Genomic DNA, 72,089 nt, shown 5'->3' with positions numbered 1-72,089 from the left:
TCAATGACTTTTAATGGTAATATGTGTATCTTTGTGTATGTGGGGTATTAATTTAGACATCAGTTTTCTAATTATCTGAAAGCAGATAATTTAGACCACCAACAATTATATGTCTCTGGCATCCTTCTTGCAATTTTATTATATTACTATGTTTAGTTCCTCTGTAGGTAATCCCTGTATTTAAAAAAAAACAAAGAAAACCTACACCTAAGTATATTGTATTTAAACTGTAAAAAAAGTTGAAATACATAAATACTGCTTAGAAAAGCAAAGTGGGATGGGAAAAGTACAAGTTATTACATTTTAGTATATTTCTTAAAAATGAATATAACAGGTAGATATTTGTTAGTATGCATTACAAAATTTGGGCAACATAGTTATGAAGTATATTTGGATATTTTTCAATACATATATTACACAAAGGAAGAAATAAAGTACTGCTCAAATCAATGGATTAAATAACCTAGTTGAAATATTGGAAAGTAGATGAAGAGTAATTCACAGAAGAAACTCAAATGGAAAATAGCATATGCAAAGATGGCCAACTTTCTCTATAATATTTGACACAGTAATATTATGTCATTTCAGTTTAAATAAAATTATACATTGATAAAAATGTGAAATCACATCTTTGAGGGGTTACTAAGAAACTATCTAGAAGCATTGTTCTAGAAGCTGATGTGGTTTTGGAAGATCAAGTGTGAATGTCCAAAGGCACTTCTGTTGAATAAAACACCAAGTGGAGAAATTGAAGATCCCTGATTGTGGAAGTATCCAACTGTTTAGAACTCAACTGAAATCCTGAATGATAGTTCTCTACATGTAGCAGGAGGAGCAAGTGACTCAGGGAAATAACGGGTTTATTTAAATAAAGATAGCCTTTATGTGGACATCAAGTTCATCAATGAATGTATCCATTTATTTGTCAAATAATTATTTAGCTCCTACTAAGTGCTACATGCTATTCCAGATAGCTTAGTCAAAAAGGCAAATGTGTCCCTACCTTTATGAGCTTTAATTCTAGCAGGAACTAAAAAGAGTCACATAATAAACAGACATAAAATGCAGTGTTAGGTTGTGATTCTTGCTATGAAGCTACAAATGAAGAAAGCTGAGTAAGGGAATAAAGAAACAAAGTGCTTATCAGTAGTGAACTTCCATGCAGGCCATGACAGGCTCATTTCAAAAGAAGCAGAAATATTTTATTATTTTTCCTTGGGTTATTAGTGTCACATGTAAGAATAGTGCACTAGATTTACTACCACAGATTTTTGTACTTATACTTATTTTGAACAAAATAACAACGTCTAGATAGTTCCTTTCCTCCTGCAAGAACTAAGTGTATGTAAGTCCTCTCTTTTGTAATCTAGTTTATTTTTTTCACATGTGAGGATCCCAGATACTATTAGGATGCCTTCATTGCTAATTGGATCTTGGAAAATATACTTTCTTGCTTTACAAAATATATTTCCTTTTAAGCCTCAGAGTAAATTTTGAAATGATCTACCCATGGATTAGTCCTCTGATTTTAACTAGTATCATTATTCTAGCTGTAAAGGACATCTATTCAAACTGTGTACAGGTAAGATTATCCAGGGGGTATAGTTTAGAGCACCCATATAATTTTCAATAGATTATGTGATTTTACAAGAATCTATCAAGTTAATGTTTCAAGAATATTGATAATTACTTTTAGACGTTTTGCTGAAAAAATACAAATAGACAGGGAGTCCATAGTAATAGGGTGGGTCTAAAGTTATGTAGTCTGAGTGAGGACATGGGATGTTAAGTCCAGAGACAGGCCATATGCAGACAGCCAGAACAATGTCTCAAAATCTACAAATGGCTGGGCCTGGATCAGTAATTCTTATGTGAAGGAGGATGCCAGAAATGAGCAACGTAAACCTTAACAGAGTCTGAAAACACATCTCAAGGTAGAGGTTAGAATGAATCCACCTGCCATCCCAGCCTGATACACATGCTAGAATGGGTTATAGAAATGGGCTAACAGGAAAAAAGTCATTGAAATCATGGAAAAGACCGAAATGAAAAATGTGAGATAATATAAAGGTCCATATATGTTATTAATTTCAGTAAAATGCAAATAGACTTGACTTGTGATTAAAAGACAGAGATTGACAAATTGAATGCAAAAATACAAATTCAGATTATACTGTTTACAAGACATATGTCTAAAGCATAAAAGTCATTTCAGAGATTGTAAAAGACAGAAAGGATATATCATGCAAATACTAATTTTGAAAAATGATATCAATTTATTAACGTAAAAAACAAATTTTAAGGAAAAAAGGCATTGTAGATTTTTCTCCATCTCTTTTTTTTTGAGCCTGTGTGTCACTGCATGTGAGATGAGTCTCTTGAAGACAGCATATCAATACATCTTGGTTCTTTATCCAGCTTGTCACTCTGTGTCTTTTAACTGGGGTATTTAGCTCATTTACATTTAAGGTTAGTATTGATATGTGTGGATTTGCTCCTGTCATCATGATGTTAGCTGGTTAATTTGCAGACTTGTTTATGTGGTTGCTTTATAGTGTCACTGGTCTGTGTACTTCAGTGTGTTTTTGTAGTGGCTGGTAACAGTCTTTCCTTTTCATATTTAGTGCTTCCTTCAGAAGCTCTTGTAAGGTAGATCTGGTGGTAATGAATTTGCTCCGCATTTGCCTGTCTGAAAAGGATCTTATTTCTCCTTCAATATGAGGCTTCATTTGGCCAATTATGAAACTCTGAGTTGGAATTTCTTTTCTTTATGAATATTGAATATTGGCCTCCAATCTCTTCTGCTTATAGGGTTTTAGCTGAGAGGTCTGCTGTTAGTCTGATGGACTTCCCTTTGTAGGTGACCTGATCTTTCTCTCTAGTTGTTGTTGTTGTTGTTTTAACATTTTTTCTTTCATTTTGACCTTGGGGAAGCTGATGATTGTGTGTCTTGGGGATAATATTCTTGTGAAGTATCTTATTGGGGTTCTCTACATTTCCTGAATTTGAATGTTGGCCTCTCTAGCTAGGTTGGGGAAGTTCTCATGGATGATATCCTGAACTATGTTTTCCAAGTTGGTTCCATTCTCTCTGTCTCTTTCAGGGACACCAATCAGTCACAGATTTGGTCTCTTTACATAACCCCATATTTCTCAGAAGTTTTGTTCATCTTTGTGGAAGACAGTGTGAAGATTCTTCAAAGACCTAAAGACAGAAATACCATTCAACCCAGCAATCTTATTACTGGGTATATACCCAAAGGAATATAAATCTTTCTATTATAAAGGCACATACATGTATATGTTCATTGCAGCACTATTCACAATAGCAAAGATATGGAATCAACCTGAGGGCTTTATTAGGCTATATGGCAGAAGAAATATCTAAGCAGCAAAGCAGTCAGGCAGTGGCATGGCTACTTTCAACTGCTTACATTAAAGCTGTGAGAGGCAAAAATAACTTAAAGGTGGAATTTATAATTAAAAGGGAAGCTAAGTGGAAAGATTGGGAAAATTTGCAGCCTGGCCCTGAAAGAGCATTTTCAACAGAGGAAACCAAGGGTGTGTCTGAAGGAATGATTGATAAGGAGGGATTGACTGATAAGGAGAATTGTATGAATAGAATAAAGCCAGAAGCTATTCATCAAGACAATGGGAGACAAACACTGAATGCACTTTTAGAGATCTTCAAGTCTACCCCTGCCGGCACAGGCCCAGAGCTCTAGGAGGGCAGAATGGTTTCAGGAGACAGGCTTGGGGTGTCCTCCATGGGCTTGCTGCCCAGTGCCACCTCAGGACAGTGCTTCCCTCATCCTGGTTGCTCCAGCCATAGCTCAAGTGGCCCCAGATGTGACTCATATTGTAGCTGCAGAGGGCACAAGCAGTAAGCCTTGGCAATGTCCACATGCATGTGGTGCTAATTCTGCAGGTCTTCAGAATGCAAGACTAGTGGGAAGGCATAGAAACCTCCACCTAGATTTCAAAGGATGTATCAGACTGCCTGGGAACCTGGGGAGAAACCTACCACAGGGGCAGGGCCACCACCAAGAGCCTCTGCTAGGGCAATGCTGAGAGGAACTGTGGGGTTGGAACTGCTACAGAGTGTCCTCCCCAGGGAAATGCCTAGTGGCGCTGTGAGAGTGGGACTGCCACCAAGACTCCAGAACTGTAGAGCTACCAGCATGCAGTCCCAGCTTCGAAAACCCAAGGCACCTGACTCCAACCCATGAGAACAGCCATATGTGGCTGCAACCAGCAAAGCCATGAGGGCAGGGTTGCCTGAGGTCTTGGGGGCCCAACTCCTGTCCCAGTGTGCTCAGGATGAGGAACATGGAGTCAAAAGACATTATTTCCAGCTTTAAAATTTAATATCTTTTCCTGTTGAGTTTCAGACTTCCTTGAGGCCTGTTACTCCTTTCTTCTGGCCCATTTCTCCTGTCCCAGCATTGTATCTTGGAGGTAGATAATTGGCTTTAGTATCTCAGGCTTATAGATAAGGACTTTGGACTTTTGGACTTTTGAGTTGGTACTAGAGAAAGTTAAGACTTTGGGGCTCTGGGGATAAAATGAATGTATTTGAATGTGAGAAGAATATGAGTTTTGAGGCTGCAGGGGTGAAATGCTATGGTTTGAATGTTTGTTCCTCTAAATCTTATGTAGACACTTAATCCCTATTGCAACAGTACAAGAGGGTAAGAAAACAGACCATGATATTTCAGGGGTGGGACATATGAGAAGTAATTAGTATTAGATGAGGTCATGAGGATGGGGCAATGGGGCACTAAGGGCTTGATAAGAGGAGAAAGAGATACTTGAGCTAGCCCTCTCAGCCTCCTTCCTATGTGATGCCTTGCACCACAATGGGACTCTGCAGGGGGTCCCCACTAGCAAGGAGGCTCTCACCAGATGCTGGCACCATGCTCTTGGACTTCCCAGTCTCCAGAAATAAATTTTGATTCTTTATGAATTACCCAGTTTCAGGTATTCTATTGCAATCATCAGGAAATTAATTAACACAGCAAAATTGACATCTAGAATATGAAATAATCACAGCACTTTGGGAGGCTGAGGCAGGTGGGTTACCTAAAGTCAGGAGTTTGAGACCAGCCTGGCCAACATGGGGAAACCCTGTCTCTACTAAAAATACAAAAATTAGCCGGGTGTGGTAGCACATACCTGTAATCCCAGCTACTCAGGAGGCTGAGGCAGGAGAATCGCTTCAACCCAGGAGACGGAGATTGCAGAGTGAGCTGAGATTGCACCACTGCACTCCAGCCTGGGCAATGGAGCAAGACTCTGTCTCAAAAAAAAAAAAAGAATATACAATAATTGGAGATGAAATTAGTTTAAGTGTTCTGGTATATACTATGTGAGTATATGAAGTATAAAAGTAAAAATAAATAGAGTGCAGATGACAACAATAATAATGACTTCACTTTTATTTCTGTCTTGGTGAAGAAGGGGTCCTGTAGGCATGATTAATTATTCTCTTAGGTGTACCTTCTCAATGCCAGCAAAGTTAGGTGTGGGTTAAAAAAAATACCACCTAGTCTTTTTTGTTAAGTGATTGTCAATATCATCAGATCCCTGTGCTTCCCTGTCTCTATCCCCAGGGATTCAATGACATTTATACACTTGGTTCCCAGATAAGATTTTAATTAATAAACTCATTTCATGACTCTGTCAGCAATTATAATTGGATATTCTGTCAAGTTCCTAATTCTCACATCTTCAAGTCCTGTAATTTGGTATGAAGGTGCTGAGAATTTGGACTTTGAGCTAATAAGATTTAGACAGGATATTGGACTTGACCTGAGGCTGTAATGGAATGAGATTTTGGGGGGTGCTCCCAAAGTCTGAGAAGAGGTTAATGTATTTTATATTTGAGAGGGACATGAATTACTGGTGGTCAGAGGCTGAAGAGGTCAGAAGGGGGCCTAGAATTCTAAGATGGCCCCCAGGAATATCTATCACCCCCTGTTGTACATACCTTATAAAATTCATTTCCTTTGAGTGGGGGTGGAACCAGCAAATGTAATGAGATAATCACTACTGTGATTGGGTTATGTTTTGACTGCAATTAGCCTTATGAAAAGGAAATTATTGTAGGTGAGCATGAACTAATCAGGTGAGCCCTTGAAAGGGACTGAACTTTTCCTGAAGAGGGAGATTAAACACGAGAAAGATTCTATTACTGACTTTGAAGATGTAGAGGGCCATGTGGCAAGGAACTGAGAGTGGTCACTGGTGGCTGATAGTGATCCCTGTCTGACAGCCAGTTTGAAAATATGGACCTCAGTCATATGTGGAAATAAATTCTGTTAACAGGCAGTGAGCTTGGAAGAGGACTCCATACTCAAATGAGAATTATAATGTCAGCTTGTGACTTCAGTCTTGTGAGACCCTAAGCAGAGAGCCCAGCTGAGCTTTGCCCAGACTTCTGACCTAGAAAACTGAGATAATAAATGGGTGTTGTTTTAAGCTGCTAAGTTTCTACTAATTTGTTATGACAGTGGCTAGAAAATTAATACAATATGCTTTGCTTATTTAAGTTTTACATACTGCACCATAAGCACCTTTTGACATAAACAGAATGCTTAAAATTGATATACGTTTCACATATTAATTCTTTAGTTTTTCTTAATATAGTCTAAGAATACTTGAATATATGGTTTCTTTCTTTGTTTTGTTATTTAAACTCATCTCATCATTTTTTAATAAAATAAATATTTACTTATTTTTTTCTATATTTTTGTTGATAGCTTTCATGAAACTTTGGTTCTTGTCTTCTTAGTTTAAGAGAATTTAAACAAGAGACACACAGCAAAGGAGGTGCAGCACAGAGCAATTTATTGCAAAGGAGAAAGGATACTCTGAAAGTTAGGTGCAGAATCAACAGTACACCCCGAGACAATTCAAGGCAGGTTGCTTGTGCGGGTGAGACAGTATTGAATGTTACTGGGGAAACTCCATTTATGGGAGTCTTACATGATTATTCATAAGGGGGTGGGAAGAGGTGTTACTAGCAAGCATGTTCTGGGTGGTTCCTCCTCAGTTCTGAGTTCCTTCTCATTTAAACTTTTAATCTGCCTCAATATAATCTCTGTATGTGTGTATGTATGGGCTCTTTTTACTATCCCACTAACTCACTAATTGACTCAACACTATTTTTAGTAATTTTTCCTGTTCCACTGGATTAAAAGTTTGCTTTTATTATGTACTACATTCTTAATTTATCCAACATAAATGCAGGATAACTTGTTCTATCCTTGAAAGCAGTCCCAGTATGATGTTCTTTAGAGAGGCCAGAGCAAATTTCCTGGTACTCCATTTCAAACACTTCGAATTATTATTGCAACCTCTTAAAAAATATCAAATTAGGATTGTATTTCTAACACCAAGAAAAATGATTTAAAATTCTTTTAAAATAGCTTCTTGTCCTAAAAATCTCACCATAATTTCCTCATCACTATGCTGCTTTATCTTTCATTCCATATTGGTGTCATGACAATCAAGTATATTTCAAAAAACTTGTTTCCAGACCCCTGACATCCCACTGAGTTCCATTCCTCATTAGATACAGCCCTTTACCCTACAAATTTGGATTGACTCCAGAAGAGTAGAGTGGGACCTTCTGTACCTTGAAGAAGTGAAGAATATAACCTGTAACATTGAAGGCTTCTTAGAAATATGTTTGTTTCCCATCCCAAATTTTTCTCAAAGGGTTTGCGACTTCCTAGAAATGTAATACAGTGGTCCTCCCTTATCGGTGGTTTCACTTTCCACAGTTTCAGTTACTGGTGGTCAATCAATCACAGTGTGAAAATATAGGTGTTTAGTACAACAAGATATTTTGAGAAGGGGGGGAGAAAGAAAGAGACAGGCAAAGAGAGAGAGAGAGAGACCTCATTTACATAACTTTTATTACAATATATTGTTATAATTGTTCTATTTTATTATTAGTTATTGTTGTTAACCTATGACTGCACAATTTGTAAATTAAACTTTATCATATGTTTGGATGTGTAGAAAAACATAGCATATATAGAGTTTGGTACTGTCCATGCCTTCAGGCATCCATTGGGGTGCCTTGCAACGTATCTCCCATGGATAAGAGGGGTTACTGTAAACAAAATTTTCAATTTCATTAATTGTGACATAAATTAGGTTCTGTTTATGTGCAGCCAATATCATTCCACAGTTGTCCTTTTTTTGGGGCACTATGGACATGTTTTAATTGTTTAACTTTATAATCATTTGTAAACATCTATTAGAGCACCTCCCCTTATTTTTATCAATAGTTGTTTTTGTATACTGCTCTTGAAAGTTAGAAACATTTTGTTAATAAAACTGTCTTATTACTATTTAGATTAAAGCATCACCAAATCTATGTATTTTGTCTGGAAAAGTTGACACTAATTGCCCTGTCCAAGAAAGTGGTATCATTGTTTACTAAACTTCTTTCTGTCCTTAAGTAAATTTCTATTCTTTTCTGTGGATTGCACACATGACTGCTTTGATATTTTGTATATTTATTGCTCTTTTAAATATTTTTTTTTTTGGAATGGATTCAATGACCTAATCTGCCAGAGAGAAGTAATGTGGCCCCACATCTTCTCATTGGCTGGAGAGGAAAGTATTTAATGGTTTAACTTAAACATGACTTTTGTGAATCTTTTTTTTTTTTTTTTAAAGCAGAATCCTGTATTTGGTTACATTCTGGTCTAGTGACCACTTCCTTCAGGTAAAGCAAGTTTCCCTGTCTGGAACAGCCAGGCATGTGATAAAAAATTTCCTCTGTGGTCACTTAGTTATTATTCCTCTTGTCTTGAGTGTCTGGGCTGCTATTTTCATGTATTTACATCCAAATGAAATCTTTCTTTCCAACTTTTTATAGTATGTTTTGATTCACAAAATATTTTAGCCTTATCTACAATATAATAATTTCCCACAAATGCAAAGAATATAGGTTTGTACAGTTTTGAAGTAATATTGGCAAAAGAGTATGACGCAGAGTGCCCATATTTAAATATAACTTTCAACATGTTAGTCTTTCTATAGGTGTTTTCAGGATAATAAAAATTAATTTGATTGATATAGACTTGGGGGCAATATATGAGACACAGGCTCTGCTCTAAAGGATAGGATGAGAGGTGGGCAGGGAGGATTTGTATGGTTTGAATTCCAGGCACACACGCTAACTGCTAATTTGGCATCATCCACCAGGTTGAATATTTTCATGAAATTCTGTCTTACATCTCTGCTAATCCTAAAACAAAGAATGAGGATCATTTCAGGTGAGTCTAAGTCAGGAGAAACTATTAAAATTGTTATATTCTTCATTTAATTTTTTTCTACGATTATTTTTTCTTCTTTTTATACTAATTAGAATGGGCCAAACTGCTGCAACAAATAGACTAAAAAGTGTATTGTGGCTGAAATATAGTAGAAGTTTATAACTCACTAATGTAGCAGAAGGATATTGAAGATTTGTGAGTCGCTTTTCTCCAGGTGGTGATTCAGAATTCCAAGCTCCCATAGTCCAATATGGTGCCTTTCATTTTTTTTCCTGAGAAAATTAACACATTTCAATTTTTCCTCAAGAAGGGAGGTACACGAGTGATCAATTGTGATCTAGAAGATTAAGGCAAGAAAGTTAGTGAAATTTGCTACAGTGTCTACTATTATAGTTGTCATTATGACTGTAACTAATATTTGTTTCCCTCCTTCACAAGCCATTCTTGATTCCCCTCATCCTCTGAATTTAGTGTAGTTTGTTTTTCTGTTTTGGTGACAGAGACAACTATTCCAGAAGGGTCTATGTTACTATTTACTCTGTTCTTGAATTATGATTGTTTTAGTGTCTACTGACAGACATGACCATGCATAGAAGCACTAAAAGACTATTGTATTTTCATCTGGGAGAGTAGTCTCTGTCACTAAACCAGAAGAACAACCTAGTTTTTAGACCTGTTCAAGCTTGGTTCCAAAGGCACCACTTCTGCTGCAGATGGATTGTGGTTGGTATCCCCAAACTTACGACTCCATGGATTTATAGCTCTTCGCATCATATGGACAATTTAAGGCACATGGTCAGTGTGCTAAGTGCCTATCAGGAAGAAATGAACACTTGGTCATAGTTTTAGAACTATGAAAGGAAATTAAATCTTGGGACTCCAACTCATTAAGCCTAAGGGAAAAGTTAATCTGGGAACGGGGTTATGAAAACCCGCCTCCCCCTTTTTGGTTCCTAAATAAGATGGCTACAAAATGAAAAGCTACATGCCTCCCTCATATTTTGTCCACAAGGAAAGTCCTTGTGAGCTGCAAGATCTTTACTCTAAGGTGTTTCTGTTAAAATTTTACCATGGCAATGTAAATTGGTAGCTTATCTTTACAGGTGTAGTCACGCCCCTGCCCAGAAGACACAAATGCATATCTTTTTTTTTTCTTCTTTTTTTTTTTGAGACGGAGTCTCGCTTTGTCACGCTGGCTGGAGTGCAGTGGCGCGATCTTGGCTCACTGCAACCTCCACCTCCCGGGTTCAAGCGATTCTCCCGCCTCAGCCTCCCAAGTAGCTGAGATTACAGGCATCTGCCACCATGCCTGGCTAATTTTTTTTTTTTTGTATTTTTAGTAGAGACAGGGTTTCACCATGTTGGCCAGGCCTGTTTCAAACTCGTGACCCCAAGTGATCCGCCTGCCTCAGCATCCCCAAATGCTAGGATTACAGGCATGAGCCACCGTGCCCGGCCACAAATGCATATCTAATTGTTCCCCTTCCCCCATTTTGTCTATGTCATCTTATGTAAAAAAAAATGCAGATTAACTGAGACAGACAAAGGCATGAATGACTATTTTTCCTTACCCTCCTCTTACATGAAAATTGTGTACTTCTCAATATCCCTACCCTTTCCCCTCAAATTTAGAGCCCTCAAAATTATCTTCAGAGAAAAGTATAGACCTGTCTCCTGGGTGCTTATTCTTAACTTTGGCAAATAAACCTCCTAAAATGATTGAGACTTGCCATTTTTCTCTATTGACAGAACACATGAGTTCATGCAAAGTTACTGTTGGAGAAGTTTTCCTGTGGTTGTATTTTGGAACATGTAATATGAATGAAGTGATCAAGAGTTTGAGTTGTGACTTACACTTGAGGCTATAACAGAGTAACTGGTGCGGTTAAGACTTCATCTCTCCTGGGCAGCTTTCTTGAGCTTTAGGAGACTGACTCACAATGGAGCTGAGGCTTCTTCGGTCCCTTGCTACTGATCTGTAAGTAATAAAACTGCTTCACATAATTTGTGTGTGAGTGTGTTCTGTTTCACCAGACTCAGATAAACAGGTAACCAGTGCATGGTGGACATAAACAGTAGCTCAGAATGCAGTGGGAAGAAGTATCTGGACCTCTTTTCCTGGTGGTTGGCATAGTGATGATCTTTTCTATTCTCCATGCAGTGGAAGTCCTCCCTTTCCTCCCTTGGTATTGGTAATTAGTAAACCTGCTTCATAAACTGTGATTAATATACTAAAATCTCTAATGGAAAAGGTAGACAACATGCAAGATTAGATAGTTTCACCAGAGATATGAAAGCTTTAAGGATGAATGAAATGGAAATAAAATAAAAATACATGAACAAAAATAAAGAATGCATTTGACAAGCTCATCAGCAAATGTGGTATAGCCCTGGGAAGAATCAGTGAGTTTGAAATAGATCAATAAAAATTACCCAGAGTGAAACACAAAGAGAGAAAGAGAGTAAAAGTACATTAAAAAAATAAGCCTGGAACGATGTTTCACATCTGTAATCTCAGCACTTTGGGAGGCTGAGGTGGGAGGAATGCTTGAACCTAAAGAGCAGCCTGGGCAACATAAGGAGACCTTGTCTACAAAAAGAGAAAAATTAAGTGGGCAAGCATGGTGCTGGTATTCCCAGCTACTCAAGAGGCTAAGACGGGAGGACTGCCTGAGTTGGGGGCGAGGGTGGGGGATGCAGTGAGCTGTGATCGCACCACTGCATTCCAGCCTGGGCAACAGAGTGACACCCTGTCTCAAAACAAACAAACAAACAAACAAATAAAGGTGATGTAACCATTCAATACAGCACTGCAGCTCTTGGATGCTCTGTTTTGTTTTTCCCCTGCTCTTCTTTTCTCTTCGTATTTCACATTGGGTAATTTTTATTAGGTATCTTATTGAATTAGTTTGTTAAAAGATAAACACATTATTTCGGTTGGCTTTGCTTTTTTAACATTATATTTTGAAATAATTGTAGATTCAAAGGGAGTTACCAAGATAGAACAAAAAGATTCTGTATAGCCTTCATCCAGTTTTCCCCAATTGTAACATCTTACATAACTAAAGTGCAATATCAAAACCAGGAAATTATCCTGACATATATGGTCAAACGATTTTCAACAGGAGTGCCAGGGCCATTAAATGCGGAAAGGACAGCCTTTTCGACAATGGTGCTGGGAAAACTGGAAGTCCACATACAAAAGAATGAAACTGGACTCTTACCCTACATTATAGACAAAATGAACTCAAAATGAATCAAAGACCTAAAGTGAAAACTAAAACCATAAAACTCTTAGAAAAAAAGTAGGGAAAATCTTCATGATATTTGATTAGGCAATGATTTCTTGGATATAACACCGAGGGCATAGGCAAGAAATGAAAAAAATATATATAAATTGGACTCCATCAAAATTTACAACTTCTAATTGAGGCATGGAAAACTAAATACCATATGTTCTGATTTGTAAGTAGGAGCTAAGTGGGTACTAAGCTATGGGTACTCAAAGGCATACAGAATGGTATAAAGGACAATGGAGAGTAAGAAAGTGGGGAGGATGGGAAGGAGGGTGAAGGATAAAAAACTACATATTGAGTACAATGCACACTACTCAGGTAACAGGTTCACTAAAATTCCAGGCTTCACCACTATACAATTCATCCATATAACAAAAAACCACTTGTAACCTAAAAGCTATTGAATTAAAATTATATTAAAAATTTAAAAAATTATTATTGAGCATCTACTATGTGTTCAAAACTATTTTAGATGCTATATATTTGCCACTTCATTTAATCCTTGGCATTACTCTATGGAATAGATAATATCCTCATTTTGCAGTTAAAGAAACTCATACTCAGAGAGATTAACTTGGATTTATGAGCAATGTCAACATTATAAAGTAGAGGCAGGAAGACTAGTTAGGATGCTTTTGCAGTAATTAACTTGAGTGGAATTGTCGGTCTGTGAGAATAGAAAGTGAATCTTTTGGGAAGATTCCACAATGTTATTGTTTTTGCATAAGTGACTTTTTCCTCTACTCCCTCTTTTCACATGTAAAATGTAGATTTACTGAGGCTAATCAGACTCACAAGAATGTAACCACTTGTGTCATTGCCTACCTTCCCTCCTTTTTTTTTTTTTTCCCTCTCTTTCCCTTTCTGCTTACTCTTTCTTTTTAAACATTGAAGTTCTCAAAACCCTCTTTGGAATAAGCATGGATCACAGATGCTCCTGTGATTCGTATTTTTCCCAGGTGCATCCTGAACCTTGGCAAAATAAACCTCTAATTGATTGAGACCTGCCTCAGTCACTTTTTGGCTTACACCAGGATTTCTTTCTTTTTAAAGCCTGAATAGAATTCCATTGTGTATACATACATTATCTTTACCCATTCATCTGCTGAATGACACAGGTTGATTTCGTACCTTGACTATTGTGAATAATGCTGCAATAAACATGGGAGTGTGGATATATTTTCAACCTACTGATTTAAAATCCTTTGTCTGTATCCTGGAAGTGGGATTGCTACATCATATGGCAGTTCTATTTTAACTTTTTGAAGAACCTTCATAATGTTTTCCCTAGTGGCCATACTAATTTACATTCCCACCAACAGTGTGCAAATGTTCCCTTATCTCCACGTCCTTGTTAACACTTGTTATTGTTTGTCTTTTTGATAATAGTCATCCTGAAAAGCATGGATTGATATGTCATTGAGGTTTAAATTGAATATCTTAAGTTTTCCTATTTGAGGATATGAGTAGTCCCCCCAAAATATTACTGCTAATGTTGCTTTTTTGCATGAACCATGACCTTGAGCTGAGCTGGACACTTGAATTCTTGAGTACTTGGACATGAGCTTAAATAGGACTGAAATATTTTTTACATACCTGAATATTAGTTCTTCTCTCTGCTGGTAAGAACTTGTAGAAGAAGACGTTATAAAGATCTCATAGAGAGATATTTAAGGTTTGTCTGGGAATGAAGGAACATGATGACTACAAATCTAGAAGCTGGGGAAGAGTTGTCTCTGGAAATATCCCAGGCATTACTAGGGAACCAGAAGTAGAGACGAACAGATATGTTGCAAAGAGTGACATGTGTAGGTTAGCTCTGGGTGATGAAATCGTCAGTGGTCCAGCTGAGGTGATGCATGGATGAGATTGACTGGAAGAAGAAACCTGTAGAAACAGATCAGGAAACAAAGCTCCATTGTACACACGTCCATAGCAGGCAGCCTGGGTTTTCGTCCCAGTCTTCTTCTGTTTTCAAGGGCCATTTCCATACTGCATGAGAAGCGTGAGCTCTGGACTCCTGTGCCAGAGATCACTCACCTTCCCCATTTCCCCCAAGTGTCCCAAATGCCTTGTATCATCTGATTTTCTATCTTCCTGCTAAAGCTTTTCCCATACTCCTAGCCCTTCACCCTGCGGTATCCTCCAAGTCCTTACCTGACTTCCACTATGGAGTTTCTCCATGGTTACTTGCTTGAAGGAGGCACTGTTTGAGCACAGCCTCTGAATGCTACAGACTCTCTCTTCAGATTTTCTAAATTGTCATTTTAAAGAGATAACTGTTTAAAGAGAAAAGGCCTACCTTATATGTGTCATGAAAAATTCATGTAACTGGTTACCTAAAAGTTGATATAAGAGAAATATGTAAGTAGCTTCACAAGGTTTTGAAAAATTTGAAGATAATTACTTGATAAATTTTTATTAAAGGAAAATGATATTCTGGGGCCGTATTTCTAATTATGTTACCACTGGCATTAAGGAGGCCACAGAACCTTTCTGACTCTACAGTGTTTCTTGATTCTGGAAGTAATTGCAGGACAGAGTCCTGGATAACCCTTCTGGTGACAGGATGACTCCTGTGTTTACATTCAACTGCACTGACCAGGCACAGATTCTAAGAGATGCTGACCAGGGAAGATGATTTCTCCCTTGTTTCCACAAAGAAGGAGTCCACAACCTTTTTCTGCCCTGAAAGAAGAGACAATGTGCCCTGGGGAGAGTCTCCCTAGTGTAACCTTGACCCATAATAACAGCAGTGTCTTTATCCCATCTTCCCACATGGGGTGCGTGCGGTCTCATCCTAAGTGCTCTGTCCCCACAGAGGCCGGGCGGGTGATTTGGGTGAGGCATTCAGAATCAGGATGCTTGTCTGAGTTGCCTTCCTCTGGCCAGGCCAATAGTGGCTGCCCTGAGTAATGGAGCAGGGATAGGAACATTGCAAAGAACTGTACAGAAGGCTGGATCAGGGGGACACAACTGGCAGAAGCCCCAAACCAAAGCCTTTTAGATTAGGTGTTTTTTGTTTTGTTTTGTTTTGTTTTGAGACAGAGTTTTGCTCTTGTCTCCCAGGCTGGAGTGCAATGGAGTGCAATGGCGTGAACTCAGCTCACTGCAACCTCTGCCTCCTGGGTTCAAGCGATTCGCCTGCCTCAGCCTACTGAGTAATTGAGATTACAGGCATGGACCACCACACCCGGCTAATTTTTTTTATTTTTGGTAGAGACGGGTTTCACCATGTTGGCCAGGCTGGTCTCAAATTCCTGACCTCAAGTGATCTGCCTGCCTTGGCCTCCCAAAGTGCTAGAAAATTACAGGGGTGAGCCACCGCACCTGGCCTCAGATGAGGTTTTAGCCAGTCAGAAAATGGCTCTGACACTTTCGTTGCTAGTTGAAAAGTCTGTGTGGCCAGGTGTGGTGGCTCACACCTATAATCCCAGTGCTTTGGGAGGCCGAGGTGGGAGGATTGCTTGAGGCCAGGACATTGAAACCAACCTGGGCAACATAGCAAAACCCTATTTCTATAAAAAATTTTTTAAAAATTAGACAGAATGGCGGTGTGTGCCTGTACTCCCAGCTACTTGGGAGGCTCAGACAGGAGGATCACTTGAGCCTAAGAGGTTGAGGCTGCAGTGTGCCATGATCATGCCAGTGTACTCCAGCCTAGGTGATAGAGCCAGACCCTGTCCCTAAAAAAGAAAGGAAAAGAAAAAAGGAAAATTAAAAAAAAGGAAAACAAAAGAAAAAAGTCTGTTTGAAGAGGCCCATGAGACTGGGGAGTCCCTAGGTTTGACGTAGACTTTGCCTCACAGCCCCAGAATAAACCTGAGGGAAGTTTCTCCCTTTGAACAGGAAGAAGGGGTGGGCCAGAGGCCTCTATTCTGAGGGACGCTGGGGTGGGGACTGAGAGGACATTGAGGGCATCTTCAGGTTCCTCTCTGCCTATTCTTTCTTGCCCCCAATTCCGTTCTAGGTCTGAGTTTGATGTTCCTCCTTTATGCTTCCATCGCACCAGTGGAGACCCTCCTTAGACTGGGGGTTACCCTGATCCTGAGTACACCACTGCTGCTAGAAGCCCAGTAACAACGTTCCCAGTCTCAGGTGATCTAAACCTATGCACAGAATAATACAGAATATTAGAGTGGCTCAATGCTTTCATGTGCCACTATTGCAAACCTCTTGCTACTGTCTCTTCCCTGTTTCTTTTTACCTGGTAAACATATTCTGCTTTTAGATCCTCTCTATCTTCTACTTTACTAATATACAGGGAAGAGTGGGAGGAAGGGAGACAAGAAGAGAGGTGGAGATATTTATTGTCTTGGTTAGGATTACCAGTAATGTTTGTCAGGCATTGTTTTAATTGCTTTATAGCCATTAGTACTATCCCTAGCCATGGGCAACGTAAGCCTGATAAGTAAGAAATTTATTTATAAAAACACATTGGTACCTCTGCCATTTTGGATTTGATGTTTAGGGCTGGCCCAATATGACCTGTAACTAAACATTTGCTCCATCATTAATACGATTCAGCCCCCAGGAGATTCAGCCCCCAGGAAATTCTTCTTCATAGCTTTTGCTCTCTATCCTCAAAACTAAATGTGACGGTGTCTGAATACTGTAAAATTTGTGTATTGTGCCTTTGCTCATATCAGATGCACCTGTTTCATGGTTCAGGGAGGATTTAAGCAGCTGAAGAACTTACAAGAGAAAAGTCAACAAATACTTTCACTCAAAGATCATGAATGCAATACCTTCTTGCATAATAAAGAATCACTTGCCAGTAGGGCTGGGTGTCAACCTTTTTTTTTTCTTGTTGCTCCTATTAGCCTGATAGTTACACATAACAGTGGAGGAGGCTTTTGTAATACTAAACTAGTCATATTAATGTTAAATTTGTATATGTGAAGATCTAGATGTAAAATGCATAAAACATGATCCACATTTTGCAAAGAGAAGCCTGGGGGTGAAAAGGAGTTCAGTAATTTGTTGACTCTCATAAAGCACATTAGTGGTAGAACTGCAACTCACCATCATTTCCTTCTAAGAACTTTGCTCTTCTCACCAAAACTTAAGGCTCCTCAGAGTGTCTAATAGAAGTGAACATTTCTGTGACAATTTTCTGTTCCCTGAAATATGATCCTCACTTAATTTGCCCTACTAAAAATCCCAAGTATAAGAACAATAGGTTGTAAGATGTCTACTCTTGAATCACATTTGTCTTTTGCTCCTTAAAACCCCTAAGCCATTCAATCTTCAGCTATTCAGAAATCTTCACCTCAAATGTTCATCTAGTGCAATTTGAAGAAGAAACAGTGCCAGGCATTGGAGTGAGAATCTTCACAGAAAAATGTCTGCCCAGAGGCAGATGAGGTCCTTCAGCTCCAGTGCTGATTGGTTCCTTTCCTAGGGACTCCCCAATCCTACCACACATGGAAACATCCAGAGGTTTTTATTCTTTCCGGCGGGTACATAAGATCCATTAGGTTTGAGCTGTGTTGACTACCACTGCTTTTTCCTTGGTCTCAATTATGTCTTGGAAGATGGCTCTGCAGATCCCTGGAGGCTTTTGGGCAGCAGCTGTGACCGTGATGCTGGTGATGCTGAGCACCCCAGTGGCTGAGGCCAGAGACTTTCCCAGTAAGTGCAGGGCAGCTGCTCTTGAGAGCCACCACTGTGGGAACAGGCTCTCCTTGGGTTGGAGTATGGGGGATGGTGATCTCCATGATCTCAGAACACAGTCTTTTATCACCATTTATTCTTTTTGGGAAATAGAGCTATGTTGCATTTTTATTTCCACCTTATAATGGGTGAGGTGAGGATAATCCAACCCCAATCCCACAGGTTTAAACCTGAAGGAGGAGAGAGGAAAGAGGAGACAAAGTGTGCATTCACTACCCATGACAGGACAAAGTGACCGTGGAGTGATTTTTGAAGATATGCATTTCCCCAAAGACACAGTAGGATTTTTCTGCACTAGGAAAATGAAAGGCAGCAATGGTGTCTGTAGTCTCTGTATTAGAGGTAAAGGAGTCTATACTACTGACTCGAGTGGAGAGTTTGTGGAGGCAAACTCTTAGTACTGAGGGAAGGTGGCTGGATGACCACAGACAGGGAGTCTTACTTTGGGTTTCACTGATTTATGGGCAAAAGGTGACTTGAGTGGGATTCAGGGACCTGAGTTGATGGTGGACTGAATTTAGTATGATGGAAAGGAGGAGGTAAAGAAGGGAAATAATACACATTGAGAAACCACTCCATTCAGACACAGGACAGTACTTTCTATAAATCCTCTCTCACTCCTCCTAACATCCTATGTGTAGGTATCATGATTTTCCTTTTACGTAATTATACTTGTGATATGGATATTCTGTTAAGTAACCTGCCCAAGCTGATGATTGACTCAGTTTAATTGGACCCTATAGAATTCAAAAGCTTGGGCTCTTTCCATGAATAAATGTTTCCTTCTAGGACTCCGGAGGTGTAGGTCCTTTCTAACACAGAAGTGAGTGAACCTCACAGGGCACTTGGGCGGGTATAGCAGAAAGAGAGTAAATCCAGGCATGGGTTTACTTGGTCTCTTGCCCAGGGACCAAGAGAATACTTACATCAGGATGAGAACAAGCTTAATTCCTGAACCTTTCTCGTTATTCCCTTGAACTCTCAAATTTATGTGGATAACTCTGTCTCTGAGATTCCCAAGAGCTCCATGGAAAATGGGATTTCATGCGAGAACGCCCTGATCTAAGAGCAGAGGTCAATGTCGAATCGGTCCGACTGCCCTCTTCACTTGGTTCACAGGCTCAGGCAGGGACTGGGCTTTCCCTCTTACCTCCCTAAAGGAAGGCGGATTCCCGAGGCCCTCAGAGAGGGCGGGCAGGGCTGGGGCAGAGATGCCTCGAGGATCCCAGGTCCGGAGCACGAGGCACGGGCCCAGCCAAGAACTCAATTTCGCGTGGACGGGTTTCGCAGCTGCTGGCCGGGTCAGGGCAGCGGCTGAAGGGTGCGGTCCGGCTGGGGGCTGGGGCTAGGGCCGTGCTGGGGCCTGACTGACCCGCAGTGATTCCCCGCAGAGGATTTCTTGGTCCAGTTTAAGGGCATGTGCTACTTCACCAACGGGACAGAGCGCGTGCGGGGTGTGGCCAGATACATCTATAACCGCGAGGAGTACGGGCGCTTCGACAGCGACGTTGGGGAGTTCCAGGCGGTGACCGAGCTGGGGCGGAGCATCGAGGACTGGAACAACTATAAGGACTTCTTGGAGCAGGAGCGGGCCGCGGTGGACAAGGTGTGCAGACACAACTACGAGGCGGAGCTACGCACGACCTTGCAGCGGCAAGGTGAGCCTCGTCGTCCTTCCGCGGTGCTCACCCTTGGCCGGGGCCCGAGTCTCTGCGCACAGAGGGGCGAGGACGGCGTGGCCTCAGGGACCGAGCCCTGGTCCATCCCAGGGTACAGGAAGGTGGCGGGGATTTGGAGGCTGGGGTAGTATCGGAGGGGCGGGGATCTAGGGCAGAGCAGGGGGATGCACAAAAGCATCCCTTAGTTCCCTGCAGGGTTGGGTTAGGCTGCCCAGTGTGTCCCCAGCCTCCCCGTCCATCGGCCTTGTCCTCTGCTCTGCATGTTCTTGCCTCGTGCTTTATGCGTTTGCCTACTCGTGCCTCACCTTCGCTAAGCAGTTCTTTCTGCCCCGAATGCCCGCCCTCTTCCCCTGCCCGCCCGCCCCACTAGCACTGCCCCACCCAGCAAGGCCCACTTGCACAGCTCGCACCGCAGGAAGCTTCAGGTTTGGCCTGGTGGAATTAGGGCTGCTCCACAACTGCGCGCAGGGCATCCAGCAATTACAGTTGTGAAATAAGATATTTTAACTTTTGGCTTCAAATTATTATTCATCGTAATTCTGTTTTCTTAAACGGCTCTCATTCATGGCGGAACTCTTTGAGGTGAGAGTGTTTTAATCATTGCATGCCTAGTACCTGACTCGTGGACTGGCATGTGGTATGAGCTCAATGATCTTCTGTTAAATTAATGAATAAATGTGCTCAGCTGCCCATCCACTTAGGCTCAAGGGAAAGCAGAGGATAAATAGAGCCTTAAAGATGGACTTTATCAATTATTTTCTATTATTTTGCTTAATGCTTTAAACTCTTATTGACTTGGATCTTAGTAAGGTTTGTGAATGCAGTCTGGGGAAAAAGGTGTTTGCTGAAAATAAAAACAACGCTTGAATGGTGTTATAAGGCAGTTTTAATTTCTTAGAAAAGCTGAACAAATGGCACAATGAAAAGAGCAGAAGCTTTGGAATACATAGATTGAAGCCACTAAATTATTGAATAAAAATAGTTTCAGGTTGCTTTTGGAGTAGATTTTCTCACTCCCCCCATCACTATCCACTTCAGGGATAAACATTCTGAAAGTCAATTTTACCCACTTAGTGAGCACTTATTTCTAGACAATTGCCTTAGCAAACACCATCTAAGTTATGTCATTTAATAGCACAGTTACCTGTGCATTAGAGATTAGCATCGCCACTTTATATATCGTAATATTGGTACATGATAAACACTTTAAGTAATCAACCCACAATTATGCACCAGGACCTGAAGCCTCCCCCAAATACACAGCATTCTTTTATGTTCTTCAATACTCATCTACACAGCCTAAGGGAAGTAAAGCCTTGTTAAAGCCAATTTTGACAAGAAGCAGCAATGGGTCTATTCCTGCCTGTTTTCACTGTTAATGGGACAAAATGATACTTTCAAGGCATTGAAAATTCACTGATTAATCAATCCCTAGTCTGACCCCAGTGTTATCTATGCAGGTTCACAAAACTTCCTTGCCTTCTTCTGACCCACATCCTAATGCTGTCAAGTATTTATATTTTTGCCATTTCAAGTCTATTTCTATAAAAGTTATTCTATCATTTTTTCTCATGAATTTGTGCCCTTTATTTTTACTTTCAGTCTTTTTAAGATGAACAAATCTTGTAAGTCCCCACATAGCTGACTGTTATTTCAGTCAGACTCCAGGAAGGAGGGCCTAAAGAAAAGTTCAAGTCCAAGCAGAAACCAAGATTCCTTCCAGACAATGGCTCATAAGTGCCATTTAATTGGGGTGCTACCTGCTGACCTCAGCAAATCCCAGCTATATGTATATGTTTGCATTACAGGCACATTCACCCAGACCAACCTCTGCATGGATCTCAGAATATTTCCTATGGAGAACGTACATGATAATGTCTGATTTCAGAACAAGAAAGTAATTCTCAATAGCAAGGGGATGGAGTAGGGTAGGCAGCTAGTAATTACACTATCTTGAGTGTTAAAAGGAAATTAAGAAAAAGCAGGAAAATGAGAGAACATATTACCAAGTAAATAAAGCATACATTAAATATTTACTATAATTTTACACTAAAGAAATAAAGGAAATGCAGTAAAATGGCCAGAGAAGTAAAGGTTAAGATGTATAAAATATGCAGGGAAAGGTGTGTCATTTTTGACCATGAGCAGCGCTCTGAGAAGATAAAGGAATTGAGTTATGGGCAAACATGATGTTTGATCAGTGTTAGTTTTTTTCAAGGCCTGCCTACTTTTCCTTCAAATATTACAAACTTTTGAAATAACATTCAATTTTTTTGGTCTCTGTTACTAGATTGCAAGTTCTATAAAGGCAGGAACCAGGGTCTGTTGTTTATTTTTGGATTCTCAGTGATTGTCAAATTTATATTTGTTGAAGGAACCTTAATCCAAGACTTGGACTCCAGGTATCTTTCCATTCTGGTTCCAAGGAGGGACCTTCCTCACAGCAGGCGTGCTGTGTGGTCTCACATCTCACTCCTATATCTTTCCCTGTCTGTTACTGCCCTCAGTGGAGCCCACAGTGACCATCTCCCCATCCAGGACAGAGGCCCTCAACCACCACAACCTGCTGGTCTGCTCGGTGACAGATTTCTATCCAGCCCAGATCAAAGTCCGGTGGTTTCGGAATGACCAGGAGGAGACAGCCGGTGTTGTGTCCACTTCCCTCATTAGGAACGGTGACTGGACCTTCCAGATTCTGGTGATGCTGGAAATAACTCCCCAGCATGGAGACATCTACACCTGCCACGTGGAGCACCCCAGCCTCCAGAGCCCCATCACCGTGGAGTGGCGTAAGGGGAAACTGGTTTCCTTTTACTGTGGGCCCCACAAGACAAAGGGCAGAGCTCCTGCTGATCCTTCCCATCCCATCTCTTGTCCCTGACATCACTACTGAGCTGGGAATCACAGGAGACTAGAGCACCTGTTGCCCCATGGCGAGCACATCAGATGAATCCTGATCTCTTTGTCTTTCCAGATACCAGGGAGATCACTTTCCACATTTGTGTTAGTCCATTCTTGTACTGCTACAAAGAAATCTCTGAGACTGAGTAATTTATAAAGAAAAGAGGTTTAATTGGCTCTTCTCACTCCACTATAAAGAAATACCTGAGAATGGGTAATTTATAAAGAGAAGAGGTTTAATTGGCTTATGATTCTGAGGCTGTAGGGGAAGCATAGTGGCTTCTGCTTATGAGGAGACATAAGGAAGCTCCTAATCATGGCAGAAGGAAAAGAGGGAGTGAGGTGTCTCACATGGCAGGGGCAGGAGCATGAGAGAGAGGGGGTTGGTGCTACGCAGTTTTACATAACCAGGTCTCATGAGAACTCACTATTGTAATGACAGTACTAAGGGAGATGGTGACAAGAATCTGGTCTAATGATCCAGTCACCTCCCACCAGGCTCTATGTCCAACATTGTTAATTACAATTGAACATGAAATTTGGGTGGGGCCACAGAATCAAACCATATCAACACTACTAAAGCCCCAGAACCAGCTCTGACAGCTATGAGAGACTGACTTAGGGCTGGTGACTGGGGCCTTAGGGTTTAAGGTTATGGATGAAGTCCTGAGGGGCAGGGGTGTGCTTCCTCCTCTCCCTCACCCACCTATTGTGTCCAAAGACCTACTGGCTGGTCTTTCTCTTCCCTAGGGTGGTCAGACTGGAGAACTAGTGTCCCCTGACATCTCCACCTCCTGTACCAAGGACATTATGGGGTGTGGGGACAAACACTCACACTCAGGCTCTGCTCCTTAGGGGCTCAGTCTGAATCTGCCCAGAGCAAGATGCTGAGTGGTGTTGGAGGCTTCGTGCTGGGGCTGATCTTCCTCGGGCTGGGCCTTATCATCCGTCACAGGGGTCAGAAAGGTGAGGAACCCAAGGGGGAAATGGGGAAGATGGGCTGTGACCCAGACCCTCTATTCAGAGAGGTTCTGTCTCTAGATGTAGCTCTTTCCTCCTTACCCTGAGAGGAAGTGCGAGGAGACAGGACAAGATTGGAGGAGGCATTGGAATCTGATTTTACTGGGTGAATGGTAGCGCTGCCAGAGCTGACTGATAGAGCTTATTCCAGGGCATCCTTACCGTTCATCATCGTCTCACTGGCTCCTTTCTAAAAGCTTCCTCCATTAAGAGGGTCAGAGCCTTGGCCTCCTTGTCTTCTAGTGACAATTTCCTTTGTTTTGGGGGATTTTAACTTAGGGTGCTTAAGGACTTAAAGAACATGGGAGGGAAGAGGATATAACCCCAATTAAACTACATGTGTCATTTTCCTTTGGGGTAAGATAGTGGTTGTTTGTTTAACAAGACCTTTCTCTGTATAACTTCCTTTTGTAGGACCTCGAGGGCCTCCACCAGCAGGTAATATTTCAGCCATGATCCAGTCAGGGGAGAGGGCACAGGCATAAGAGGGAAGAGCCATGGTGAAACCACATCTCTACTAAAAATACAAAAATTAGCTGGACGTGGTGGTGTGCATCTGTAATCCCGGCTACTTGGGAGGTTGAACCCAGGAGGCAGAGGTTGCAGTGAGCCAAGATGGCGCCACTGCACTCCAGTCTGGGCGATAGAGCTAGAGTCTGTCTCAAAAAAAAAAAAAGAAGAGCATGAGCGGAGTGTTCCAGGGCACAGTGGTCTCTGTTCATGGCCTGTTTGCTGCTATGAGGGTTAAGACTTAGGGGAGAAGTTTGCCAGTTTCTACGAATCTCCAGAGATTGTTTCCTAGAACCAGGCCTTAACTTTGGTGGCATCTTTTTGTGAAATGTGGGGACAGAGCCACATCTTGAATGTGAGATAGTAGGGTGATGCCCACTTCGTGCCACATTTTGTTAGCTACTGCCTGTAGGCATTTTCAGTGACTAAAAGAGGCTGCTAGTGGTGGAGATGAAGTGTCACCCAATTTACTAAAAAAATCAAACTCTTCATATTACCCAGAAGGGTAACTGCTGTTCCCCCACCTCCACATATCTGCATCAAGCTGAAGTTCTGTGTCCTCATGAGCTGATTTTACCTTTACACAGATATTGGGGAACATGATGACAATATGCCCTGGACCTCAGCATCCTCTGTTTGATGCTGCAGAGGAAACTGAGGACTGCGGGAGAGGGTGTGTCCCTCAGGGTACCCTGTGTTGATCATGCCTCGTCTCTCTTCTCCAGGACTCCTGCACTGACTCCTGAGGACTTTTGTCTGGGATTGGTCATCACTCTTCTGTAATGCCCACCTGCCCCTGCCCAGAATTCCTAGCTGCCTGTGTCATCCTGTCCCACTGAGGTCAGAGTCCTACAGTGGCTCACGCAGCCACAGGTCACCTTCTGTGATCCCCACCCCAAGGCACTGGCGGTGACTCTGCTTCCTGCACTGACCCAGAGCCTCTGCCTGTGCACTGCAAGCTGTGTCTACTCAGGCCCCAAGGGGCATCTCTGTTTCCATTCTCCCCCCACAGACCTGTCAAGAGAAGCATGACAAATAAAATCATTTACCTGACTTTAGTGCTTTTTCCCATAATTAAACCTGATTCTGAGTTATCTGTATTTGGAACTTCCTTAACTAAGCAGAGGTAGGAAACCACTGCCAAGTGAAGGAACATACCTTGAGGTGACCCAGCCAAACCATGGCTAGAAAGAGGGTTGTACTTTGAAAAGACACTGAAAGCATCTTGGGGTGCAAAGTAAGGGTAGGCAGAGGAGGCAGAAAATCAATTCAGTCATCACATCATTCATGGTTCTTTAATACTGATGTTCAGTGCAATGGCCTTAGGACATCCCAGCCTCTCTTCCGGTTTGGCGAGTGTTGTCTAAGTAAGCATGGTGGAATTGTTTGGGGACAACTATAGTGACTGATGTTTCAAATATATTCTGGCTGGCAAGTCACATCAATCAAGACTAATTTTTATTTTTAAGAAAGCATAACCAGCAATGAAAGTACTATTTTTGGTTCCAAATGATAGACACTCAACCCAAAGATATTTGATTCATGTTACAAGGAATGTTGGTTTCAGAAGTGACTAGTTCCAGATATTCAATGAGATCTTCATCTCTCTCTTCTCTTTCTGTTATAGTTCCATCTGTGCATCCTCCTCTCCTCTCCGTGTGTCTCTTTGTCCCTGTGTAGTTCTTTCTGTGTGTCTCTCTCCAGTTTTGTCTTTGTTCCCTTCTTGTGTCTCTTTCACTGCATTGTTGCCTTTCTCTATGTTTGTAATCCTTTGGCACTATTTATCTGCATTTCTTTCTCTTTTTCTTTTTGCATCTCTTTATTTTCTGCATCTTTCTTATCACCTCACAGCTTATCTCATCTCTCTCTTCGTGTGAGTGTGTGTGCGTGCGTGTATGTGTGTCTGTCTTTGTTGTATATGTTTCTGAAGTGTCTACCAGAGTTTTAATAATTTGGGGAAAGATTCTGATTGTCCAAGCCTGGGTAACATGCACACCTCCCAAACACACCATCCTGTGCACGGGATGCTGCCAGCCAGCATGCTCATCCCTCTTATTAGGAATGAGGACTGGGTTTTCCAGATCCTTCTGATGCTGGAAATGACTTCCAGTGTGCAGATGTCTACACCAGCCATGTGGAGCACCTCAGCCTCCAGAGCCTCCTCACAGTAGAGTGGTGTAGGGGAAGTTTGCTTCTTGTGGAGCACACAGGTCAAACGGCAGAGCTTCCTCTGGTTCTAGGGTCCCTCAGTTGGGGTACCTGTTCACAGCCATCTCATTCCTTGTCTGAGCTCCCTTTGTCATTGACATCGTAACCTGTTCATTCCTGATGACACCCTCTTCCCGGTTATGAGGGACGTCACTACACACTGTGACCCCTTTGATGTGGGCTCAGCCCTGAAGATGGTCTACATGTCAGTCTCTGGGTTTGTCATTAAGGCAGACAAGCTTTTCCAACCCTCAGCCCGCGGGCTGCATGCAGCCTATGACCGTATTTAATGCAGTCCAACACAGATTCTAGAACATTCAGTTCAACATTGTCACACTGAACACATCCTGGTTATGAGAGGATCAAAGTCTTTTTCCCTTTCTTCCACTGACAGTTTCATAGAAACAATTATTTTTTGCACCCAGATTTCATTGGGTAGTATAATCTTTAATTGATAATTAAAGTAACAAGTACATTTTTTATAAATAAGTTTGCTAACAAGAAGAATTGAGTCTTAGTCAGCATATAACTTGGAGGAAAGTGTGTGGGTGTTCTAGAGAACAACCTGCCAGTTGTGAGCATTTGTCCTTACCTTAGGAAATATCAGTATATCTTTCAGAGACAATGGTGCTCATCAATATGCCATAAGGTTCTTTACATCTCCCAGTCTTTTCTGCTGTTAGGTTGGGATCATTTGACTAATACTAGCCAATGGAACTTGCAAGTAGATGCACGATGAGACGTTGGAAACTCCATATAACCTGAGTCACTGGAGAAACTGTGGAATTAAGTCTCTTTATTGAGTGACATCACTGAGATTTGTTTTTTACTGTGGGCTAAGATCTTACTGCACATTAACTTTACCCTTCTCAATAATCATGGAATGTTTAACTTCAGAGGAGAGTTCATAAGTTAATAGGGTGAATCAATTGAGTTAATAGAAATTGAGATGATTGAGATGATATTTTTAAACAAAAAAGTTTTTGAAAATAAAGAACAGAAAACTTTATTTGAACAAAAAAAGTTAAGAATGTTACATTTCAAAAAATTTAAATTATTTTTAATTTACAAATAATTATGAGTACTTATAAGGTACAATTGACATTTCGATATATGTATACACTATGAAATGATTAAATCAAGCTAATTAACATATCCATCACTTCACATACTTATTTTTTTATGTGGTGTGAATATTTAAAATCTGTCTTAGCAATTTTCAAATATACAATACAGCTGGCCCTGTATTTGTGGGTTTTGCATCCTCTGATTCAGTCAACCATGGATTGAAAATATTTGGAAAAAATGATAAAATACAACAATACAACATACAAATAATTCAACTTAAAAGACAATACAGTATAACAACTATTTACATAGCATTTACATTGCGTTAAGTATTGTAAGTAATCTAAAGATGATTTAAAGTATATGGGAAAACATACTTAGGTGATGTACAAAAACTAAGCCATTTTTAATAAGAGACTTGAGCATTCTTATATGTTGGTATCCAGGAAGGGTCCTAGAACCAATCCCTCATGGATGCCAAGGGACAACTGTATGATATTATTAACTAGTCACCATGCTGCGCAATTGATCTTCAGTACTTATTCCTCCTCTCTAACTGAAACTTGTACCTTTTGACCAACATCTCATTCCTTTTTCTCCCTCTCCCCACACCTCACCCCCTCCATGACTTTGACTTTTTAAGATTCTGCATATAAGTTAGGTCATGTCATATTTGTCTTTCTGTGCCTGGCTTATTTCACTTAGCATAATGTCCAATGGGTTCATCCATGCTATAAATGACAAGATTTCCTTCTTTTATAAGGCTGAATAGTATTCCATTGTGTATATGCACCACATTTTTTTTATCCATTCATCTGCTGATGGATAGTTAGGTTGATTCCATCTCTTGGCCATTGTGAATAGTGCTGCAATAAACACGGGAGTGCAGATATCTCTTTGATACAGATTTCATTTTCTTTGCATATGTACCCAGAAGTGGAACTGCTGGATCATGTGGTAGTTTTATTTTTAATTTTTAAATAGATGCTGAATTTTATCTGTTTGTTTTCTTCCACATGAATGTATATGTACTCCCAGGAACTAGAACAGTGTTTCTGTCGTCAGTGCTGTTCCACTGTACCTAAACTCCTCCCTTTGAGACTGAACGATTTATTCTGTCATTGCTGGGAATGTTGCTGGCTGACTGCCCTCAGCTGTCAGTCATGCCCCGGAATTGCCTTAGGTGATAAAAGCTGCCTCATCGGATTTTGACCAACTTCCCAGGAGGAACTCACCTATAATGATTGGTCAGTATAGGAGTATAAAAGCCTGCTGTAATTTGGGCCAACTCTGAGGGGCTCTTGCAGCTTCTGAATAGCTTAGGCCAAAGAATAACAGTCCATTTTTTTTTGTAACTGAAATAATAGTCCAATTTCTAAAACCTTGCTCTAATTCATGAGTCATTTTACATACTTTTTCCAGTTGTGATTGTAATAAATATATTGATCTTTGTGACTTCTGTAAGTATGGGCAATGTCTCTTCCCCTCCTTCTTGGAAGATGAAGTTATTGGCATTGTTACCCTCCCTTTCCCCTCTCCTTTACACTTCCAGTTGCCAAAATGAAGTATCTACATCTTCTTTTTTTCCCCAATATTGTCAAAGCTGAAAATATTGACATTCTGTTGTAGCAATAAGATTCCTTGGGCTTTGCTCACAGCTTAATTCTAAATTTGAAAAAAAAAGTTTATCGCTTTCTAAATATCACTTATGTAGTCAGGTATTCTTTGCTTGCCAAGAAACTGCTGTAGTAGGATCCCTTTTCAGTGAGATCCTGGGTTAAACCCAGTTTCCTGGATTCCTTACCTTTCTATATCCTGATTAACAATCTCAATTGGTCATATCCTTAGTCAATTTCTAGTATAAAACTGCATGGTAGGTAAATTTTATGTCCTTTCACATTCACAGGTATTTTTATTCTTTCTCCATGCCTGACTGTGACTTTGAAAAGGTCTACATTTATTAATAAAAAATAATTTTCCTTTAGAACTTCAAGGACTTTCTCATTATCTTAATAATAGAAGTATTTTGTTTGTTGTCAGTTTGTTTCATTTTGGTTTCCGCCACTGGAATATTTTATGACTTTTCTATAACACCTGAAGTTCTGAAATTTTGAAAATGAGATATTTAGAAGTGAGTCTGTTAATTTTGCTAAATACCTGACAAGACTATTCCATGGAAGAATTAAATCCTTTATATCTGGAAAATTTTCCCTTATTATTTGTTCTGATCATTTTCTCCCTTCATCTTCCCTGTTGGTCTCTCTAGCTTTGTCACTTGATGTTGGACTTCCTTGGTCTGTTCTCCATCTTATTTTTTCTACCATATATTACATTTTTTTTGCCTTTTAAATTACTGTGAGATTTTCTTGATTTAATTTTCCAATCTTTCTATTAAATTTTCCAATTGTTTTTAGCATTCTATTATTACTTTTACAGATCAAGAATTCTAATTAGAATGACTTTAAACTTGTTTGCTGTTACATGAACTTTCTCTATTAAATCTGTGATAATTTTCATGTTATTTTATTCTCATCTTCTCTTTCATATTGTAAGGGTTTCTCAAACATTTGCTCTGCCCTCTTTGACCTTGTCCTTTACCTACTGTATACCATCTTATTTCATCTCAAGATACATTTCTTCAAGCCACTTCTAAACTCCCCCAAATTATACCTGGTTCCTGTGCAACACTCTCTCATTTTACCTCATTCTTTTTCTTTATAAATGTTTCAGACCTTGTAACTATGTTTGTGGAATTATGTAATATATGTATTTTCCTCCCACTGGAGTGTAAGTTCTATGAAGATAATGAATGTAATTATTTTCACATTATTTTAATAACATTCAACAAACTATGAGTACTTATTATAGCACTGGTACTCAATGACCATTTTTGCATTTTTGATGAATTAGTGAATATATAAACAAGTCTGGGGGCTTAGTCCAGCCAATAATAAAGCAAGCATTACTTTGCTTTCCTTTGTTATTATTAGTTCCTGCATACACATTCTTTACAGTTGCATTCCTGAGAGGTTCTTACAGTCTTGGGCTGGCCTTGGACAGGGTTTCCTAAATATGATAAAAATGAGAAAAACTGAAAAACTAACATAACTTCAAACAGAATGCTTGTCTGCCTATGTTTATGGGACTTTCCTGAATACATTAAAAAAAAAAAAACCTTTGTATTACAGAAAATTTCAACTGTGTGCAATAGTAGAGAGAAGAATTTCATGTATCAACAGCCTCGCTTTAACAATAATCAATTCATGAGCAATTTTGTAAACCCACCCAGTTATCATACAGCCACATACTGGATTATTTTGAAGATATTTTTAGGTATCATATTTCATTTATACATTTTTATGGTGAAAATCTAAAATACCATGGCTTTTTAGAAACATAACAGCAATGCCACTAACACATTTAAAACGAGATAAATAATTCCTTAATACACTCAGTGTCAATTTTTCTGATTGCCTCATATAAATTTTTAACAGATGTTTTGTTTGAATATGAATCTAGACAAAGCTCAGCATTTGGTTACTATATTTCTTCAGTCTTTTTCAAGTGTATAGCTTCTCTTTTCTCTATTTTTAACTTCTTTTGCAAATTGTTTGCTGGAGAAATCTTTTTATTTAATCTAGTAGAACTTCTCATATTCTGAATTTTGTTGGTTACATCCTTGTGGTGTCATTCATCATGGGATTTTGACTTGTACTCCAGAAAATAACAATAACACAAATTTGTTAACTTCTATAAACTGCTTACTATGGGCCAGTCTGTGTGTGAAGTGCTTTATTTGTAATGTTTAATTCTTCATATCTCTAGTTTGTATGTGGTAAGTACAAACCTGAAATATTTTACATGATTTTTACATTTTGTAATTTTTATTTATTCATTCATTTATTTATTTATTTTTAGAGACAGGGTCTCGCTGTGTTGCCCAGACTGGAGCGAGTGCAGTGGTGCAGTCGATCCTAGCTCACTACAGCCTCGAACTCCTGGGCTCAAGCAGCAATCCTCCTGCCTCAGCCTCCCTGCTAGCTGGGACTACAGACTGGTCTCCATCTCCTGGGCTTTAAGGGACCCTCACCTTGTGCTGAGATTACAGGCATGAATCATTGTGACTGGAAATTTTGTAAAATTTAAACAATGTGATATTACCTATTAATGAAGTCATACTTTATGTATGTAATCTGAAATAATTCAGATAACAATTAATTTTTAAGAATCATTTAATTTAAAATCATGCAGCCTGATTTATAACTGTTTATAATAATATAATAATATAATAATGATGATTTCACTTTGAACTTTTAGCTGATAAAAAGATATATTTGCTCTATTTTATAAAACTAATTTTAGCTATGCTATTTTAACATTATATAAATACTTTTTGAATACATTCTTTCAGTAAAATCCAACTACCATTATATTTGCTTTCCTCAGTATTTCTTGGGGAAGGATTCTAAATAGGGGAGCATTTGTGTATTTCTGTATGACTCTGGTTATAATGCCATTCAATGTAAGCCTTACACACATGCACACACAGACGCACACACACACACAAATGCACACACCTCCAGAATGCTGGGTTCTTGGCTCATGAATCATTGAAATTTATATAAAATGTATTTTAAATCCTATTGCAGAAAAGTTCTTAGCACGTTCATGCATTTTCATGTGACCATTTTTATACTACAGTTTTAATTTTATATATTTGGGATCATTATTGTTGACCTTTTCTTTTCTTTTTTTTTAATAGAGTTTATTTTAGAGAAGTTTTCGGTTCCCAGAAAAATTGTAGAGTACAGATAGATGTATCCCATATGCTCTCTGTTCCCACACATGCATAGCCTCCCCCACTAGTAACATCCTCCACGACAGAGGTACATTTGCTACAACTTATGAACTTACACTGACACATCATTATCACCCAAAGTCAATAGTTTATATTAAGGCTCATTCTTGGTGTTGTACATTCTATGGATTTGGGCAAGTGCATAATGATATTTATTCACCATTGTGGTATCAAATAGAGTAGTTTCATTGCCCTAAAAATCCTCCGTGTTCTGTGATGGACATTTTCATGATCACCACTGGTTCAGATTCCCTGCACTTACTAATTCCCAGTCTGCATTTATAATTATTTTCTCCCAGAGTCTCCCTACCTCCTCCCCAAAGTAAATATGGATAAACTGCTCTTGCATATAATTCACCTTGACTTAAAATTTATGGGCCATAAGGAGGGAATATACCCCTTAGAGAGTTAAAAACCAAAGTCAAATATTACAACTTCTTGTCCTAAGAGTTCTCTTAGCAACCCAATCTCAGCCTCTCAAGAAAGAAAAAAATCCTCCAGTTAACATATGAAAAGAAACTCACTTTTACGTCTACACTTGAATCTCCTAAATCACTAAAGGGCTAATGGATCATATAATATGATCCACTCTTTTTAATAAATCCATTATAAACATAACTGCAGTGTTTTCTTATGTATTTATATACTACATATAAGGCACTGTCTATATACCAAGATTATTCAAATGCCATCAATAACTCTGCAAGGAAAATATTATCACTCCCACATTGTGGATGAGAAAAATAAGGTTCAGAAATGTCAGTCAGATACTTTACCCAGTAAAGTTTAAAATATTAGCTTCAAAATACTGAGTCATGTATTTGGATTTAGGTTTCTTTGTACAAAACTATGCTGTATCAATTATTATATTAATGTTTTGTCTTTTTTTTCTCCTATTACATTTTAAACTCACTGATGCAGATAGCATGGACAGAAATATCCTGGCAGATTTCATAGCTGTTTAGAGCCCTCAGGTCCCTGTGGACCCATTTCCTCTGAGAGATTTTCTATTAGGAGACCACGAATCCAGTGTAGGACACAGCACCCACTACTGCTGCTACATTGTCTCAACTGTCTTGTTCTTCCTAGGATTTCTCTCTCATAGGCTCATGCTTTCCTTAGCCAGGAAGGGTGAGGAGCAGGGGGCTGGGACCCCTAAATAGGTCTGTAGCTTCTACTTCTATCCGTTTTCCATTGTCACTAACCCTAAGTAAGGAACAAGCATTTGTTCCTTTTCAGATACCCACTTATATTATTGCCTTATTTTAATATTTCTCTTTTTTAAAAAATTTATTTATATGTATTTATTTATTTTTGAGATGGAGTTTCATTCTGTTGCCCAGGCTGGAGTGCAGTGGCACAATCTCATTGCAACCTCCACCTCCCAGGTTCAAGCGATTCTCCTGCTTCAGCCTCCTGAGTAGCTGGGATTACGGGTGCCTACCACCATGCCCAGCTAATTTTTGTATTTTTAGTAGAGACAGGATGTAACCATGTTGGCCAGGCTGGTCTCGAAGTCCTGACCACAAGTGATCTGCCCACTTTGGCCTCCCAAAGTGTTGGGATTATAGGCGTGAGCCACCGTGCCTGGCCTTATTTCAATGTTTTTCTAACTGGCTTCCATTTCTTTTCCTGCCTAGAGAATTTTTATCTCCTCAAGGTGAGAAGGGGAGAGGAAAGCTTCTACTGTTGTCATTCTTCACAAATTTAAAGTTTTGAGAATGCAGTTTGACTTTTGGTAACAAAATTTTTTACTTTTGATAACTTTTGAGATTCAAAATTCTTTTATCCTATTTCTCTGTCATTCCTTTTAAGAGCCATATTGAGATTAGTACAGACTTTTTTTTTTTTTTTGTATTTCTGCTATAACCATTCTGAGCCAAGGGCAGAGGGTTAGTTGGTACCTGAATTGAGGGGTGGGTGGCAGTGGCCAAGGGTAGGAACAAAAGGAAGAAAGAAATATTAACACCAGTTAAGAAATCAACAAATTATCAGGATACACTGTACGTGGTTGCTCCTGTGTTACTGGACATGAAATATGATCTGGGGAATGATATGAAATTGGCCTAAAACATAAGAGTCGCCCATTCTAAGTTATGCTCTCAGTCAGCCCTGAGATGAAAGATGGGAAAAATTCAATAGAGGCATCATAAAAGGGAATTTATTGCTTCCATGGAGATTTTAGATAAAGGTCATTGAGGAATTAGGTAGCTGAGTGGCTTACCCAGGCATCCCTTAGTAGGTAACATTTGAGAAAATAAAAAAATTCAGGAAAGGAGGTCAGGGAAAGAACTGAAAGGCATTTGTGAGCTCTGAGGGAATATAGCACCTTAAGTCCCAGAGAAGAGGTGAGAGAAGAAACATTTGGAGGAGAAAAGGGATATGATAAATCAGGCCAGAGAATAGTGCTAGGTCATTTAGCAAGTCCATTCTTCTTCTCCTGTAGATGGTGATGCACCTGCAACAGGACAGACATGAGATCGATGGGTCTGAGGGGCCTCCTGTGTGAACATCATGCCACTTCCCAATTCGCCTACAACTTTCAACCACATTCATGTCCACAACCCCCTCCCACTTTCCTCCCTCTTATACTGAGGTTTGAGCTCTAACAAATCTCAATCTTACCTTCCTTTTTAGGATGGGATTCACAAGAGCCCTTGGTGTCTGGAAGCACCAACTGAATGCAGGCCTTGGATGATGAAGACAGTGCCCACCACAATGCCCATGAGGCCCGCAGACAACCCCAGGGCGCAGACCAAAGTCTCTGTGAGCTCTGACATAGGGGCTGGAATCTCAGGCTCTGTGAAAGTGGAGCTGTTGAGGTCAGAATGTGCAGTGTGCTCATGTGCATGTGTGTGGGATGGGATGGGGTGGAGGGCTGGCTCTGCAAGACTCAAGGCCCCAGGCTTAGGGAGAAGAGTGAAGTCTATTATTAGAAAGCCATGAAGTGGTGGAACTCATCCTTACCCCAGTGTTTCAGAAGAGGCTCGTCCAGGCCCCAGTGTTCCACCTTGCAGTCATAAATCTCATCAGCAGAAGGGAGGAAGGTGAGGTAACTGATCTTGAAGAAGGAATGATCACTCTTGGAGAGGAAGCTGGTCTCAGAAACACCTTCTGTGACTGAGTGCCCATTGCTCAGCCATGTGATGTTGACCACAGGAGGAAAGATGTTGTCCACAAGACAGATGAGGGTGTTGGGCTGATCCAGCGTCACAGGAAACTTGGAAAACACTGTGACCTCAGGAACCTCTGTGGTGAGGAAACAGCACTGATGTGAAGTGTGAATAGCTCTGCCATGAGCTTCTGCATTACATCCTGGAAGAGCCCTCCTACCAGCATTTCACCACCTGATAGTCAAAGAGGTCTTATTTACCTTCTGCTTGGGAGCAACGACACATTGCCTCTGCTTTATTCCTGTGCCCTTCTCTCTGTGGGCATGTTTAATAAAGTAGGAGGTTGATGAGACCTCTCCTAGAAGGATTTAATTAATACATAATGGAAAGACCCTTGTATTACATGGGAATATGTGATTTTAGAGATGGGAGATGATAAAATTTCAGCAATTACCATGAGAAGATCTGGAAATCTCTTGAGAAGAAGGGGGTAAAACTTGGTATGAAGGATTAGTTTCAGTAAAGAGAGGCGGAATGGTGGACACATACCATTGGTGGCAGCGGTAGAGTTGGACTGTTTAATCATGAATTCCAAGGTGTGTTTTCCCACAGCCATATTTCTCAGTGCACTCTGCGGGTCAAAACTTATAAATTTGCTAAACATAGGCAACTGCCAGACAGTCTCTTTCGTCTCCAGGTCCACGTAGAACTCCTCGTCTCCATCAAATTCATGGGTGTACTGGCCAGAGGGACCGTGAGACTGGTAGAAGTTCACACCATAGGAGGCAACATGGTCAGCTGATGAGTGAAGGTGACAAGCAGGAGGGTGGAACACAGGGAGAAAGAACCTTAATACAGAAAGTGATTGAAGAAACTCACTTTCAAATATTATGGGCTTCATCTTTGGCACAGTCCCTGAACAATATTCCTAACACCTGCTTCCTCCTTGCCTAACGTTGGTAGTCATCAGGTTAGAACTGATTCTGTCTTTCTCACTATAACATATGCTCCACAAAGGCAGAACGTCACACGTCTGTTATTTCCCGAGTGCCCACCTAGTGCCTGGCACATCATAAGCTTATGATGAATATTGCAATAAACAAAAGAAGGAATGAATGAGTTATCATAGGATTTAGTTTTCTTACTCAGAGATTCAGTTTATTTCCCTCTGCTTCCTAAGTTTTCTCTCTCAGTTAATAACAAGTTGATTATACTTCGTTTCCTGTCAGGACTAGATCAGAACAGGACACTTTCTACACAGAGTTTCCTTTTTTTTTTTTAAACCAAAGAAAAGCATGTAGGAACTTATTAAAAGAATTTCTTTTAACAATTACAGGGTACAAGAAAGACTATTACAAGAATAGCAACATTATACATTTATAACAAATAAACAATTCTTCTAAGGTCTCTGTTTTGTTAATAGTAGTGGTCCTTAGAGGAGAGCACCTGATTTCTTCTGAAATGAAAAGTGGAAGCTCGACTGGTTTTTTAATTTCTGTCATTGCCCCCACTTTTTTTTTTTCCTCTGAAGGAGGTTACTAAATGTCTATAGTGTTCTGATTCAACAATTACATTCACTTGAGGACTCAGGTAAATTAAACCCTTTTTCCTCTAATGGGCAGCGAGCTTATCCGAGGATGCCAGGGCAGAGCAGCAGCCATGAAGTATAGCCAAATGAGCCGAACTGGACATTTTTGTCAAGACGTGTGAGCCCTTTACCATTTGATCTTTCCTTCCTTCCTTCCTCATTTACTGAGCATCCAAAAGTGTCAGACAGAGCAGGGGTTGCTTAAAACAGCATCAAGGAATGAACTGAATAGTGGGAGAATCAGGTCGGTAAGGGAGCAAATACAATGTACTTTGGGGAGTTCTGTGAGGAGGATATCGACAGCCTTACAGTCCGACATTCTTCACAACTATTATCTGCCAATCAAACCAAACTACATTTCCTTTCATGTCTTTGCAAGGGTCTGTTTTTTCTCCCTGAAGGAAGTTATCTTTTAGGATTTCCTGGAGAAATCCTAAAATTCATCCTTGAGGTTTCTACTTAGTTAACAACTTTACAGCTAAGTCCTCTCAACATGTTTTTGACCGCGTTGTGACCTCCAGCGCCTCAATGGAATCTCAATGTCTGGCTCTCCAAGTTTGTCTGTTCCTCCTCCAGCTCACCCTCTTCCCTACCCAGCATGACTGCCCTGGTTGGTTACTTAACAGGCCACCAACAAAGACTCCTTATCCTTACAATAAACTTTGACTCCTTGTTCAAACATGAATACATGTGGAATACATGCAATCCTTCTTTTCATCTGGTACTTGTCCTGGGCGCTGAGTGTTGCTGGAGGACATCACTCTACTGGCCCAGCTGGAACCAAGTCATTTTTATAGTTTCAGCCTCTGCTCGGCCACTGTCCTGCTCAGCAGGGCCTTCTGCTTTCCTGTGCCCCATACTGTTTCCATCACTGGTTTGTGCACCCTCTGCAAGGCAGACAGCATGATTTTTTATCTTTGAATTCCCAAAAGTTAGCTTATTGTGTGCTCAAACATGTGTATTGAATGACAATTGCAATTTTTGACAATTACATAGATTTTGGGGAAGACTGACAGGCACCCAGGTAGCAGAACCACGCAAAGCCCAGCCAGGATCAGGGATGCCCAGGGCTGAATTCTGACTTGTGAGCCCCGAGCACTGTTGCTTTTGTGGGCGCCTTCCTCCATAAAAATACGGAAAATTACAGCTTCTGATTGTATTGGTATAAAGACAAATACAATCCAGGCTAAATTAAAAGTTAAGGCCGGGCGTGGTGGATCACGCCTGTAATCCCAGCACTTTGGGAGGTTGAGACGGGCGGATCATGAGGTCAGGAGATCGAGACCATCCTGGCCAACACGGTGAAACCCCGTCTCTACTAAAAGTACAAAAAATTAGCCGTGCGCGGTGGCGGGCGCCTGTAGTCCCAGCTACTCGGGAGGCTGAGGCAGGAGAATGGCGTGAACCCGGGAGGCGGAGCTTGCCGTGAGCTGAGATCGTGCCACTGCACTCCAGCCTGGGCGACAGAGCGAGACTCCGTCAAAAAAAAAAAAAAAAGTTAAAACATTTTCATAGACTGTAAAACTTCATTTTTCTTCTAATTTTAAAAGGAGTTAAAACGTTCTCTTGTAGCTTTACAGTTTGGAGGGTCCCCTTCACTGCCCACACTGTTCCTAATGGATAAGTCGAGCCTGACCGGGGCACTCTGGTGTGAGGTTGAAGAAAGGAAATTTGAAACAAAAAAGCCAAGTGCTCTGGAGAAGCAGGTGAAACTTCCACTGCCAAACAAGATCAGAATGGGAGCAGCCATGGTGAATAAGGTTGTGGAAGTTTAGAGTAGCTTCCAGTTCACTTCCCCTTTTAACTATTTGACTTTCCAGCTTTTGTTTTACAAACCCACTGCCCGTGTCTGTAAAGGAGCAGGGAGTCAGACATGGATCCTGAAAGGGAAGAGGGAGAAAGGGATGCATGAAGAGAGGTGGAAAGAGATGGACGACAAAGGCAGAGGGGACTAAGGGACCAAATAATTAATCTGTGCCTGCCCATTTTTCTCTTTATAAGACTTCATTAGATAAGGTGAAGAACAAGTAATTTGGGTTGACAATTTGAGAATAAAATAATTTAATTTACCAAGCATTCTATCATGAAGTTCTCAGTTTTAAAATATATTCCTTACTTTGCTAAAGAAAAAATACGAAGTTATACCTGTAATAGGAATAAGTTAAAAAAAGTTGACATTCATGTTTTTACTATTCATAAAGCATATCTACATGCCCATTTTATTTGATCATAAGCGAGGTGACACATATGAGGTAGCAGAGAGTAAGTACCACATTTACCACGTGGTAAAATGATTGTTGAAGGCATTCAGCCTGCTGGGCTCTTTCACCTACTCCCCACCTGTGCCAATTCCCATGTGGAAGTGTAAGTCTGAGAGAAAGAAAAGAACCTCTTTCTTTATATCTATAGAGTGTACATACTTCATGGAACTATCTACCCCAACGTATGCTATAGGAGGCATATGAAAAGCTTCAAAAGTTGTTCAGAGAAATTTGGGAGTAACAGTTCAGAAATTTTTAATAACAAAAAAATACTCCATTCATGGAAACATCCCTAGTCTTTGAGGCAATCATGATGGAATGCCACACAGACCTCCAGGCTATAGTCTCTGGATATAATATAAACAGAACAACGTCCTTGGTAAACTCCAATAGCACAGGTAGCAAAGAGAGTCGGTTGGAGCTCTGGTTTCCTAAAGGAGGAACTGCCATAATTTTAAAATTTCTTAATATTGAAAAGACCCTTGGGAAATTTCTACTATTTCTTAGCAAATTGCACTCTTTCTTTTCCTTCAATTTACTGTTTTTCAGCTCCAGAGAACATTCCTCACTCATGCACTCACCCACAATGTCTTCACCTCCACAGGGGCTCATCACGGCAGTCAGGGCGAGGGCCCCCAGCAGCAGAGCTTTGTTTAGGATCATCTTCTTCCCAAGGCAGCCTTAGTAGTTGCTGCTCTGAGCTGTAGAGCAATTGTGAGGACCTTGAGACAAGCAAATCTGAAGACACCCAAACCAAACCCTGCTAGGTCAGGTTTTGGCCAATCACAAAAATCCCCTATGGTGACATCTTGTTTGCCAGTTGCAGAGTTTATATTAAGAGCTCTGAAAGAAGACAGGGACATCCTCTGGTTCTGACACATCCTCCACACAGCATGGTCTTGAGGAAATTTTCTATAAATAAAGGGAAGATACTAAATCTGAATCTTCTGTCATGTGTGCATGTCTGCTAGTGTCAAGAGGGGCGGGAATTTCTGAGCAGCCGCTTGGATAGGTAAGGTCATCAATAATATGGCATCCTTCAGGGTTTTCTGGGTTACATTCTCCATGAATTCTTCCCTGAAGTGATTTTCCTCCCTGGCAGTCCCCATCCCCTCCCCTTTCTCTGGCTTCTGTATGTGGGTTAGCTGTTTTTCTTTTTGCTTCCATAGTGTATATGGTATTCCCTAAATTTTGACTTGACCCCACCTTCCTAGGGATCTCTGCTGGTGGTAGCCAAGCAATACCTTTGCCTTTTCTACTTGTATAAATCCAGTTGGGTAAGTTCTCAAAAGCTCCAGGTGCTTTTGACCAGGGCAATTAAAGGGGTTAGACTGTCATGTGGTGCTGCCTACAGTAACCGATCTTTTACACAGCTTTTTCTTTTGCTTCTAGTAATCTTTATGCTCTGTGTTTCGGTGCTGCTTGAATATATTTAAAGGAAATTTAGGGACATTGATTACATTAAAAAAGCTTTGGCTGGCTCAATTACTCTAATAATTTATTTTATTTTATTTATTTATTTATTTTAAGACGGAGTCTCGCTCTTTGGCCCAGGCCGGACTGCAGTGGTGCTATCTCAGCTCACTGCAAGCTCTGCCTCCTGGGTTCACGCCATTCTCCTGCCTCAGCCTCCCAAGTAGCTGGGACTACAGGCGCCCGCCACCACGCCCAGCTAATTTTTTGTATTTTTAGTAGAGATGAGGTTTCACCGTGTGAGCCAGGATGGTCTCGATCTCCTGACCTCGTGATCTGCCCGCCTCGGCCTCCCAAAGTCCTGAGATTACAGATGTGAGCCACCGCGCCCGGCCAGTAATTTTTTTTTTTTTAATTTAAGAATGTCAAGTCAAATATTGAGAGTTGAATAAGGAGAATTGCTTTAACTTAGAAAATAGGTTTACTTTTCTTAAACTACTGGATCTTTTCATATTTGTTATCCAACCACATTAAGATTTCAGATATTGCAAGGGACTAGGGAATGAGCTAAAATGTAGTCATCACAGGGAAACTTACCTTTTTTCAGATGAATCTATTTTCTGTATGTTATAGAAACAACAAGTTAGTAATGGAGGTTTCGTTTAGAATCATTCTGTCCTTGTTGAATGGCCTTCTGAGATTCTCAGCATGTTGTCTTGCCTCCCAGTGGCAGAGACTAAAAAAAGGTAAAATAAAAAAGTGCCCTGATACCTAGGGGCTGCCTGGATGCAATTAACAAGGCCTTGGGGTTGCTAGGAGCTAGCCTGGTGTTCACAGCTGGTTTTGATGCTCCTGTTGAAGATAATCAATTTCATAGAACATCAGAATCAGACAGGTACTCTGTGAGTGCGATGGATTGAGACAGAAAATAAGGCCACTCAGTCATCACGTCTGCACCCAGACAAAACATGAATATTGTCCAAACTACAAAAATAACCAGGCACATCTCTCGAAAGAGTGATTGCTGCTTCTTTACCAATGACAGCCGTAGCCTCAGGATAGTCTTCTGTCCCTCTAGGTAGTATTTATGAAGCTACCCAATCATAGCATTGCCATCCCCACTCCCTGCTTTCTGTCAGAATCCAGTTAAAAATGAAGTCCCTCTTTCTTAAATCCTCCTCAAAATTACCTAACACAAGCACAAATCTTACAATTGATTAATGGTCAATTTTATGTGTTGACTGGACTGTGGTCCCCAGTTATTCACACACTAATAATCTAGGTGTTGCTGTGAAGATATTTTGTAGATGTCATTAAAGTTCAAAATCAGTTAACTTTAAGTAAGAATTTATCTGAGATAAATTGGGTGAGCTTAGTCTAAGCAGTTGAAAAGTCTCAAGAGCAGAGCTGAGGCTTCTCTGAGGAAACAGAAATTCCACTGTGGACAGCGCGTCAGCCAGCGCTAAGAATTTCAACCTGCCTTTCCTGATGACCGCCTCCCAGTGGGTCTTAGACTTGCCTAGTCCACCCCCACAGTGGCACAAATTAATTCCTTTCAGTCATTCTCTTAATATATGTGTTCTCCTAGTTCTACTTCTTTGGTTCCAACAATCTCTTACTGAACTGCTGCATGATTCCCCATGGTGACTTTTCTCCATCATTGCAATGAACAATAAAGCCAACTTGTTCATTCAAGGGTATGCTCTTCGTGGTCTTTGGCCGGAGGCACTGATGGTACCTCATTAGGCAGTTGTGAGGAATGTATATATACTGCACTTGGAATGAATTAATCTTTATAAATACTTGTCATACTTTAGTATCATCCACATTTTTCAAGGAGGACATTAAAACTCAGAGAGGTAAAGGACTTTTTTTTCCCAGGGTCACATGGCTCATAAGTAGTAGAGATGGGATGCTACAGGGGCAAGCCATGATTCCTCATGAGGAGTGAGGGGTGTCTCCTTCTGTGTGGATTCAGAGTAAGTGCCCTAATACGATTAGGAGAGATATATGACACTGTACATGGCCTTATTACTCTTTCTAGCCACTGCCATTGTGAACTAAGAGGGTTTTTGAGGTTGCAGTTGAGCTCTGCTCCCTTCACCGTGCAGCATCCTCTTTGCTGTGTAGTAAATAACACATTTCTATCTTTTTTCCCCTGTATCCAGACTTACCTGCTTTGTATCTGACAGAAATTCCTTAAGATTTTGGCAAATGAACTAAATCTTTCCTGATAGTACTCCAGAATTTCCCCTATTAATATTACAGTTTAAAAAACTCAACTCTAATTAGGAAGTTAGGGTGTTAAATGTGGGATCAGAATTGTATCTTAGAAGGGAAGTCATGGGTTCAGTCTCAGATCTCATGTCCTGTGGGATGGAGGGAAAGTCCAAGCAAGCCTAGGTCATTGGCTAAAAGATAATAGATGCCCTTTCTATCTTTAACTGGTTTTGTGTCCCTCTCCTCCTCCTGCTTCATCCAGCCAGAATACAGCAAATCTTGTTCTATTTGCTTCTGTTTTCAGGTCATAATTTTAATGCAAGATAGAATAATCAGTAAATTAGACTCAAAAGAACAGTATACCATTTTAACAGAAACCAATTTCTTACTTTTGTCTTGTAGAAATAGAAAAGGTCCTCAGTACTTTGGGAGGCTGAGGCAGGCGAATCACAAGGTCAAGAGATCGAGACCATCCTGGCCAACATGGTGAAACCCCATCTCTACAAAAACAAAAACAAAAACAAAAAAAAATTAGCTGGGTGTAGTGGCACGTGCCTGTAGTCCCAGCTACTACTCGGGAGGCTGAGGCAGGAGAATCGCTTGAACCCGGGAGGCGGAGTTTGCAGTAAGCCGAGATCGCACCACTACACTCCATGCACTCCAGTCTGGTGACAGGGCGAGACTCCGTCTCAAAAAAAAAAAAAAAAAAAAAAAGAAAGAAAAGAAAAGAAAAGAAAAAAGAAAAAGTCCTTTTCATAAAGTAATAATGGGAATAAAATTTGGAGCTCAAAATATACTACTTTGTCTAATAACTTTCTTAGAAAGCACTAATTGACATGCCATTGATTTTGTAACTAAAATATCAATGGGATATGCCATTACAATTGATATTATTAAGGGCCCTCTAAGAAATTAGGCAAAAATTATGTTATTTCTAAGGAGCAGTTATAACATTCTCTAAGACCCTATCTGTAGGTCTAATTTTATGCATTGATGAAATTTTACTCTGAAGGCCAAGACTTCTATCTTGCAGTAGTTAAAGGTGCTTCACAACAATAACAGAGTCTAGAATAGCAAAATAAAAATATTATAGATTTTGTAATAAAATAAATATGTATTCCATGCTGCTTTTGAATTTATCAGCTCCATCACCCCGGGCAAGCCACTCAGAATCCCTGAGCCTTAGGGTTATTTTCTATAATGTGGGATGAAAACTATTAGAAGATAATTAATATGATGAAATGATAGATAAGTACAAATTATACAGTTACATACAGGCCAGTGTCTGACACCTAGCAACTATTCCCAAGTGGGAGCTGCTACATAAAGACAAATATTAATAATGATAATGATAGTAACATCACACATTGGGCTGGGACAGACTATTACTTTTTTTCATTCATTTAAGCTTCTCCCTGTGGCACTCCAGGCATATAGGAGCCTGTGAGCCACAGAAACACTAAGAGATTTCTAGGAAACAGAATTTCTTTGAAGACTGTTGTATCTGTCAGATTTTTCTATGTAACAAACTATTCCAAAACTTAATGACTTCCAACAACGATTTAGTATCTTCGTATGATTCTGTAAGACAGACATTCTAAAATGGGGCCAATAGAAAATTCCTGCAAGTGATGTTTGACAATGTCTGGAGATACTTTTGTTGTCATTACTGGGGAGGGTGCTACTGGCAGGTATTGGGTAGAGGCCAGGGGTGCTGTTACACATCTGCAATGCACATGGCAGCCTCCTACAAGAAAATAATCACCTGAAACAAAATGCCAACAGTTCTGAGGTTGAGAAGCCTCATTTTAGACCATTTTTTAAATGTGAAAAAATGTTTCATTTCCAGCGTTTATTTCTTTGTATAGATCCAGGTTTCTATGTGATATCATATGGCTACCATGTGAAGGTCTTCCTTTTACATTTCTTATGGTGCAAAAATCCCATGGACACCAATATTCCCACGACTCAAAGATAATAATGAATGCATGACTATCTCAAGTGCATAGGCGCGGAGAGGAGGACAAATGAGAGTGGAAGCATTCCCCTGCCCCCATCTTCTCTCTTTAGTGCCCATTGTAAGCCTTTCAAGCTCCACCATCTCTCAGGTGCAAGATTGTCCTTGCCAATCTTCTTTAGTCAATGGGATACTTTTAGAGAAATACTATAGCAAGAATAATTTTTACTCAACTTGTATCATTGTAAATAATTTATAAAATATTTCTTTTGTTTGAGGTATTTTTCAAAATCCCCAAACATCACACATATCTGGATTCATTTTTCCCTAAAATTGTCAGTTATTAAAACATTTGAATTATTCTTGTGTTATTATTTCTGTTTTTAATGTTCTGGCAAAATCACAACTTAAAATTTCTAGGTAAAATGCTTTACATGTACATGATGACCTTTGGTAAATACATATGAATAATTTCATATAAACACTTGCTTTTAAAGTTTCCATTTAAAATTATTTGTCATTTTAAAATCACTAATGCTAAGTAAAAATAACTGTACAGCTGGCTGTGGAGGTGTGTGCCTATACTCCCAGCAATTCAGGTGACTGAGGTAGGAAGATCACTTGAGCCAAGGAGTTTGAGGCCAGCCTGGGAAACATAGTGTTACAGGACTTTTCCTTAGTTCAGCTAATGACAGCGTCCTTGCCACACAGCCACAAGAAATTACGTTCACAGACAACTTGAAGGGTGAGTAGGACAACTTGAAGAATGAGTATTGGGTGAAAAGGAAGAAAAAGGGAAACAGAGGCTCTTAGCAAAGTGAGAGAATGCATTTTTTTCTGCCAGTGGGCTTCCCACCTCACAGATTGAATTCCACGTTCCACCCAAAGAAGAGGGGTCAGTCTCCTCCCTGCCGCAAATGGTGCAAACTTCTGTGGCTCCATCCCAGTTTGCACTCCTCCCAGTGCTCAGGCTGGCTGGAATTTATCTGGGGACCCCTTCCCACCTGGCTGTCTCAGTAGCAAGACCCCATCTCTAAAAATAAATAAATGAAAAGATCTATTCAAAGAATGTTCACAATATGTACATTAGGATTGGAGAGCTCCTAGGAAAAGAATCAATCGCTATTAGGCGTGAGGAATATTATCTGTTTCCCAGTAGTCAGTTCTACAACCTGATTCAGATGAATTAAGAATTTCAGTTCAACTCAACAAGTATTTATTGATTGCATACTATAGTCTCTGCACAAAGTCTTTATCAAATAACCTATTCTGTTTAGCTGAAGAGTAACCTGGGGCTATGGTGAAAGCAGATCTGCACATGGGAGTAATTTTGGGTGTTTTCCCACAGAAGACTATTAGGGAGCAGTATTTTCCCCGTACTATTTTTTTGTTATTGTGTAGTTTATTTAAGAGAGTTGTTTAAAGCAACTAGTTCATTCATATAGGAGTTGTTACTGACAAAGAATTTGTGGGGATGATATTAAATAACAAACAGAATTGTCTTTACAAGGTTACCTTATAGGTAACAGAGGGTCTACAGCAAAATTAGTAGCAATATATTGTGTGTTTATGGAATATAAAAAAGTATAATATATGATAACAATTGCACAATGAATGAGAGAGAGAGAAATTTGGAGCATACTGAGCTAAGGTATATTTGAAAGTATATTATACATATATGTAAAATCCTAGGGCAAAAACTAATCCAAAAGAAGGCAGAAAAACAATTTTGAAAATGAACAAATGTTTAATAGAATTAACAAAAAATATCTAGCAAAAATAATCCAACCATGTTGATAATTTCATAGATATAATTGGCCTAGACACACCAATTAAATGATAAAGGAGATCAGACAGTAAAAATGGCACAATTGAACTATAATCTGTCTACAAGAAACCCATTTTAAATATAAAGTCATACCTACATTAAAAGTAAAATGAATGAAACTGTATACCATGCAAACAAAATCAAAAGAAAATTAATAAAAACTTGCCTTAACTTCATCTCCCCACTTTTTAACTTTTTGTTGTTTCTATTTATATCTTATTGTACTATGTCTTGAAAAGTTGTTGTAGTTATTATTTTTTATTGGTTCATCACGTAGTCTTACTACTTAGAATAAGAGTAGTTTACACACCACAGTTGCAGTGTTATAATATTCTGTGTTTTTTTCTTGATGTTCTCCTCCCTGTGTCCATGTGTTCTCATTGTTCAACTCCCACTTAGGAGTGAGAACATGTGGTGTTTGGTTTTCTGTTCCTGTGTTAGTTTGCTGAGAATGATCGTTTCCAGCTTCATTCATTTCCCTGCAAAGGACATGAACTTATTCTCTTTTATGGCTGCATAATATTCCATGGTGTATATGTGCCACATTTTCTTAATCCAATCTATCATTGATGGGCATTTGGGTTGGTTCCAAGTCTTTTCTATTGTGAACAGTGCTGCAATAAACATACATGTGCTTGTATCTTTATAGTAGAATGATTTATAATCCTTTGGGTATATAACCAAAAATGGAATTGCTGGGTCAAATGATATTTCTGGTACTATATCCTTGAAGAATCGCCACACTGTCTTCCACAATGGTTGAACTAATTTACACCCCCACCAACAGTGTACAGCGTTCCTACTTCTCCACATCCTCTCCAGCATCTGTTGTTTCCTGACTTTTTAATGATCACCATTCTGACTGGCAAGAGATTGTATATTTAAAAAACCCCGTCATCTCAGCCCAAAATCTCCTTAAGCTGACAAGCAATTTCAGCAAAGTCTCAGAGTACAAAATCAATGTGCAAAAAGCACAAGCATTCTTATACACCAATAACAGACAAACAAAGAACCAAATCATGAGTGAACTCCCATTCATAATTGCTACAAAGAGAATAAAATATCTAGGAATACAACTTACAAGGGATGTGAAGGACTTCTTCAAGGGGAACTACAAACCACTGCTCAAGGAAAGAAGAGAGGACACAAACAAATGGAAAAATATTCCATGCTCATCGATAGGAAGAATCAGTATTGTGATAATGGCCATACTGGCCAAAGTAATTTACAGATTCAATGCTATCCTCATCAAGCTACCATTGACTTTCTTCACAGAATTAGAAAAAACTACTTTAAATTTCACATGGAACCAAAAAAAGAGCCCGTATAGCCAGGACAATCCTAAGCAAAAATAACAAATCTGGAGGCATCACGTTATCTGACTTTGAACTATATTACAAGGCTGCAATAACCAAAACAGCATGGTACTGGCACCAAAACAGACATATAGACCAATGGAACATAACAGAGGCCCCAGAAATAAAGCCACACATCTACAACCATCTGATCTTTGACAAACCTGACAAAAACAAGCAATGGGGAAAGGATTCCCTATTTAATAAATGGTGTTGGGAAAACTGGCTAGCCATGTGCAGAAACTGAAATTGGACCAGTTTCTTAAGTCAAAAGGACTTACTGAGAACTGACCTCCTTTTCTCCCAGGTTTTTATGGTGACCCCTTTGCATCACCTGACTCCCAGGCTGCAGGTCAGACTTGTCGGTGTGCCTTGTGCCTTCTGAGGTGTTAAAGTCCTGGGCTTTGACCTTAGGGCTGATGTCTTGGAGGTGGTCTGTGGGGTTATAGAAAGACATACTCCTGAGGAGTTGCCACCCCTTTTTCTCCTTCTCCTCATCCAAAAATTAACTCAAGATGGATTAAAGACTTACACATAAAACCTAAAACCGTAAAAACCCTAGAAGAAAACCTAGGCAATACCAGTCAGGATATAGGCATGGGCAAAGACTTCATGATTAAAACATCAAAAACAATGGCAACAGAAGCCAAAATTGACAAATGGGATCTAATTAGACTAAAGAGCTTCTGCACAGCAAAAGAAACTATCATCAGAGTGAATAGGCAACCTACAGAATGGGAGAAAAATTTTGCAATCTATCCATTTGACAAAGGGCTAATTATCCAGAATCTACAAGGAATTTAAGCAAATTTACAAGAAAAAAAACAACCCCATCAAAAAGTGGTGAAAATATATGAACAGACACTTCTCAAAAGGAAGACATTTATGTGGCTAACAAACATATGAAAAAAAGCTCATCATCACTGGTCATTAGAGGAATGCAAATCAAAACCACAATGAGATAATTATGTCAATACTAGACAAAGTCGATGTCAGAACAAGGAATATTACCAGGGATAAAGAGGGATATTATTTAATGATAAGGGGTTATTTCTCCAAAGACACATAACAATCTTAAGTGTGTATGCACCTAACAACAGAGCTTCGAAATACGTGAGACAAAAGCCGATAGAAATGAAAGGAGAAATAGAAAAGTCAAAAATTTTTTGTGTAAGGTATAAGGAAGGGGTCCAGTTTCAGTTTTCTGCATATGGCTAGCCAGTTTTCCCTACAATCTGTGAATAATGGAGCTAAAGATTTATTTAAACATGAAGATCTTTGTTTTGTAAGAAATCACACATAGTTACACATTGTCAGACCTTTTTTAATTATTATTTTTGCCACACATAAGAAGGCAAGTACATATACCTACACATATATGTATATACGCATATTTGAAATATTATCAGTCTATGTTACAAAGAGCTTTCACATGAATGATCTGGTTTAATAAACAAGTGACCACTGAATAAAAGTATTGCTTTTCTAAAGAGTAGGCTAACAAGTTATCTAATTAAAACCTAGATCTGGGATTGGAGTAGAAGACTAATTAATATCTGCTATCTTCTCCACTTTAGTATCGAAGGAGGGATGTAAGCCCATGATGAGGATTTCTTTGCTGTCTTACCCTCTATGTTTCTTTTCCTGTTGTCATTCCTCGTAGTGGAGCCTGCAGTGACCATCTCCCCAGCTAGGACAGAGGTCAGCCATCACAATTTGCTGGTCTGTTTGGTGACAAATTTCTTTCCTTGCCAAGTGAAACTCAGATGGTTCCAGAAAAAACAGGAGCAGACTACTGGAGTTGTATCCACACCTATTCAGAATAGGGATTAGACCTACCAGATTCTTGTAATGCTAGAAATAATACCCGAGCATGGAGATGTCTACACCTACCATCTGGAGCACCCCAGCCTCCAGAGCCCCATCACAGTAGAATGACATAAGGAGCACTTTATTGATATCATAAATTCAATGGAAAAAAGGAAGGGTGGGGGAGGTCTGAGTCTTGTGGGGGTGAGGTCACTACTAACCTCTGCTTGTTATACATTTTCATACCTTCTCTCCTACACAACTGTATCCCGATATAATTTCTGGACTAGTAGTCATGGAAGACTGAGATCCCATTGTCTCAAGTCAAAATGCACTTGCTGAGAACTACCTCCTTTTCTCCCAGGTTATTATGGTGGCCCCTTTGCATCACCTGACTCCCAGACTACAGGTCAGCCTTGTCGGTGTGCCTTCTGTAGTGTTATAGTTCTAGGTTTTGACCTTAGGGCTGATGGCTTGGAGATGGTCTGTGGGGTTATAGAAGGACATATCCTTGAGGAGTTGTCATCTCCTTTTTCCCCTCCTCCTCATCCATCCATGCTGCCCCTTGGGGTCTTTGCCTGCCTGTCATCTCCTTTGCTTGGTGACAGACTACCTCTGTCTCTTACATCCTGGATAGGACTCCATGCTTCCAGATGAGGACACTGTGGGGTGTGGGGACAGGCTCTGACACACAGGCTTTCACTTCCCAGGGACACTGTCTGAATCTGCCCAGAGCAAGATGCTGAGTGGCCTTCGGGGTCTTGTGCTGGGGCTGATCTCTCTTGGTTTGGGCCTTGTGGCCCAGCCATTTTTGGAATAAGAAAGGTAAGGCACCTTTGAAGAAGATGGAGAGACTGGTGCTGGGACTGAGGCTTTTTGTTGTAACTCGTCCTGTCTGACTCTATAATGGAAAGGCAGCTAAGGTGGGGATGGAAATAGATCACAGAAATTAGGAACACTGAGAGCTCCCTGGCCTGGGTCATGTCTGCATCATTACAGAAGGGAGTGCTGGAGGGTTATTCTTAAATAGACAGGGCTTCACTCACAGGTAAGATCCCTGCTCTCCTTGCCCAGAAATATGACATACATAAGGTGGAAAAAAGAGTTGAGTGGGTTTTTCTGGACACCTGAACATGCTTCAGTTATTTTGCTGTTCCTGAATGAATGTGGCATGAAACAAAATTCTGGAATATTCTGGAAAAAATTCTGGAAACATTCTGGAATGTTCTGAAAAGTCTCTGCTCTAAACTTCAGGGATTATTCCTCAGAATAAGACTCAACCTGTGGTATCAGTCATTCAGTGAGGCTAGGATGATGCCCCAAATCCCCAAATTGCAGAGAGTGCTGCTGAACTTGGTGGTAGGTGAGATGAGAGGGAATTACAGTTGTTATCATTCCAGTTAGTCCACGACCTGTGCATCACCAAAGCATTTCGACATCCTCTTCTGTCTTCCACAGGCCCCTTCAAGCTGATGTTTTGTGTTCACTTTAACAGAGTAAAGTGCACTTCAGATATATTGTGATTTTGGTTCCAGAGAGCACTGCAAGAAAGTCAAACGTATCTTTTGGTTTCCCAGTGCATATAAAAGTCATGTTTACAATATATAGTAGTCTATTAAGTGTGAAATGGCATTATGTCTAAAAAAGTGCATACCTTAATTAAAATATTTTATGGCTAAAAATACAATCCTCTGAGCCTTTAGTGAGTTATAATCTTTTTGCTGATAGAAGGTTCTTTTCTTGATGTTGATGGCTGCTGCTGCAGTTTGAGGTGGCTGTGATAGTTTCTTAAAATGAAAGAACAATGAAGTTTGCTGCATAGATTGACTCTTCCTTTCATGAAATATTTTTTTGTAGCATGTGATGATGTTTGATAGCATTTTACCCACAGTAGACCTTCTTTCAAAATTGTAGTCAATCCTCTCAAACCCTGCTGCTGCTTTCTCAACTAAGTTATGTAATATTCTAAATCCTTTGTTGCCACTTCAACAATATTCATAGCATCTTCACCAGGGGTAGATTCCCTCTCAAGAAACCACTTTCTTTGCTCATCCACAAGCAGCAGTTCCTCATCCATTCAAGTTTTATCGTAAGATTGCAACAATTTAGCTACATCTTCTGGTTCCACTTCTAATTCGAGTTCTCTTGCTATTTCCAGGACATCTATAGTTCCTTCCTCCACTGAAGTCTTAAACGTCTCAAAGTCATCCATGAGGGCTGGAATCAGCTTCTCCCAATCTCCTGTTAATGTTGATATTTCGACCTTCTCCCATGAATCATGAATGTTCCCAATGACATCTAGGATGGTGAAGGCTTTTCAGAAGGTTTTCAATTTGCTTTCCCCAGATCCATCAGAGGAATCACTGTCTCTGACAGCAATAGCCTTATGTAATATATTAAATAATAAGACTTGAAAGCTAAAATTACCCCTTGATCCATGAGTTGCAGAATGGATGTTGCATTAGCAGGCATGAAAACAACATTCATCTCCTTGTACATCTCCATCAGAGCTCTTGGATGACTAGGTACCTTGTCAATGAGCAGTAGTATTTTGAGAGGAATGTCTTTGTCTGGGCAATGGGTCCCAACAATAGGCTTAACATATTCAGCCAACTATATTTTAAACAGGTGTGCTGTTATCAGGCTTCATTGTTTCATTTATAGAGCACAGGCGGAGTAGATTTAGCATAATTCTTAAGGGCCCTAGTATTTTTGAAATGGTAAATGAGCACTGGCTTCAATTTAAAGCCACCAGCTGCATTAGTCCCTAGCAAGAGAGTCAGCCTGATCTTTGAAGTTTTGAAGCCAGCATTGACTTCTCTCTAACTCTGAAAATCTTAGAAGACACCTTCTTCCAATAGAAAGCTGTTTCATCTCTATTGAAAATCTATGATTTAATATAGCCACCTTCATCAGTGATCTTAGCTAGATCTTCTGGATAAATTGCTACAGCTTCTATATCACCACTTGCTACATCATCTTGTACTTTGGTATTATGAAGGTGGCTTTTTTCCTTAAGCCTCGTGAATCAACCTTTGCTAGATTCAGACTTTTTTCCTGCAGCTTCCTCACTTCTCTCAGCCTTCATAGAACTAAAGAGAATGAGGGCCTTTCTCTGGATTAGACTTTGGCTTAAGGGAATGTTGTGGCTGGTTTGATCTATCCAGATCACTCAAACTTTTTCCACATCAGCAATAAGACTGTTTTACTTTCTTATCATTTGTATGTTCACTTGAGTAGCACTTTTAATTTCTTTCCTTCAAGACCTTTTCCTTTGCATTCACAACTTGACTAATTGTTGAAAGCAAGAGACCTAGATTTTAGCCCATCTTGGCTTTTGACCTGTCTTCTTTACTAAGCTTAATCATGTCTAGCTTTTGATTTAAAGTGAGAGACAAGTGACTTTACTTAGAGGCCATTGTAGGGTTACTAATTAGCCCAATTTTAAAGAGCTAAGAAAGGGATCAGATTCTAGAACTTTAGTTCAGTTATGACCCCCAAAGAAGACAATGTCCAGGCAAGGACACTCAAAAATCATGAGTCCCCATACTTGGTCTAAGTCAGGTGCTACATAAAAATGTGAAATGAGATATGAAATAAATTTAATTTTCCATCATCAGTGGGGCTTGGAAGTTGGGATTGTGTGCAGCAGTCTTTCCTGGCTTGTGCAATAGTCTGATTAGTTTCACTTATTTGTGCAAGTAGAATTGTTTTGCACCAGTCATGGTACCTAATGCCATAACTTAATCAAACGGCACCACAAATATCTTCTGGTGAGTACACCGTGTTCTTCAAGGCAAAAGACAATGATTGTTGATTCCATCCAACCTACCCAATTGTATAATTACCAGTGGAGGTTTTATTAGAAAGTAGTATTTTGGTTGCTTATAGTGGAAACTCTATTAGACCATCTTAAGGGGAAAATTAATTTTGGGGCTCATGCAATCAAAGTTTCTAGGTGAATTTAGCCTCTGAAAAATGCTTAGATACTGCACACAAATGGGACTTTTTCTCTCTTCTCTTTCATTTCCCTCCCTCTCTCTTTCTGACCCTTCTCTCCCCCTTCTGCCCTCATTCCCTTCTGTCAGTGCACTTCTGTTTCACTCTACTCTATATTTCTCTCTGACTGTTTGTCTCTTCCTTTCTCTTCAAATCTCTTTTCTATCTCTGTCTGAAAGACCTCCTCCCCATTAATATATTTGATAGCTTTTCTGTCTTTCTTCGATTTGCATTTTCCCTTATATCCATTTCTCTGAATCGCTGTTTCTTTTTCTCTGTGACTCTCTCTTACATATGTGTGTGTGTGTGTGTGTGTATATATATATAGTATGTGTGTGTATATATAATTTATTATCTGCCTCTTGGGTTGTCTCTCTGTCCACCTCTTTCCCCCCCTTCCATCTCTCTACTGGCCTGTGTGCCTCACTGCCATTTTTTCTCTGTCATTCCATCTGTCCATTGTCTTTTTCTTTGTCTATATTTTATGTTTATGTTGTTTATTTCCCTGCATCTTTCAGTCTCTGTTTCTCTTTGTGTGTATGTATTTCTTTGTCTCTTGCTTGTGTTCTCTGTGTAGGTCTCTTTGAGTTCGGCTTTTTTCCTATTGATTACCCTTATTTTCTCCTATGGAAGTCAAACATTTCCTACATGGCTGTGAAGATGGACATCTCATATTTTCAGCTCATCATCTGAATAGCAACAGATCAAACATGTCAGCTCCATTTTGATAATCTGAAGAAAGCTTAGCTTGAGTGGCATTCCTGTTTCTCAACCAATCACTTTAGCCATGGGATGTGGGACTCTGATTAACCAGGCCTTAGATTTGAACCCACTTCTGTGTCAGGAATACAGATTTTCTTTTTCCTAAACAAAGATAGAAAAAGACCAAGGCTGGATAGGTCATAATAGTAGTGGCAATAAAAATAATAACTATCATAATCTATTATACAAGGCTCTTACATATGAAGTCTCTCTCCCTCTTTCTCTCTCTCTCTGTTTCTCTCTATTCCTTTTCACATTAAAAAATTCAGAAGATGCTCCCTTTTAGTATAATATATGTAGTTCTTATACAACTGAAGCTTCATTTGTCCCATTCTAAAATGAGAAAATCCCAAATTATAAAAACCTCCAACTCCAGGAACTCTGGTGATATGAATTTCTTCTTAACTGCTTTGAACATGGCTCTTATTTGTCCTACAAACTATGATGAAATAATAGATAAATCTACCTTCAATACAGGTGGAAATAATAACATAACCACAATGAAACCATAATCAACGATCGCTTCTGCCCAATGTGATGAGATATTGAAATGCTAGGTGAAATCTGTTGCCCGCTGCTGTTTCATGGGGATGTAATCTCTTATGGAGAAAGAACGAGTCACTAGGACCCAAATGCAAAAGCAGCTGGAGTTATGTAACAGGGCACTCCTCACACACCGTCCCCAACATGTGTCTGCTACTACTGTCTATTTTGGAGGGAGTCATCAAGGAAAATATGGTTGGCAAAATTAGGGCAGATATCAATATCATTTGAGATTTGTCATGTGCATGTGAGTCTGTTTTGTTATGAACGTTTTCAGGTATAGATCCCCAAGATGCTCTGTTATTAAGGTTTTCTAGTGAGGAGTCAATAGCAGCTTAGCTCTTGGAGTCCTGCCCCTATTTAAGGTTTAAATAATCAGATTAGACAGTTATGAAATACTAGATCCTACCTATCTATGACTTCAGATGTGTGGGAGTATCTTGCCTTTAGCTTCTTCCACACTTTTTAGTTTACATCACTGGTTTTATTTAATAAAAGAAATAACAGAAAGGCATCAGGGGAAGGAGGAATTATCCTTGATTTGTCACATTCTCAACTTCCACATTCAGCCAGTTGGTGAATTCTATCAATTAAATGATAAAATATTTCTCAACTTAGTCCATTTTATTCATCTTCTTTGTAGCCACTTGACTTTAACATACTGCCGTATTCCTCCTGAATTGTTGAAATAGCCTCCTACCCCATTGCCCTACTTCCTTCTTGATTCCTACAGTTCATTTTCCACACAACTGCTAGAAATGTTTATAAAACTTAATCTATACCACATCTGTATCATGATTAAACACCTCACATGTTTTCTTATAGCATCTAGAATTAAACCTAGATTTCTTACCTGGCTAATCAAATCTTCTGCCTGGCTAATAAAATCTTCTGTGATCTGCTCTTTGCCCATACTACTGAGTTCACTGTCTACCTTTTAACTGTCTCATTTTATTAGTTTGGGTAACACCAGCTGCTATACGGAATAAAGATAAAAATTTCAGGGGACTAGCTAAATAGACATTCTCTTCTTATTCACATAACAGTCCATTGCCAGATTGCTAATAGTCTAGATATTTTTCTCCACATAGTGACTCAGGAACCCAGGCCCTTCACATGCTGTGATTCTGCTCTTTTACTGGACTTTCTGCTCTCTGCTTCCAAAGATGAAAGGCAAAAGAGAGAGGGTGGAGAAGGCACACTTATTCCTTGGTGTGCCAGCAACACACTTCACTTTCAGTCACATTTCATGGTGAGAACTAGTGATGTGACCCCCACCTAGATGAAAAAGCGTGAAAGTGGAGTCCTTACTTGGACTGCCACTTCTGAGCAATATCACTAAGCAGCAGGAGGAGGAGTGCACAAATTTTGGTGGAAATCCAGCCATCTCTGCCACTGACCTCATTTCTGTTTTTTTAACATTTCAGGTTTAGTCTACGTTAGGATGGTTCCCCTTCTGCCCAGAATATTTCTTTTCCTGATTGTTACATGTACATTGTCTTATTTCTAGCTCCTTTATGTTATTTTTGTTTCAGCTTAAATATAACCTAAGAAAAGATTTTCCTGATGACCAAATTTGGAGTTGCCACTCAGTTATTCTTAGTTAAATATTAATTTTCTTCATATCAGTTATCACATTTGTGAAAGCCATATATTCAATTGTAAGACCTGGTAGTTGAACAATTATTTTTAAAAGTCAATTGCAGTTGAGAATAATTAGAATGATTTGTAAATATATAATGTGGTAAACATTTTATTTTAACTTAAGTAAATACATGTATACATGTATATTTGTTTGGCAGTATGTTGACATAGAACCAAACCTTCACTTGGAGAATGTGTCTGTTGTTTAGAGTTTTAGGTTATCTTAAATGGCTAAACAACACCCATAACAAACTTTCTATCGTATCAAATTTTAGTTTTTTAAAAAGTTTATGAGAATTTAGAGTGAAACATTACAAAGAATTCTGAATTTAGAAACCCTTTAGATTTTCACCTCATTTTCTCCATTTTAAAAGTTATTTTACCTATATCCAATTTAATAATATTTTATTAGACAACTTATCTTTATTATTTCCAAAGCATTTAATGGTTTAAGAACTTAAAATTTCCCTTTTAAAATTCATTCTTAATTCATAATGAAATATTTACTTTATTTAAATATATAATTACAATAACAAGTCAATAGAGATGAACAGATTTGTGAGCAAACGCCAGCAACTTTTGGCAAACATTAAACTCAACTAATGGAAGCAGAAATATACAGGAAGGCCAAAGAACAGCTGTGAGCTGTTGGCATGTCACGGGCATCAGCTTGTTTACTGAAGAAATGAAATATGCCAATTAAACCAACAAATCAATTCAATGAAATTGTCTATTCTACCTGGTAATTTTGTTTTCACTTAATTGATCATAATATAAACATATAATCTCTTATTTTGCTGGTCTCTGTCAATCTATTGATCTATAATTAATATCTATCATTATCATTTATTCATCTATTTAGAGTATAAAATCAAAAGAGAGACCTTGTCTATTTTATTCAACAATATTCTAAGTACCTAGAACACTGCCTGGTATACAGTAGGTGTTTAATAAATATTTGCTGGTTGACTATATGATGACTTTTTCTTCAGGAATTCACCTGTCTCTCAAATCTTTCGTCCTTTCTTGGGAATGTTTTGGTACTCCTGTGCCAATATCACACATTATTATTTTATAATATACTTTGATATCTAGGGTGTCCTCTTCCTCATTCTTGATTTTCCTTTGCAAAATTTTCTTGGCTATTTTTGTCCATTGACACATATATGGTGGTAGTGGTGGTAATATTTTCATAAGGCAGAATTCCATCATTATTATTCAGTATTAACTTTTGTGTTTTCCACATTTCCCTTTTATGAATATGAAATGATGTTTTTAAAGTGGTATTTTAAAAATCTTCAATATTGTATTTTCTACAGAAATACAATGCTTTATCATACAAGACCTTCAAATCAACAATCTCGCTACACACTCTTATCAATTGCATAGTCTACCTTTGAAATTATTTTGTGTATTTCCTTTGTACATAGTTATAACATCTGCTAAAAATGATAGCTTTTCTTTCTCTTCAAACTTTATAGCTTCTTCTTTTTCTGTCTGTACTGCATTGGAAGGGACATACAATAAACACCTACTAGATGTTATAGCTGCCATTTTTGTTTTGTTTTTGAGCCCACCGGATATGCCAATATTGAAGTTCTTATTCTACGACTTTGTCTTAGGTTTTTAATGCCAGAAACAAGAGAAAATAATTACTATCTAATTTCTATGAACCAGGGAAAACATGTCAAGAAGAGATGGGTTCTTTATGGTATCCTATTCATTACTCAAAATGTAAGTTTTATATGGATTTCAAATATAGCTAACTCTTTGATGTTGCTCAAGTCTTCCATTCTGTTCTGGTTCTCCATGAAAAAATAAAGAGGCAATCAGTTACCCATTGGGACTCAGTGTGCTGAATGAAAATTCCCAAGAAGAAGATCAATTTCAGGGGCAATTGGGAGGAGGGTCTTCGTGTCTTGGCCTTGAGGGTGAAGATGCTGAGGACTCCCTCTGATCAAGGTAATAAATGATCACTGAAAACAGACACGACCCCAGAATCCATATTCCTACATATAGTGCCAACTAGAGTAGGAGTTCAAGTCACAATTTATTTATTTATTACAGAAGAGGGTGTTGAATTGCCATCAAAAAGGTTTTTTATTCTGTCTGTTCAAGTGGTAGACATGGAGTATTGAATAGCTACAGAGAACAAAATTTACCTTAGTTGATTTTGAGCGGAAAGGAGTTTATTACAGACCTTAATATAGCTTAGAGAATCATCAGGACAATAGAAGGAACTGAATCAGGCAACCAAGGAAACCACCTCCTCTTCTACAATCAGGAACTCATGCTGCCCAGAACAGCCATATTTGGGAAGCTCCTCCATTCAGTAAGGCCCCACGATCACCTTCTACAATCTGCACCAGTAACAGACACCCTGCATGCTGCCTCTTTATATCCATGAAGTCAGTTATCAGACACGAAAATCTCTTCTAATTCTGACACAGAAAATAAGGCACCCCTACACTGGTGCCTTTTCAGGTCAAAAAAAAAAAAAGACCCTCAGCATGTCCAAAATTTACCAGAATGCCTCTGATTGGCTAAATCTAAATGACATCAAATGCTATCCAGGAAATGTTCTTTTCAGTTGCACATCTTTTGCAGTACAGGAGAAATGCACCGGAAGAGGTTGAGAGGTATGTTGCATGACAATCCACTACATATGGGAATAGGGACACTCAAACCTTCTCCTGCATTTTTCTTAGTAACACAATTTCCAGATCCAATCCTCTGCAATGGAAACTAGGAGGGATGGCCTCATTACAGAATAGATAATGTACATGTCAATAATTTTTAGGCCCAATAGACCTTTTCTACTTAATATACCACCACCACCAACAACAACTTTTTGTTAATCCAGTGCCAAGGAGAAATAATTGACATGCCTGTCACTTATTCCATATTTTAAGCTATTTTTATGGCTTGCTTTCTTTAATGAATGGTAAGCTCATTATCTCTTTTTAATCTTTCAAGCCATAGGCTTTGGTTTCAGTCTAGAGAAGCCAGCATTACCACAATGTCCCTTTCAGTCGGCTGTGGCCAGGAAGTTTCCAGAAAATCACAGGGCAATCCGAGTAGCTCTTCTACAATGTGTTTTTCTCCATGGTTTTACTTATTCCACAATATAACATTCTTTTTGTCTCTCAATAAACTGAAGTACACTAACTCCCTGTCTGTTTCTCTAACATGCAGATTTGTTCTTTCCTTAGCAATTTTCACTTATGTTCTTGCTGTGTGGAGTGGTTTGCTATGGATTTTGAATAGCTGGCTTTTTCTTAGCATTCAGGTCTCTTTTCAAATAGAGTATTTCTAGAATAACCATTTCTAGTCACTCAACCTAAAGAAGTTCCCTCAAATCACTCCCAATTACTTTTATTTTTCTCCTCAGAGAGCACTCATTATTATATGATAATCATTCTTCATTTATTTGATTTCTTTGATTGCAGCAACCTTATTTGTCTCATAAAACATTGTCTCTCTAACTTAGATTATTACATAGCCTATATTAGATAATAATATAAACAAAATCCATATAAATTAATCATTAGTACATTAATCTCCATTTTAGTCAGATGACACTGAACTAATCATATAGTAATTAATACACATGCTAAATAAGTAACTACTTCTATTTCAAGCTCTATCTCTTCTTTGCCACACTATCATGCCCTAGTTTCAAATTGTGTAGCAGATTTAGCCTCCTTCCATCCCCAACCATGATCCTAGCTTTCCACACAACCATGACTCAGCCCCAACTCTACCTAATCCTTAGTGCCAAGCAGCCTCTTATTTATCATCCCTACTTGTCCTTCGAACCAACCACACTTGGATAAGAGTTACCTCCATACCAAAGTAAAACCCAGTGTAAATAAGCCCCTTTCGAACACACACACACACACACACACGGCTTTACAAACAAGATCCCAAACCTTTTCCTTTCATGGTTGGAAGTTTGAAATAATGTAAATAAGCAATTCTGCTCTAATTTCCCTTCATCCTCAGTATCAAATGGAAACCAAACCAAAACAAGTCAAATTACCATAAAAGACAAAAATCTTTACATTAAAAGAGTAATTAATAATAAACACTTTAATACATTCTTTAAATAACAGAAATCTTCGTTTCATCATGTTGGCAATCCTAGTGAAAAGCTGTACTCAAAGTTTAAAAGAAAATTATTTTTTAAAAGACTTCTTGATTTTAGCATCAAGTGTAAAAGGCAAAACCTTGTAAAATTATAAGATTTTTATTTAAACATGAACAATTAGCCAATAAAAGAATCTTTTCCTTATGAATATGAAATGGGGTACAGATTATTGGAGCAACCCTTTTTCTTTATGATATGAGTCATAATTAAAAAATAAACTGCAGTTTATATGGTTTGGCTGTGTCCGCACCCAAATCTCATCTTGAACTGTAGTTCCCATAATTCCCACGTGACTTGGGAAGGTTCCAGTCAGAAGTAATTGAATCAGGGGAGTGGGACTTTCCCATGCTGTTCTTGTAATAGTCTCACAAGATCTGATGGTTTTGTAAATGGGAGTTCCCCTGAACAAGCTCTCTCTTGCCTGCTGTCATGTAAGACATGCTTTTGCTTCTCCTTTGCCTCCCACCATGATTGTGAGGCCTCCCCAGCCATGTGGAACTATGCGTCCATTAAAACTCTTTCCTTTATAAATTACCCAGTATTGGATATGTCTTTATTAGAAGAGTGACAACAGACTAATACAGCAGTTATCTCACGGCAGTTTATTAGGAATATCTTATTAGAATATGTTAAACATCTTCTCACACTATTAGTTCCTGTGAGGTCTGATTGTTAAAAAGAGCCTGGAACCTTCCTCCTCTTTCTCTTCCTTCATCTCTCGCCGTGTGGTATCTGCACATGCTAGCTCCCCTTCTTCTGCCACAAGTGGAAGCACCCTGAGGTCCTCATCAGATGCAGATGCTGGTGCCATGCTTCTTGTACAACCTGAAAATCATTAGCCAAATAAACTTTTCTTTATTAAAAAAGAATATATTGAACATCTAAACTGATGCAATGTAATAAAACATATTTAATTTAATCCTATCATCATTTTTTCTTTTCAATGTGTTCTTTGGGGTTAGCCAATTCCTTACCTTGAATGAGCATTCAGGAAGGCTTCATTCATAACCTCTCTGATAATGTTTAAGTAAAAAATGAAAGGTATTCAATTAGTCCCATTCAATAGTCAAATTTCTATATTTTATTCAAAACTGAGGTATCACACTCTTGCCTATTCAAGAGTGTTGCAGATGAGAAGCTCACAAACAGTGAAGGTGCAAAATTAGCTTCTTTTGTTTCTACAGCTTGTGCTTCTATTTCTTCTACTTGATATAGTTTCAGACCCCTGCGAGTTGAGGCATGAAGAGCAGAAGATGACAGTTTTTACTTGCCTGATATTTCATGTGCTTGAATTGAATGCTCTAGGGAAAACAGATGCATAAGAAGACTCTATTGTGAACATTTTCATGAATTCTTTGAGAATCCACACTCCCCTAATTCAGAGCCCGGTGAGGGCTACTGCATCTCCATTCTCATGGAATTCTCAGTCACTAGGCACTCTGGAATACTAGCAGCCTCTTTCTTCTATGATCTGTTTCTCTTGGAGGCTGCCTTGAGATACTAAGACAAGCAGACCCCAGACCTTTCCCTTACTTTTGGTCTATGTCGATTGCCAAGGAAAGATGAATCTCTTTCCTTCTGGAAGTCAGGCAAATCCTAGTGTAGCTACTTGTTCTTTTCTCTGCTTGAAAATGGTACGTGAGTGCTAGGAAGGCAAGAGTGTGGTCCCTTTAAATGATAGGGAAGCGGGGAACAGAGTGCTGGGTAGAGGAGGGTATGGTCCCTGGCTAGGGCTCCACCGCCACGGACCTAGGTGAGAACAGGCATTTCCTGTCCAAATGTTGCATTTCCCAAGACCACTCTGGCCTGCCATGCCCCATCCTGTGCCTATAAAAACCTGAGACCCTAGCAAGGCAGGGACAGAAGCTGCTGGACGTTGAGAGAGAGCGCATCAGCAGAGGAACACACCCCCTGGGGCTTCAGGAGCTGTAAACATTCACCCCCAGACACTGCTGTGGGATCAGAGCCTCACAGCCTGACCATCTGTATGCTCCCCTGGAGGTCTGAGCAGCGGGCACTGGAGAAGAGAGCCACATCGCACTCCCTGCAAGGGGAACAAGGGAATTTTTTCTGTTTCAAAAACATGTAGCTAAGTTGACTCTTGGACTTCAGCATTCTTCAGCATACCCCAGGTACCAATCTACTGAATTGTCCAAACTCTGGAATATGTATGTACATTAAACTCTCCAAGAGGTCTTTTCATAAGCAGGTTTTTAAAATTTGAAATCCATTATTCATTAAAAATATTTTTGGCTGGGTGTGGTGGCTCACACCTATAATCCCAGCACTTTGGGAGGCTGAGGCGGACAGATCACCTGAGGTCAGGAGTTCGAGACCAGCCTGGCCAACATGGTGAAACCCTGTCTCTACTAAAAATACAAAAATTAGCTAGGTGTTGTGGTGCATGCTTGTAATCCCAGCTACTTGGGAGGCTAAGGCAGGAGAATCACTTGAACCTGGGAGGCAGAGGTTGCAGTGAAATGAGACTGCACCACTGCACTCCAGCCTGGGCAGCAGAATGAGACTCTGTTTAAATATATACACACACACACATATATATATATATGTATATATATATATTTGAGAAAACTGCTTTGTGCCAGAAAGTGTTGGAGGTACTAAAGATACAACAGAAATAAGGCAGAAAAAATTATTCCTGTCCTCATGGGACGTATATTTTAGTGGTGTAGGAACAGATCATAGACAACATTTTAAAAGGTACATTAGTTAGTGTATTAGTCATCTGTTGTCACAACAATGCTGCATTACAAACAACACAAATCACCAGTGGCAGATAACAATATGCTTATATGTCTGGGTCAGCTAGGTGGCACTGCTAACCTTGGCCAAGCTCACTTATGTATCCAAGGTGGACTTTTCTTCACATGCCTCTCATCCTCTTCTTAGGGCCAGTGGACTTGCCTAGAAATGTCCTTATGGCAATGCAGAAGCAAGCAAAATGTTAGCTCCAATACATATGCCAATTGCAAGGCCCAGAGTGTGTGACATTTGCTAACAACTCCTTGGCTGTAGAGCAACACATGGTTAGGCCTAATGTTGAGAGGCAACTCAAGTCACCCATCCATAATGGGAGAGCATAGTAAAGTTAGATTGCAAAGGGCGTGGATATAGGGAGGGATGATGAATTAGGATCATCATCATAATCTACTACAGTCCACTTTTATTGCTACAATTTTTCATATTCTTCCAATATGAAAAATATGCTTACCCCTAATCTGGGATCACCAGAAGTCTCATGCAATCATGGCATTAGCCATCAAGTTCAAAGTCTCACAATCAGGATGCAGGTCAGAATGCAGTTCTCCTTAATCCAGAAACATACTGATAGAGCTGGAGCCCTGTCATCTCGGACAAACACCGCCACTTTAAATTCCAGCTCCCTTTCTAGCCTCATGCATTTCAAGGAAATCACTTCTCTTCTAACTACAAGTAGCCAGAAAGAGCAGACAGTAAAACACAGATAAGACAGTTTGGGCACAGAGAAAGGTGGGGGGAAGGTCCCCTGGGTAACTGCCAAACTTCACCCTAATACAATGGGCCCTAAAACAGTGGGCCTTAATAAGCACATTCCTTTCCCTTCAGGTGCACTAAGATAGGGAAGCTAAAAGCAGACTCTGGGGATATGCCTGCAGCTGCAAAAAAGATGTATGGGAACAGACACACAACTCTCCCTCCTAGATAAGCACAACAAAGAGACACAGAAGCAGTCCAAGACTTGGATAAACTCTCCCACTCTGAATCCTTAAAAAACTTAGTCTATAAGAGAGCGTGCCTCTGACCTAACTCGGCCAGAAGGCGCCTCTCAGGTTTGTTTTCTCTAAAATAAGTGTGCCATGACTGGTGAGCCACCTTTTCATGTGTTTCTTTCCTCTTTCTTTCTTTTTCTTTCTTTCTTTTTTTTTTTTGTTTGTTTTGAGATGGAGTCTCACTCTGTCGACGCAGTGCAGTGGCACCACCTCGGCTCACCACAACCTCTGCCTTCTGGGTTCAAGCGATTCTCCTGCCTCAGCCTCCCGAATAGCTGGGACTACAGGCGCGTGCCACCATACCCGGCTTATTTTTTGTATTTTTAGTAGAGACACACGGTTTCACCGTGTTAGCCAGGATGGTCTCCATCTCCTGACCTCATGATCCACCCGCCTCAGCCTCCCAAAGTGCTGGAATTACAGGCCTGAGCCACTGCGCCCGGCCTCCTCTTTCGTTAATTCTAAGACATACAAACCACAACAATAGTAACAAAGTTGTCTTTCCATCAGCACTCAATACACAGTGCTGAAACTGGGTCAAGATAATGATAGTAAACATGCCCATTCAAAAACGGAAAGAATGGGGGACTTAACAGTCACTGATCCCTGGCAATTCTGAAATTCCACTGAACAAATGCTGCCTTGCACATCCCCTCTAGGGGTGGACAATATTCCTTGATTAGCCCCTGACTCCTTTCCTTGGGAGTTTCTCATTAGTCTACCTGTCCTCAGAATTCTATGCTCTTCCCTTTGAAAAGTACTTCCTTTTCTGCTTCCCTCCTTGGCCACCTTTAAAGAGCACATAGGATGATCGGCACTTTGAACAACTTTCTCAGCCTGTTTCTTTTACATAGAGAGTTGCAGATCCATTGCCCTTTTACATTTTAAACAACCTCAGTCTCTTTCAGTCCAGACTGGTGGCAGTTTTACCAATACAGCTGAATAAAAAACGTTGTGAGTTTTTTTATATATTTGATCCCATGATACTCTGAATGCCAACAGCCTCACCAACAATTTTTTGGGAGACACAAAGCTCTTTCTAGACTTAATCACTTAGCACAAAAGAGCTTTAAATTAACTCTATTTAACCATATATTCATAAATATCAAGGAATATATAGTAAAGAAAAAGATTTACAATCTAAAAAAGAATATGAATGTGGAATCTTTTAGATATGGAATCTAAATAAAAGAAATCAGAGTACATCATCTAAAATTAAAACTTAATGGGTGAATTTAACAGCAGACTGGTCACAGGCAAATGCAGTAGTACTTAACTTGAAGACAGTTTAATAGAAAGCATCTACTCTGAAGCATAGCACAAGATAAAATGAAGAAGAAAGATATCAGCATCAGAGACATGTAGGCATTATCTAATGGTCAAATATACTTACAATTGTACATAAAAATAAGGGATAAAGAGTGCAGCAGAGAAAACAAAAAGATAATGGCAGAAAATTTTCCAAAACTGAAATAAAGATGTCAAAACACAGATACAAGAAACTTATCAACCTCAATCATAGACTAGTGAAATAAAACCATATGTAAAAAAAAAATAATAAATTGCTCAAAACCAAAGATAAAGAGAAAATGTTTAAATCAGCCAGAGACGAAAGTGTCTTGTCTTTGGAAAAAAAGAACAAAAAAGGTTAAGGCTGACTTTCAATAGAAACTTTGGAATCTGGAGGAAAATGGAATGAAACCTTAAAATACACTAAGAAACCTTCTACCCCTAACACAAACCTAGAATTCTAAAATCAGAAAAACATCCTTCAACAACAAAGCTGAGAGGATCTTTCTGTGACAGCCAAGTTGGAATAAGCCCACTATAGTCTGTGTCTTACACTAATTACAATGGGAAACATCAGGCAGAATATAAAAGGCAGCTATCTGTGGACCTTGAAAAGTACAAAATAGCATGAATATTAGGGAGGGAAGTCAGAACTTGGAGAAATAATAGTAAGGGAGTGAGTTCCTAGGGTTTTTCCTCTTTTGTCTCCTGGCTTTGACTTGAAGGTAACTCCAGACATGTAGTGTGCAGTGAGAGCAGAGAGAAGAAACTCCAAGAGACACCTCCTCTTTCTGGACAGATTGCAAAGGGGGTCTCCAGAGAGTGTGTGGAGCGATATTCCTTTTTTGGAACTTTACTTCTTTTTTCACTTCTAGTTCTTCCCTGAGTGTGGTCAGAATCAGGAAGCTGTACTAAGGCTGCCGTGGTGGAACCACCAAAAAACTCGGAGAGAAAGATCCCAAAAGAACTAGGGAAAAGGAACCCTGTGGCCTAAGGAATATGGGGTATTTCCCTTTATATTTTTGCTCAATTTTCTCTTCCCACTTTGCCTCAAGGGAAGCCCCAGTTGTGCAGAATCACATGACAATACTTTGAGAGAAACCAACCTTTCTGGCCAGAGGAACTGGTAAGAGGGACCTATGGGACCTGGAGAGTGTGGGAAAAATCTCAGAGGAGAGAGTGAGAGAAAGGGATCCCTAATTCTCTACATGAACCATCATAACTCTCAGGGTCTTGGACTCCCCAAGCCGCACGAGGGGGACAGTTTCACACCAGCATATCAAAGCCATTAGGAGCTGAACTATGATACAAATATCACAGTCCTAGTGCCAGACTAGTGGCTGAGAGGCCCAGGCACAGGGCAGGCACGAACAGCATGGCAAAGTCTTGGGAAACTATAATGACGTTAGAGCTACAGCACACAGAAAGCGAGATACAGCTTGCATTCTAAACTTGATGAGATTAGTTCTTGCTAAAACAAAAAATTCAACCTTCTCCTAGAATTTTAATGGGACCCAGAGCTCACAGTGTAATACAATCATGCACCACATAACGACAGTTCAGTCAAGGAAGGAACATGTATAGGTTGGTCATCACGAGATTATAATGGAGCTGAAAATTTCCTATCCCTATATAATAGCCATTGTAACATTGTAGCATAATGCATTACTCGCACGTTTGTGGTGATGCTGGTGCAAACAAATCTCCTGTGCTGCCAGTCACATAAAAGTATAGCAATACAATTATGTACAGTACACAATACTCAATAATGACAACAAATGACTACGGTACTGGTATATGTATATACTATACTATACACTATATAGACACCCTCTTTTTTCAACCATTATAAGATCTAGTCTTTGTCTGTTTTGGAGGACTGCACCAGCTGAGTGCATTTTATTGTTATTTTAGAGTGTAATCTTCCTTATAAAAAGAAAATTAACTGTAAAACAGCCTCAGGTAGATCCCTCAGGTGGTATTCCTGAAGAAAACATTGTTATCATAGGAAGTGACAGCTCCGTGTGTGTTTGTGTTATTGCCCCTAAAGGCCTTCCAATGGGACAAAATGGGAAAGTGCAAGACAATGATATTGATGATCCTGACCCTGTGTAGGCCTGAGCTAACGTGTGTGTTTGAACCTTAACTATTTAGAAAAAAAAAAGTATAAAAAGGAAAAGGTTTAGAAAAAAGTTTAAACATAAAGATATAGAGAAAGAAAATACATTTGTATAACTCTAAGTGTGTTTGTGTTTTAAGCTAAGTGTTATTACATGAGTCAAAAAGTTTATAATAATTCAGAAAGTTTATAAAGTAAAAAGGGTACACTAAACTAAGGTTAATTCATCATTGAACAAAGACTTTTTTTCTGTAAGTTTAGTGTAGGCCGTGTACAGTGTTTACAAAATACTTAAAGGTGTACAATAAAGGCCTAGACCTTCATTCACTCACCACTCACTCGCTGATTCACCCAGAGCAACTTCCAGTCCTGCAAGCTCCATTCATGATAAGTGCCCTATAAAAGTGTACAAGTTCTTATCTTTGACAATTTCACAACACAATATAAAACAATTTGCTTAGATCCAGATTTGTTTTAGTCAATGTAAAAGTCAAGAGAAAACAATTTTGATTAAGCTACTCAAAACCACACTTTCACATTCATGCCTTTTTCAATGCTTATCTGCAGGGGTGAAATCTGGACCAAACATATCCTTCTGAGCTGCAGGATACAAAAACCTTATTTATTATTTTTAATTCTCTATTTTGCCACTTTCAGTAACTCACTATACCAATGATTCACTTCCCCTCTCTCTTTATTTTCTTCTCAGGGTATTTTGTTTTTCCATGAAATACCTACTTCTTCCTCATTGTCTTGCTTTGTGTCATACACAAGAGGCCTACCACATTCAATTTCCAATCTTTACTAACTTTGATATATATAACTTGCCACAAAACATCACTGGTGATGTTCTTCTTGAGGCTTTGCCACCATAAAACTTCTTCACAAAGAGTCCCATGGTTCAAAAGAAGATATTTTTGCTATTTTTCTCTATCCTGCTCATACACATATGCCTCATATAACCTTTTAATCTTGAACTTAGACTAGGTCCTTTAATGAAGCTGCTGTGGAGCAGAATCACCATAATCACCATAATCCTTAACAACAATTAATTTTTTCCCTAAAATCCACATCTTTGAAGGGAATTGGATCTTAAATTTATATTAGTAAAAAGGATCTTCACCTCTCTTAAGTTTAAATACTTCATATGTCTTGAAAGATAAATTTCTCAGAGTAAATTCAATTTGTATTTCTTATCCTGGATTTCTATCCAGAAGAGCGATCAACAATTTGTATTGCTATTCTTCAGCTCATGACTGAAGAGTAAGACTTTCATAATTGAGGGTTTAATAGTAGCATTTCTTTTAGACTGACACATAACTTAAGCACAGAGTTGCATAAACATTTATATAGAGTTTAATAAATAATTAATGACACAGACTAAAAAGCTTATCCAGCTTCCCAGAAGTCCTCTGTGTGCACCTTCTACCTATCATCTTTCCCTTGGAGGAAAACATTACTCTGATTTTGTGCTAATTATTTACTTTTTAAAAATGTGTGCATGGTCTTGAATTTTATATAAATAAAAAAAGTTACTGGATTTGTTTCTTTCCTTTGATAAATATTGCTTTTATGAGATTCACCATTTTTTTATGTGTAGTTGTGCACACACATGTTAGGATGGCTATTATGCAAAAGGAAAAAAGAGAATATAAGTGTTGGTGTGGATGTGGAGAAATTGGAACCCTTGTGCCTTGCTAGCAGGAATGTAAAATGATGCAGCTGTTGTGGAAAAAGGTAGAGCCATATCTCAAAAACTTTAAACATACAATTACCACATGATGCCATGATTCCACTTCTGGTCATATATCCAAAAAAACTGAAAGCAGAGACTTGAACATACACTTGTATACTCATGTTCATAGCACAAACAGTAATGGTAGCCAAAAGGTGAAACAAACAAATCTCCATCAATGGATGCCTGGAAAAGCAAAATGTGGTATAAACATACAATGGAATATTATTCAGTCTTAAAAAGGAAGGAAATTCTGAAAATATGCTATAACTCAGATGAAATGTAAAGACATTATGCTAAGTGAAATAAGCCAGTCACAAAAAAGGCATATTGTATGATTCTACCTTATGAGACCACCTTGAGTGGTCAAACAGAGACAGAAAGTAGAATGGTGGTCACTAGTGGCTGGGAGGAGGAGGGAATAAGGAGTTGTTTATGGTTACAGAGTTCCAGTTTGGGATGAGGAAAAGTTCTGGAGATCTGTGGTGGTTATTGTGTACAACAGTGTGAATGTATTTAATGCCACTGAACTGTACACTTAAAAAGGTGAAAATGATGAGTTTTAGTTTATTTATATTTTTGCACAATTGAGGAAAGAAAGAAGGAAGGAAGAGAAAGAAAGAAAAGAAACAAAAGAAAAGAAAGAAAGAAAAAGAAAGCTTAATGCTTAGAACTGGTGTAAAAATGTGTAAGACTAACAAGTTTAAGCAAAAATGATGTTCAGTGTAGACCACACTTAGTTCCCAGAGTTTGGGCATTGAAACTGGAGTCCCAAGTACAGATTATATAAGTCATATCCTTAGATAACATTTATTCGAGGCCTATGTATGCCATAAAATAGTCTAAGTGTTTTATATGTATTATATCTTGGGTCCTCTCAACAACCTACTTTGTGGTTACTAAAGGATTACATTGCATGTAAATATAAAATACTATATTAATGAAATCTTAGTTAATCTACAAAGTTCCACAAAATAAAAACAACCTAAGTTATAATGTTGTCAGTAATCATAATTTATGAGCTTGAGCATGGAGTAAATTTAGATTGTGTTTTTACTACCGCCAAATGATGCACATCCATTTACCTAGTTCACAGTCTCTATCTCTCCTTTCTCATTTCTGTTAATCCAAATAGTGATACACACAGCGTTATTGTAAGAGTTAAAGAAAGAGGAAAGAAACACAAAAAGTGGCTCAACAGTCAAAGACAGTTTTATTTTGGAGAATAAACCTGAGAGGGCTTCTGGCTGATTTCAGTCAGGAGCCCTCTCTCTTACAGACTAAAAGTATTTAAGGGTTTGGGGTGAAAGGCTTGAATGTTTCTGTGTGGAGGAGAAGTTTATTGTGGGGTTGGAATGTCTCTGGTTGGAGGGGAGGTTATCTTGGGGTTGGCATCTCTCCGGTCAGAGGGGAGGTTATCTTGGGGCTGGTATGTCTCTGGTTGGAGCGGGGTTTATCTCAGGGTTGGAATGTTTCTGGTCAGAGGTATCATTTGTGATTTAAAGTCATGCTGCCATTAGCCATTAGGCTGATGCCCTTTGGGTTGGATTTAGGTGGCTTTTGATCAAGGGGAACTTTAAAATGGTGGTGCTTGTCCAAGATGGCGATGCTCCTGCTCTGTCAACCCAGATCCTGTAGTTATAAAAGGATGAGGACAGTGTGTTCTTTCTGGCTAATTCCTGCTGAGGGGGGTGTGGAGAGTTTTCTGGTCTCGGATTGACTGTAGAACTAATGCCGTCTGTAGATGTTTTTGGGTAGTTGTCTGTGAAATGGCCATGATCCTGTTGGTTAAAAATCTTTGGAAGAGATTAATTAGGCAGGGTAAGAACATTAGTCCTAGGCATATCATTAGGAGAGGGCCCAGGAATGGGGTGACTCATGCTATGATTTTGTTCCCAAACCAAGAATCTATTTGGTTGTGTTGGTATTCCCTTAGCTTTTTAGCCCTTTCTTTAAGTTTTTCGGCAGCATCTCTTACTAGGCCCGATTGGTTGAGATAGAAACAACTTTCCTCACCCAGTGAGA

At 39.4% G+C, this 72,089-nt stretch overlaps 2 protein-coding genes across 4 annotated transcripts; one reads left to right on the top strand and one right to left on the bottom strand.

Moving 5' to 3' along the window:
• Window positions 1-18,066: 18,066 nt before the first annotated feature.
• LOC100972641 (HLA class II histocompatibility antigen, DQ beta 2 chain) lies at window positions 18,067-25,471 on the top strand. 3 transcript variants are annotated; one of them, XM_057302477.1, is made up of 6 exons: window positions 18,067-18,225; window positions 19,659-19,925; window positions 22,454-22,735; window positions 23,703-23,813; window positions 24,282-24,305; window positions 25,103-25,471. In XM_057302477.1, the coding sequence occupies exons 1-6, from the start codon at window positions 18,117-18,119 to the stop codon at window positions 25,114-25,116; spliced, it is 807 nt and encodes a 268-aa protein (XP_057158460.1). In that variant the 5' UTR covers window positions 18,067-18,116; the 3' UTR covers window positions 25,117-25,471. The 3 variants fall into 3 exon arrangements, with proteins under 3 accessions (XP_057158460.1, XP_057158461.1, XP_003808658.2); XM_057302478.1 differs by lacking the exon at window positions 23,703-23,813; XM_003808610.5 differs by lacking the exon at window positions 25,103-25,471 and having other exon boundaries at window positions 18,117-18,225; window positions 24,282-24,850.
• An 8,079-nt stretch (window positions 25,472-33,550) lies between these two features.
• LOC100973583 (HLA class II histocompatibility antigen, DQ alpha 2 chain) lies at window positions 33,551-49,928 on the bottom strand. The gene is made up of 7 exons (XM_003808613.6): window positions 49,874-49,928; window positions 41,658-41,738; window positions 40,055-40,153; window positions 36,174-36,422; window positions 35,479-35,760; window positions 35,137-35,311; window positions 33,551-34,969 (listed from the first exon to the last, which is right to left on the bottom strand). Exons 1-6 carry the CDS (start codon window positions 49,926-49,928, stop codon window positions 35,157-35,159), a joined length of 921 nt encoding a protein of 306 aa, XP_003808661.2. The 3' UTR covers window positions 33,551-34,969; window positions 35,137-35,156.
• Window positions 49,929-72,089: the final 22,161 nt, after the last annotated feature.

The sequence above is a fragment of the Pan paniscus genome, chromosome 5 (genome assembly GCF_029289425.2).
Source record: "Pan paniscus chromosome 5, NHGRI_mPanPan1-v2.0_pri, whole genome shotgun sequence".
Classification (NCBI taxonomy): domain Eukaryota; kingdom Metazoa; phylum Chordata; class Mammalia; order Primates; family Hominidae; genus Pan; species Pan paniscus.
The sequence above is the reverse complement of the archived record's forward strand: the minus strand, read 5'-3'. Positions and strand labels throughout refer to the sequence as shown.

Excerpts from the sequence above, each read along its gene's own strand:
- LOC100972641 (XM_003808610.5), top strand. The coding sequence starts at position 18,117 with ATGTCTTGGAAGATGGCTCTGCAGATCCCTGGAGGCTTTTGGGCAGCA. Across the intron at positions 22,736-23,702 it reads CCCCATCACCGTGGAGTGGC|GGGCTCAGTCTGAATCTGCC; the intron begins GTAAGGGGAAAC and ends TCTGCTCCTTAG. Across the intron at positions 23,814-24,281 it reads CCGTCACAGGGGTCAGAAAG|GACCTCGAGGGCCTCCACCA; the intron begins GTGAGGAACCCA and ends TTCCTTTTGTAG.
- LOC100973583 (XM_003808613.6), bottom strand. The coding sequence starts at position 49,928 with ATGGTCACTGCAGGCTCCACTACGAGGAATGACAACAGGAAAAGAAAC. Across the intron at positions 40,154-41,657 it reads TGCATCCAGGCAGCCCCTAG|GCTGCCTTGGGAAGAAGATG; the intron begins GTATCAGGGCAC and ends GCAACTACTAAG. Across the intron at positions 35,761-36,173 it reads CTCTACCGCTGCCACCAATG|AGGTTCCTGAGGTCACAGTG; the intron begins GTATGTGTCCAC and ends TCCTCACCACAG.